Below are 72,089 nucleotides of genomic sequence, written 5' to 3' on the forward strand. Positions count from 1 at the left end.
ACCTGCAAAGTTTTATGCACTAGCACAACGATTTTCTCAAAATATTAATACCACAATTCAAACATCCATTTACATCCGAGAGTTACGACTCCACTACTACGCATGCACATTTTAGTGAATAAAATATTCAACAATACAACTCCAACAAACTTACATCAATCTCGCATCACATCCAACATAACAATAACATCTTAGTGAATAGACTATTCAATATTACGTATTCCCTAAATAGTTGGTAAGCCTACACCTCATTAATATCTCTCATCTCCTCAACTGACACTCTCAAATTTAAATATGCAATGATACATTTAAGTTCAGATGATGGAAATAAAAAAGGGAAACCTACGTAGATACGAGAAGTGGATGAAAGCAATAAGTTGAGGAAAAACAAAGGAGGAAGATACCTGAGGAAAATATATGAAAATTACCAAAAGTCTAACCTACAAACAACATAAAATGAATGTTTACTAGCAAAAATCAAGGAATAAAGCAGAAATTAAAAATGAAGGAGAAATCAAAAAGAAGAAAGTGAGGTAGCACAACATAGAAATTTCACAAGTTTAGCAAAAAATGAGCATATATTGCATCTTTAGCCATAAAACTAAAAGTCGTGAACCTAAACACTTGAAACTGAAGTAACACAAACAACATTGATCTATCTTAACTTGAAAAAATTTGGAAGAAGATTTAAACCATAATGGATATTGTGGGTGGACTAAATTACCGAGTCAAATTAGTTATAGTTGAAAGACTTGTTGATATGCAGCAAATAAATTAAACAGTTCTATAACATTCCAAAGACAAAATATTCCGAGTCTTGCGAATTCTTAGCAATTAAAAACTTTGCACTATATGTAAACTATATATGAACAACATAATTTCTAGTGAAAAAAAGTAGTGATAATTACCAAACGAAGTGGCTTTCGTCTTGCTTTGTCAGTCAGAGTTGCTCCGGCAGCAGTGATTACTACCTGCAGGATCAATTTATCTAAAGAAGAGGTCAATTTAAGATGTTAACCTGAATAAGAGCATATATTACAATCCCAATGCTAGGTAATACCGCTGAAATGGGGAAAATGAAAAGGTCACAGGTTAGTATCTTTGTGAAAAGGAAGGAATACATACCATTTCACGCACCTCTGAAATTAATCATCTATAATCGAACAATAGTATACAAAGAAGCATCATGTCCACCAAAAAATATGAACATTAAATAAGGAGCCCATATATTGAGCGAGATTACCTGACAAGAAAGAAGGTAAAAGACTACAATGTACAAACTTCCACCATGTTTGACCTTCTAAATCAGCTGAGCATATTATCATACTACCTCCAAGACTCCAAGACTACAATGTAAAAATTTTCAAGTATAAGAATAATGCGAGACGGTAAAAAAAAGTACAAATATCAAACGAAACCTAAAATTCAACAAGGCACCAGAGATTTTAAAATCAAAATAGGCGAAGCAATTACGGTTATAAAGAATACCTCTAGATCTGAATCCCTTCATGGATACTCTGAAAGATGAGATCCTTATGAAATCAAACAAAACCCTAAAATTTAATAGGGTAATTGATAGTGTAAAATGAATAATTGATAAATGGGAGAGTGATGTTGCTGGTGAGATAAAGAAGAGTTAGTCAAACAACGGTAAAATGGGAAATAAAATAGATGTGCAATTATTAAGATTTTGTGTTTACAAATAAATCGAGTAGGTTAGTATTTCATACCTAACAATCGAAGTAATAAGGCGAAAATCAAACCAAAAAATCAATTTCTTACTCTCGTATTTTTAAAACCCTAGGTTTCTAAAAGTCGATTTTGAGTGATTTTGGTAGTTTTGAAGGTTGAAAAATGGGTTATAAGTATGTAAGTTGAGTTAGGGAGAAGTGTTTTGGGGGTGATTTGGTGGGTTTTGAGTGAGTATTGTGTGAGAGATTTTGTTTTTGAGTGTGAGAGAGATGAAGATGTGAAGGTTGAAGATGAATAAAGAATAGAAAGGGAAAGAAACATAAAGGATCCGGTTTGTCCCACAATGAAAATATTTTGGTGCGAAGGTAATAACAAGGGTTATATGTAAAAAAAACCGTTGTTAAAAGTAATAACAACGGTTATATGTAAAAAACCGTTGTTAAAAGTAATAACAAGGGTTATATGTAAAAAATCGTTGTTAAAAGTAATAACAACAGTTATATGTAAAAAACCGTTGTTAAAAGTAATAACAATGGTTATATGCAAAAAAAACGTTGTTAAAAGTAATAACAACGGTTTTAAATAAATAACCGTTGTTATAACTTTTCAACTATTAACAACGGTTCTAAAATGAAACCCGTTGTGATTACTAATAACAACGATTTTAAAGAAATAACCGTTGTTATTACTTTTCATAGAATTGCGCCAAAATATACTAACCTGATTAACAACGGTATTACATATAATGCGTTAATATGCGTTGTTAATGGGGCGTTGTTATTGCCTATATTTGTAGTAGTGGTTAATCTTATCAATTGTTTATATATGCTTTTTTATTGCCCATGCACAGGTATATGACCGGCTTCTAAGGGCTTTGACTTATTTTTTAAAGATGATGAAGACCGCAACGTTCGAAAAATAGGAGTCTAGCAAGACTTCAAATTTGCGCTTCTTGGGAGGCAACCCAACCTTTTATTTATTTTTGTTTTTCATTTTCCGCAATTTAATGTTTTCGTAGAATTAGAAATAAATTACTAGACTTGACGGTGTTTTGTTTTGTGATTTAAAGGTGAAAAATGAAGAAAAGGAGATTGCATGCTTCCCCATGCATGAAACCCCGTTCGGGGTCATAACTTTCAACAACGGAGAAGCTAAAAAAAATGCGGAGAAGTCAAAATATGGCAAGATATGGTCAATCCCGATTGGGGACGCAACTTTATCCGAATTTTTTTTTTTTTTTTGCCAAATTACTTGCAAACATCAGTCATTCGTCAAACTTTCAATTTTGGTCCTTTTCGAGAATTATTGATGAATGGAAGAGTCCCCCGTATACGTTCTAGCTTGGGGGAGGCTAGCAAGTCTAGTAAGTCTTCTTTGCTTTGCACTTTAGTTTATTCCTCACAACCCATTAAATATGACCTCTTGTCCTTCTTGTTTATGTGCTTTGAGCCATTTTTATGGTTTAGTTGAATAATTTAATTGTTGGCACATTGAGAACAATGTTGTGTTTAGCTTGGGGGGGAGATTGCATTTGCATTGTAGTGTAGTTTGCATGTAGAAAAATTTGAAAATTTTGAGAGAAATTGTGTGTTTTTGCTTGCTTTTGGCCTACTTTCCCTCTTGTTTATCCTAATGATAGCTTATAGCTAATGATTTACTCTTTTATGATGGGATAATGGCTACATGGGGATGTCTTGACATAGTAGGTGTGAGATGGAAAATGAACCGAATAGGCTTGATCTTGACTATTGGCAAGCTACAAAAATTGGTAAGGTTGAACCTCTTTGGACCGATGCATCCATATCTGGTCTCTCTTAGGTGAGTGTAGGTGTCTCCTTGTGATGTGTGTTTCATCAAAACGCACAAATATGGTTCTCATTTCATCTCCTTATAATCATGCATTCATATGTTGTTAGCATTTTGGAGTCATTCACATGATTAAAATTGCCTCTTTGAACCCCTTCACAAAATTGATCCCTAGCTACATATACACAAATTGCCTACCTTGATGAGCTAGTAGCTTTGATTAGTTGTGTAATATTTTAAATTTTAATTTAGTTGTTGTATCAGATAAAATTGTATTTTCTCGAAATTATACTAAAAAACTATAGTTTCGGATCGAATCGGATATACAAATGTTTTAATTCTAGTATCCATATCCAAACTAAGACCAAAAATTTAGGATCGGATATATCCGATCTGAACTTAATTTTTGGATCGGATATCCAAAATTTCGGATCGATACGGATCAGATATCGGATCGATTTGGATTATCGGGGTTTTTGTTCAGCCGTACTACGAAGGAGACAGTTCAAGACCAGGCCCTTATAGTAGGTCACACAGATCAGAAGTGAATGTATTAGCACAAGAATGGAGAGGTAACTCCTATATCTGCCTCAAGCCCTCACCTATTTATGAATACAACTTTTGCTTATTTGTAGAATGTTTTCCGTTTTGTTATTTTATAAATTAATTTGTTAAATTAACGCTCATTTGAAAGTTAAAAGTATTTCTTGTTAATGGTTATACGTCATCACTTTTTGAAATTTGAGGTAAGTCGCTACTTCCAAGTAGCTGCATGCTGAAGGCTCCGTTTGACACGACACTTCAGGTAGCTTATTTGACCAAAGTAGCTTATTTGACCAAAATTTCAGCTACCTGATTTTTTTGCAAGTGTTTGACAAGTAGCTTATTTGGTGAAATAAGGTACCTGAAATGAAATGCTACCTCAGGTAGCATTTGAGAAATCAGGTACCTGAAATGACTTATTTTCCATTTTTTACCCCTTTATTCTATAATATTAAATAATTTTCATATCCTTTTACGTCATTTTACCAAAATCAGCTATCTTTTCAGCTAGTTTGCCAAACACATTTTTATATAATCGATTTTCTTATCACTCATAAATTTCAAATACCTTACCTTATCGATTACATTTTCGAGTTTCGATTTTTTAGCTTTTCAAAGCTACCTTTTCGGTTTCAATTTACCTTTTCAGGTAGTTTTGCCAAACAGAGCCTAAGTCCGAGAATTTCGGGGAAAAAATTAATTTAAGTAGCGGTTTGCTAAAATAGCACTAAGTAAAAATTTGATTTATATTCTATCATATAAGGTATCATTAAAAGTTATTTGGTCTACTGCTTAAGGCGTTCTTTCAAAAGGTTAGATCATAGGTTTGATTTCCACCGGACTATCAATCACTACATCAACTTTAATTATGTGTTATTTTGCTATTTTTAATGTTATTTATAATTTAATTACTAATTGTATATTGTGTTACTATTAAAGTAGCCACTCTGATATGAAATAGAAGTAAATATTAGTCACTTTGATATGTTACTTACACTAAATCTCATTGAAGACGGGTGATATCCGTCACAAGCTTGTGACGGATACCGTTTTCTCTCACAAAATACCAAATGAGAGGTGAGTGGGAAGCACATGGGGGGTGCCCCACCTTGTCCCCTCCCTCTTTTTGTAAGAGGTCACAAGCTTGTGACGAGATTAGCCCGTCATAAGCAAGACTAGTGTTATTCCCATATTGTCTAATATATCATGGTGATGGGCATACAAAAGTAATTGTCTTTACATGCACGTAATTCGAGTACTATTCTAATAGGAGTAATAATGTAGTTATATGAACGAACCTCATCTCTTTCGGCCTCGCATGCTAAATACTCATTCTAGTCATAGCCAACTCAAGTCACTAAAGCCAAAATAACAAAGCTTTCTTAACGTAGTTAGCAAAGCATGATTAGGCCCTCTAACTATTTATTATCTATGTTGGATTGTTGTCTGTTCCACGCCTTAGAATTTACTTGTATAACATACCTAGGAGATCGAGTTTGCAGCAGTACACTATTTGCTTTTCACCAAATACACTCATACTTCATGCTCTCACGTTCGAACTTTTACTCAAAAGTTGTGATCTACATGATCCTACTTTTTTTGGCTTTATTTTGTTTGGCCCGTAGTTTATAAGAGTACACATTTAATTTAAGGAGGTGATTCTCATTTTAACGATTATAGTAAAAGTATATGTGGGGTTTGTCCTCTTTTTTGAATCTTTGTCATATCTTTGATAACCGATATTAATTGTGTGTGATCCTATTGTAGAAGGTATAATCCTATTTACCTCAAACACGACGAAAGATACAATGTCATTACGACACAAGGTATAAAAGCAATGGCGGATCCAAGAAATTTTTTTTACGCGGTCCCTTTGCTTTAAGCGAGGTGGATATTGTAACACAACCGTCGTAAATTAAAGTGAGTTCCTATAAAATTTAACCATGTAACTTTCTAATCAAATCCATGCATGTCATGCCCATTCCTGTAACTTTCCTCCTTTTGACCACCCAAATCCAACTTAGCAACCATCACCATTACCCTTCACCAACCACATGTAACCAACACCACCACCCTCACCCTCACCCTAACCAAGCCCACGACCCTCCAACCCCATAACCCATCATCTTCTCATCCCCAAACCCTTTACAAGAGCTCTCATCAACAATCGAATCCCGACCAGCTGCCTGCCCTCTTTTCAGCCAACTACCCCCTTCATTACGACTAACCAGCAACCTGCCACCTTCCCTCCGATCAAACATCCACCACTTCGCCTATCCTTCTATCCACCGACCAATCTACCACCACTGAAGCCCTAGATTATTACTCCATATTAGGAAAAATTAATTTTTTTCATTCTCCTCCCGTTGTGTATCATTCTGGTAAGCCACCGACGATAGTCGCCTTGTTGTTCAGTCCATGCCTACATCGCTCTCCGACTTGCTGCTGTCCTCCGTTGCTTTGGCAACCATATCTCTGTCATGTTGCTTTGGCAACTGCCACAGATCTAAACATATGCCACGTCCGTCCTCGCCTTCTCTTCGTCCTTCTCGAGTTTGCCCCAGCCACCACCTCTGCCTAACGGGCTGGGTGGTACGACATCGCCGACCGTAGCAACAGCCGCAACCGACTAGAAGTGCTGGGACGTGTGCTTTGTGTCATTGGTTTAGTTGTATAGTTGTTTAATTTTGTTTATACGGTTGATCAGTTTGCTTTAGCCCTCACCGTACCGGTGTTTAACGAGTTTGATTCGGCCCTCGTGCACCATTTGTTTATTTTTTATGTTGTCGATGTTTCACGTGTTTGATTCGGCCCTTGTGCAACTTAACATTAATTTAGTTTGTGTCTTAAGAGCTGTTTCGACGCTCGTGTACGATTAGTTGTATTAGTGTTATTACGTGTGGCTCTAGGGACAGACAAGCGCAAGGTACTACATCGGGTTCAAGCGTCGACAACAATAACTCGGCTCATCTATCACATCATCATAAATCATCTATTTTAGTCCAGTCAAAGTGTCCGTCATCTACCCCTTTGACTGGGGGGGTGTATTAGAAAATATTAGTATATGTGATTAGAAAATATATTATCCTAAGATAATATATTATAGTTAGGAGATATTATTTATATTAGTTAGGAAATATTATCTTTAGGAATATTCTTAGGATTATTCCCCAAGGTACTCTCCTATATATTGTAACCAGTTCTCACAATAATAATAAGTCATTCAGTTATCTCCCTTCTATATCGTTTAACACGGTATCAGCCTAAAAACCGATTTCTGAAAAACTCTTCCGCTTCTACAAAAATCATGTTTACTCCACCGGCCGGAGATAGCCGTCTTATACCATCTCCGGCGGGTATCCCGTTCATAAACGAAACTTCTGCACCTTTAATCCTTGGTATTAGTCAATTAGTCAATAAAAAGCATGTCTAGGTTAGTAGGTTTCTCACCAATCGTCCCTGCCAATAGGACAAACCTTCAACCTACCCCACCTTAACCCAAACAAACTAAACCCAATACCCGTAACTCTTGTTTACCGAATTTCTCATTCCTGTAACTTTCCTCCTCTTGACCACCCAAATCTAAATTAGCAACCATCACCATTACCACTCACCAACCACACGCAGCCAACACCACCACCCTCACCCTAACCAAGCCCACGACCATCCAACCCCGTAACCCGTCATCTTCTCTTCCCCAAACCTTTTACAAGAGCCCTCATCAACAATTAAACCCCGACCAGCCGCCTGCCCTTTGATCAACCAACCGCCCCTTTCACTACGACCAACCAGCAACCTGCTACCTTCCCTCCGATCAAACATCCACCACTTCCCCTATTCTTCTATCCACCGACCAACCTACCACCACTTAAGCCCTAGATTATTATTATATTAGGAAAAAAAATTCTCCACTCTCTATAACATCCTCATACACCAAGTGCCTTACCAGGACCACCTAATGCACGAGAATGCTACCATATCGGTTACCCGAGTCAATGTATATCAAAAGGACCATAAAAGAACGTACATTATTAAATAAGTTTAAAGCAATACATGTCCAAACCAAAACTGTCAAATAAAAATACAACTGTTCCAAAATGTTAATTCAACTGAAGTAAATAAACGTTTAAGACATAGTAGAAGACTTATAGACATCTCGTGGTGACTCAACCCAGCTATCCCATGCGCGTCTATCCCATACCTGCTCAATAACTACTCACCATCCCCGAATGGATCACCATAATTTTAAAAACATTTAAACGGGGTCAGTTACTAATTACACAAAATACAATACAACATATACAAAGCACAAATTACCCAATCACTATCACAACTCCATACACCTGACTACACACTAAAGTGTGTAGTCCTGCCAGAATACTCATCGCAACAGATATTCCTCGCCGCCAGTGGGGGACCACAGCCGTTCCCACCTAATCCCCGCTCATCTCATCCAAGCGATAACCCATGTTCCTTAATGTGCGCATCCCCTATGTGGCGGGTTCCAGAGAGGGCGAATCAAGAGAGTGAAGCCACTCCCGCAAGTGACTCCACTCAGCCGAGGGCGTACCTCGCGAACAACAGACAAACAACAACCAACTATACATCAACAATTACCAATTACCAATTCCAATACGATATAGATCAACAACATTAAACAACCATCAACAACAATTATGTAATCAATAACCGAGTAGAGAAACCCTACCTGGAATAAGCAATCACGAGATGGTCACAAGCAGCTAATCAATATCGCTCCTCTACGAAACCTCCTCTTATAATCACATAATCATGCCATTACCATCTAATACAACATTATACTCCCAAAACCCCCAATCTACCCAATTAGGATTTTAAACAAAATCAACGAAACAATATAAAAACTATACAAGGATCTTACCCTCGACACGACGAACTCAACGGCGTAAAGAACACGACAATTCGACGACCTTAGCCTTTGGGATTTGACAATTTCGCGAAGAACAAAGCAACATAACTATTTTCTTTCTTTGAAAGGTTTTTAGAAGAAGTAAAAGTGATTAAAAAAGTGACGGAAAGCATTAAATATTAATCACGCGTTATTAACAAAACCCGGCTAAAACAACCCGCAAAACCAACTTACTCGATCGAGTAAGTCACTTACTCGATCGAGTGACCCTTACTCGATGGAGTGCCACACATACTCGATAGAGTACCCATCAGTCAGAACACTGTTTCGTAAGACAACTTTGTTACTCGACATAGTAAGCCCCACTGTATAGAGTACCCATAGACATAGAAAACCGTAGCATTACACTCTCCTCCCGTTGTGTATCATTCTGGTATGCCACCGACGATAGTCGCCTTACTGTTCGGTTCATGCCTACACTGCTCTCCGACTTGTTGCTGTCCTCCGTTGCTTTGGCAACCATATATCTGCCATGTTTCTTTGGCAACTGCCACGGATCTAAACCTATGCCACGTCCGTCCTCGCCTTCTCTTTGTCCTTCTCGGATTCACCCCAGCCACCACCCCTGCCTAACGGGCCGGGTGGTACGACATCGTCGATCATAGAAATAGTCGCAACCGACTCGAAGTGCTCGGACGTGTGCTTTATGTTATAGGTTTAGTTCTATTGTTATTTTATTTTGTTTGTACGGTTGATCACTTTGCTTCGGCCCTCACCGTACCGGTGTTTCACGAGTTGGCTTTGGCCCTCGTGCACCATTTGTTTCTTTTTTATGTTGTCGGTGTTTCACGTGTTTGCTTTGACCCTTGTGCAACTTGACGTTAATTTAGTTTGTATCTTACGAGTTGTTTCGACGCTCGTGCACGATTAATTGTAGTAGTGTTACTATGTGTGGCTCTAGGGACAGACAAGCGCAAGGTACTACATCCGGTTCAAGCGTCGACAACAATAACTCGGCTCATCTATCACAACATCACAAAATCATCAATCATCTATTTTAATCCAGTCAAAGTATCCGTCAACTACCGTTTCGACTGAGGGGGTGTATTAGAGAATATTAGTATATGTGATTAGATAAATATTATCCTAAGATAATATATTATAGTTAGGAGATATTATTTATATTAGTTAGGAAATATAATCATTAGGAATATTCTTAGGATTGTTCCCCAAAGTACTCTTCTATATATTGTAACCAGTTCTATCAGTAATAATTAAGTCATTCAGTTATCTTACATAACCTGATAGCCCCCCTCAACCTGCATTGGTGCCGACTGGATCTTAATATGATCCATAATTGATAATGAAACGCCCTTACTCAAGTATTGGTCTTGGAACACATTAACTTAATAGTGACCCAAATAAGATCAACTTTACATTTAACTAAATAATTTGAATTTGCACAAGGGAGAAAATGACCATTTTATTCAAGCTGAAATTGCCCTTCCCCATTTGTAAACAAACTGAACATGATATCGACTAGACCTGCTCACAGGTCGGCCCAATAAACCCATGTTGAACCTACCCGTGGCAAGGGCTTAGCTTGGACTAGAACAGCTTATACATGACCTTGAACTGGCTTGCATCACCTTTTTTAGCAGGCTTGGTCGGGTCGAACTTGGAAAAAGGGACCTAGTGTAATAGTCCGACCCTACAGCGTTGTAACACAATGCCAATAAGATTGATGCGCATCTTTGGGCCTGCATTATCCTCTCTTAAGCTCAAAAACACAAGACCTTGCTACTAATGTGATGGGTAGAATCTCTTATAACCATATCACAATCTTCTCAATTTCCCGACGATGGACAACTTAACCTCATAATCTCTCAGGGTGTTACAAACTTCCCCACTTAAAAAACACAATGTTCTCGTTGTGCCTTGAACTTGACCGCAGCCAAGCCCCTGAATTTTCCCCACTAGATGGGTGACCCGGGTACTCCTGACCACGAGCACACCACACGGTCGCAGGATTGCTCCGATACCATTTGTAACAATTCGACACAACACCATTGTAACACAACTGACAACTCCAATAAGGTTGATATACACCTTTATTTGGGCATGTATTTTCCTTTATTTCTTAAACCCAAAAATACAAGGCCTTGTTACTAATGTGGTGAATAGAATCTCTTATAATCATATCACAAGCTTTTTAATTTTCCGATGTGGGATAACTTAACCTCATAATCTCTCAAGGTGTTACACCTTGGCCCAGCCCAGTTCACGGACGGGTTGGGTGGGGCAACTCGCTTGTCAGACAGACATTCAAAATGATGACCTACGAGTTCAATCTGGCAGGGCCAACCCATTTCATTTGCCAGATCTAAAATAGATTGTATCACTCTCATTTATTCAATAATCGTAACTAAATATTCCCAAATAAATAGACATGTTACCTATAAAATGTAATCTCATTTTACAATTCTTTAAATCTAACTTCATTACAAAAACAAGAGTGGAAGTCTTAACCAGCTAGATAAAGAGTTAGTCAACTACAAATCTGTATATTCGGTAATAAATACTCCTTCTGTTCAGGTCATTTATTTACCTATTCCATTTTAGCTTGTCTATTTCATTTGTTTGTATTTTATATTATTGGGAAGATTTTTATGAGTAATTTAACCATCCAATTAGAATGTCATCCACTTGTCATCCATACTACAACAACAAATGGTATCTTCCTCTCTTCTTGATCTTTGTACCAAAAATAAAGGTAAACAAATGACTGGAATATAGGGTGTATTACTAAGTGATGACGCTGCTAACATAATCCAACCTTTTATGGACAAACAATTCATGACCAACAACAACCATCTCATATCACTTGTATGTAACACTGCTCCTTAATATGACCGGTAAATATCATATGGATCATCAGATACCAAAAATTTAAAAGAATTTGAAAGCATTTTTAACATCCCATCCTAACGCGGACCGGGAGCGATTACTCATGGTAGCTTCAAATTTGCAAGGCTGTGTACATGGCCCACAGATCAACATGAGTAACATATTTTGTATTTAGTCACGTGCATTCCGAGAACCTTCCCATGAGGTCACCTATCCTAAGACTACTCTAAGTCAACCACGCTTAACTGTGGAGTTCTTTTACATGGATAGCCAGAAAAGAAAGTGTACTTTCTTGATATGAGTATTACTTTCAATCCTTTAAGCACTAGTCATTTAATTTATCAATGAACCTCTTCAATTATTGTGGAGTGTTACAGGAAACACACAATATCCGTCAACTAAAGGTGAGTAAGACTAATCATTAGACCATGCCTAAGCAAGGTCAATTGCAAGGTCATGACCCTACTTAGTCATGCTAATGACATAATTAAGCAAGCATAATTGGTGATCTTTGATGGTTAATTTGTCACCTTCTACATTAAAAGGTCAATTTGTGACCATTGTAAAACAAAATTGACCACCTTGGTGACCTTCTAGGTGTACAATTTCTATTGGTTAAACAATAAACAATAATAAAATAAAAAAAGTATATTATAATTAAGCAAGCATAATTGGGAATATTGTGTAGTGGAAAATGATTGGGCTAATGACCTAGGTCGTGACCTTCTGCTTGAGAGGGTGAAAGTAGGTCAAGATAAATAAATTGGGATTAAGAGTAAAATTGGGTCGCGACCTAATTAGCGCGACCTATGCTTGGAGATGGTCGTACTAGCTTTATAAACAATAGACAGAACCAGCAAGTCAACAACGAACTCTAAATACTCAACCGCCATACCACAAACTCAAGACCAGATTCAATACTTGATTGATTGACTCATTGTAATACCCTGACCCAAACCTAGGACCAGAATTGTTAGCCACGGTAGCTTGTCAGGCTTTGTACATAGCCCACAAATCTACACGGATCCTTTCTAGCACATTTTGTCCTCACTGATGTGCATTCCGGGAACCTTCCCAGGATGTCACCCATCCTAAGACTACTTCGAGCCAAGCACGCTTAACTGTGGAGTTCTTTCGCAAGGATAAACTTAAAAAAAAGTGCAATTTGTTGATATGATTAATACTTTCAATTCCTTTAAGCACTAGTCAGATTTTAAGCCTATCAACGTACTTTTTCATGGGGTAACGTCTTCGGTTCAGTGTTACACTCGTGCCACATCGGCCTAACCAACCACTATATACTTGGCTATACTCGTACTTTCGGAGCTTTCTCTTGCCCTTCGTTCCGAGTGCGCACACTTCTTCCAGGACTATTTCCTAGTAGCGCGGCAAGACTAAAAGAAGAGTCCACGATCAACTGGATCACGTATTGTCCCCGCGGGATCAATTCTCGCATTCTCAATATGCCAAGCGTAGAAAGAAATCGAGCTTAATGTCGCATTTATAACCCAAAATAAAGAAGAAATCACGAAATCCCCTAAATGTCATCCCCGCCGGCTAGCCGGTGACCGACCACCGGGCATGCTACTTGGCTGGTGTACCGGCCACCTGTAGTCCATCGACGATGTAATACCCGCCATTTTAGGGGTTCGTTGACCAACCCTTTGACCTGGGGGACCCTAGTGAGAGATGGAACAAGGGAGACACGTATAGTCAAAGACCAAACCAGAACCTCGATCTAGTAGCAGTCACTCGGCCGAGAAAGGGGAACTCGACCGAGTGCGGTGTACTCAGTCGAGTAGGGCTTACTCGACCGAATATCTGTTTGACAGCGTGATGGTTTATATTACGCGGAGGTTACATCTTATAACATTTCACTTCATTATTTTGTCGCTCCCTAAACCTAATACCCCTCTCTCTCTCTCTCTCTCTCTATCTATCATCTCACCATGATCTAGTCCGCGGAGGAAGACGGTCTATGCATGAAGTCATCGAGTCGGGTTATCACCATCTTCGGCATCAGTCTGCGTCTCAAGGATTCAATGAGGAGTCTTGCTTGGCATAATGTGAAGGATGAATTTTCATGGAATAGCAAAAAGGTAGGGTTTCCCTACTGAGTTGGCTGTGTAATTGATTGAGTTGTTTGTGCTTAATTATTGGCATGTTATCTTTGATTAGAATTGATGGAGGTTGATTATATTGTACTTGGTGGTTGGTTGTTGTGGTGGGACTATGTCGAAATATGGTTCCATCCCCGTGTTCACCTCTTGTGTCTCTCGTCACCAGGGGTATGTGCACATTAAGGATATGGGTTCGCTCGTTACGATGAGCGGGACTTAGGTGGTACGGCTGTGGTCTCCACTGGCGGTTTGGGTTTCCCGTTGCGATGGGAACCTGGCAGAGCTACACACTTCGGGGTGTAGTCGGTTACTGGTTATTTTGGTATTGGAGGATTGTTTGTTTACAAATTGGTCGAATTGTGTTTATTGTGAATCTTTACATCCATTATACAGTTGACTGACCCTGTGTTATGTTTCCAAAACTGTGGTGATCCATTCGAGAATGGTGAGCAGTCTCTTAGCAGGTTTGATGTTGAAGTTGCTTGCAGGATACGGATGAGATCGAGTCATGACGCTAACACTTAAGCTTAGTAGTCTTATCAGTAGTTTCAGAGTTGTTTTCTTTTGTCATGTTTGTATAACTGTAAAGGATACACTTAATAAACGTTATGTTATTGTGTTTTGATATACTTACCCCGGGCAACTGAGATGGTAACGCTCTTACTTATTAGGAAATGTCTTGTTAAGGCTCCTTGGTAAGGGGGGGTGTTACAAAGTGGTATCATAGTTCATTCTGCTTTTGTTTCGTTGATGGGTCGCATAATGAAACCTACTCGTTGTGTCGACCCTAGTCTTCTTAAGGACATGGGGATTGAGGAGGATGTTAGACACATGTTTGAAATTCTGGGTTTCGAGGGTCTATACTATCTCCGAAAGAAGTCCTATCCCTTCCCGACTCTAGAGTTCATAAGTTCATATAAGTACGATGATATGAAGGAGACCGTAAGATTTCATCTCTTGAACACCGATTTCACCCTTACCCTGGATGAGTTTGATGAACAATTGGGTTTGGAAAAGGCGCAGGATGAACACTATAAGGATGTAGTGTCTGATTGTGGAGCCGCTATCTATCTTCATTTCATCACTGGTCGACCTGTCCCTAGTTCCAGTGCCATGCTAATTAATGATGTGCATCATGTGTCTATCCGCATATTCCTTAGGATGTTGACTTAACTTCTTTATTGCCGGAAGGATGTGAGTAAGTTGAACTCACATGAGGTGATGCTCCTAATGTCTTATCTTAACCCTCTTCGAGAGGAACGTTGGTATTATAGTGCTTCGAGCATAGTCTGTGCTAGTCCAGCACTCATGGCTAGCTCTTTGACTCTTCACCTTAGCTGTGGGGCCATCGTGACCCGGCTTGCCCAGAGGTTGACGAATTTGTTTCTCCCGAGAGGCTCCTTCGCCGCGTTAGTGGGTGCACCTGTCTTGGACCGGGAGTTCTTCATCCACCATAAGTGGCTAAGGACTTTGGAGGATGGGTCTTTGGCATGAAGGGTGAGGGGTACCATGTGGATGAGGCTACCCACCGTCGAACACCTGCATGTCAGAGATAAGTTAGCGGAGGTGGACCGAGAGAGTGGAGAGCCTACACCCCAACCTCAGTACTACCTTATTCCTGGGGTGATCCTTATGGACTTACCCAAGCCGGTGATAGGTACTAGTCGCCAGAGGGTCGCTCCTCGTGAGACTCGTAGGGCTAGAGCGGTCAGAGATGTTGTGACCGAGACACTTCCCTTTGCACCGCCAGATCACTCTCAGCACCAGTACTCGTCCTACACTACGGTCCATGACCCTAGGATGCAGCCTAGTGAGTTGGTCGAGAGATTGTCCGCCACTCTGGTGTTGCGGAACATGCATGAGATGGCACACCTTCCAGGGTGTGGGGGTCCAGGGTGCTCAGCCGGTGTGGTGGAGGGGCATTGGGAATGACAGCGGGGTGTTCCATAGTTTCTGGGTGGACCGTGCTTCATGGAGGGAGCGTGTGAGCTATGGGTATGGCTGTCTCACCGAACCTTGGGGAGCCAACTATGGGAGTCAGCTAGACTTGGAGGGGTGATGGACTGGTGGTGGTGCAGGGACATCAGGAACATGGGGAGATGACATGATGGATGCGGATGCAACTGTGGACTTTTGATAATTTCATTTTGTGATTGTTTTATGTTATGTTGGACTTATTCGGTATTTGGATATTAGTTGTCATTTATTACTTTGTGCGTGGTTATTGTAGATACCTCATTTATGCACCTCCCGCAAACCACCCGGTGATGATTGGGCCGCATGTTTGATACGCGGAACGATTTGTGACAATTCGTAAGATTATCGTCAAGTGATTGCTCAAATATTAATGTCTACCTCTTAGTTGTCATCTACGTCCCGATACGGTCGTTTTTGATAGAATTAGAGTACATTCGGAGTCGGGCCTAAAACCGTCTCCATTTTTCGATAACCGTTAAATCCCGAGTCGAATGTTCGGAATGTTCGGATATTTCTATTCCATATTTCATAAATTTTATCTTTTAGTAAGCAATTTCCGTAATATTCACATAAGATATTAAGGAAAACCGGATTATTTCCGTCCTACCATAACTCAAACACGGAAATCTTTCAAAGCGGGAGGAAACCACTTGGGAACAGACGCGGCAGGTCTTTGCGCCTCTTCCAAGAGACGCAGATGATCGCCTGCGCCTCTTCCCAGGACCTTTTCTGCGTATTTCTCGTATCTTTTTCATATCTTTCCGAGATTCACTTCCAAAGAGTCTCCGAAACCCTAATTCCTCCACGTGATTAGTATAAATAGGAGCCTTCGCTCCTCATATTTCTCACGCGAGTGTCCGCCCTTCTCTTCTCCCTTTGCATTCTAGACTTTGTTCTTACTTTTTGGCGTCTACGTGCTTGAGCTTTCGACCACGTAAGCTCGGATCCTTCTGAGTACCAGCCTCCCCGTTGCATGACCGACCAATTTGACCAACTACACCAATAATCAACTTAATTAATTAATCGTTTTCCTCTTACGAGAGCACTTTCTTTGCATTCGTGTCGAGCATCACTAATCGATATCTTAGTCCTTCTCGTTTCGTCAACATGTAAATCTGAGGCTGTAATATCTCTTTTATTTATTGTATTTATTTTTTGTATAATCATCAATTGTAAGGTTTATGTCGAAAATACCATTAAAACCGATTTCTAAAACCATGTTTAAAACCTCTTTTTTACGGATTTCCAGTAGATAACCGTCGAGAAAGGACGCAGCAACCGCTGTGCCTCTTCGAAGGAGCGCAGTTCCTGCTGCGCCTCTTCGTGAGGCTGCCGCAGTTCCTGCTTCCTTTCTTCTTCGTTCGTCCTCTGTTATTTGTCCCAAAATCCTTTTATTTGTTTCGTTTGTTTGTTAATTCTTCATCATAACAGAATATAATTCACATGTATATTATAATCATCATCTTTAACACGTGTTTTAATCATCACAAATCCGACTTAAATCCCTAATAATCCAATATCTTCGGGTTTTCGTCATTAAATTCAATTCCGGGTTGTAGAGATTCAATTAATCAATATTGGGTTTCTGGAATTCGTCTTTGATATAGTTTTCATCTGTCTTTTGTCATATTCATCGCATATTCGTCATTAATCCATCATATCTAACCTAATTAATTGATTTAATTTGTTTGACTCATTAATATTTTTCACTTCTGTCATTATTCCCTCTTGTAATTAATTCGTCTCATCCATGTTTTACTGTTTTCATGACCCATTCATATGTTAAATAACCTGTTAATCACTTTCATCCGAGTAAATATCATCAATTGATCCTTTAAATCACCAATTAACATTAACGGCTTGCAATTACGGCTTCACAATTAGACCGAGCCAGGAAAGGAACAGACGCAGCGTCTGCCGCGCTATTCGAAGGACGCAGACTCTGCTGCGCTTTGTTCGGCCGAGTTCGTCCCGAACTCCGTTTCGCTTGACCTAGTTTGTTTAGACTACGTATTAATCGACTATTAACCGTAATATCACGCTAATTCCTGTTCGTTAAATTATTTAATTCTTTCTTTCTTTCTTTTATTTTTTTTCTCAAATTATCCGTTTTAAAGGTATTTTCGACATAAATCGCCTAATCCAATGTAATTATTGTAATTTTCATTATTGTAATTTATGATTATTGTATTTCTTTTATCATTTGTATGTTTTCACATGTAATTGAACTTAAATCCTACTTCGACCCAATTGTATGCTAATTAATTGTCAACCGACTTAGTTAAATTCTCACATGCTAAGGATTAAAACTTGGATGTTGCATTGCATGCATTTAGCCGACGATATATCAAGTATAAATGATGTCCCTAATCATTAGTAGAGGCCGCTATCGAGGCGGGCGGGATTAGGTGTTCGATCAAAAGAGCTTCCTAATACGTACCCTCACCCCTTACTCCAGATATCTGTGAACATCCGTGTTCATTGGCATCCACGAGAGTCATTCTAGACATAGAATGCTAAGGGTAACGATTGCTTAGTGTTCATGTCTCTACTTTGTGTCTTGACATGACGCGAGGTATTCGAACGGTTCCAATTTCCCATAAAAATTGGTGGCGACTCCATACAAAAATGCAAACGCTTGTTTCCCAAGCGCCCCCATGGCCCCCGCTGTCCACAGTTATGTACTGTAGCCATAAGGCCAAGATGTATTTTCCTTTTGGTTACGCTATGTTGAGGTGAACTTTTCTTTATATTTAGACGCTTAGCAATGTCGATTTGCAGGTACATTGGAATTGCATGCTGGATATTCGGCTGATTATTGTTTGGCGCCTTAGTACTCGATGGAGTACATGCAACTCGACTGAGTAGCTTCTACTCGGCTGAGTAATAACTACACTCGATCGGGCACCCAGGCTGGGATTTTTTTATGGAGTTGTGATGGTCTTAACGCGTGGCCCGATTAAAGTCATTTTTCTTTCCAATTTAATTTTAGCTTTTAAATTTCAATCAAAAGAACACGAGAGTCGCGTGCTTAGAAAGATGATATTGATTCGGTAAGAACCTAAACTTAATATGACACGTCTCATCTGAACCGGATCCGAGTTCCAAAATTACCACCCTTATTCCCAACTATCTTATCTCAACATAACTTCAAACACCCTTATTCCCTAGTAAGTACTATCTTATGTCAACATAACTTCAAACCGGTAGATAAGACTTATTCATCCATTGCTCTCTCAATCTCCATCTATCTCAACTAAAAAAACCTCTCTTACAAACCAACCCTACACATTATACAACTAATCACATAACCCAAAACACAAACAATGAAAAAACTCTACAGCAAAGGAGCTATCCACCCTTCACCTTCCTCCACAACTTCCGACCCTATTTTCTCCCTCTCCTTCCTCCCAGCAACCATCCTCGCTTTAACCGCCGCTCTCTCTATTGACGACAAACAAGTTCTCGCGTATCTCCTTCCTTGCTCCACCAACTGCCCCTTTGACTTTGAGCCCTCTAAACAATTATCATCCAATAAAAAAAACACAAACACAAAAAATAAAAATTACCCTTGTAACATTAACAAGAATAACACCCATGTAGCGTGTTTTACGTGTTATTGTTTTAACTGCTATACAAGTTACTGGGCACGTTGGGATAGTTCTCCTAATCGTCAACTTATTCATGAAATTATCGACGCTTTTGAAGACAATTTGTTAGCTCAAAGGAAGAAGAAACATGTGGTCAACAAGAAAGATAAGAAGAAAAATGTTCATAAAAAGAGTTTGGATGATTATGGTGTTACTGATGGTAAATGTGAAAGGTTAAGCCGAGTTGATACCGAGTCAGGCGAGGTTGGATCGGTTGAAGATGGTGATGAAGCAGGGGAGAAACAGGGGTCTGTTAGGAAAATGGTGAGTTTTATTTGGGGAAGTGTTTGGGGTTAATTTAAGTTTAATGAAGAATTAATATTAGGATTTGGTTTAATTATCTGCTTATCATAAAATCATGCTTTCGCTTGACTTCCTTTACAAAAACACATCAAGTTTCCATGTTTGATGTTTTCCAAGTAATTTTCCATCTTGTATGATGTAATCAAGGCGGAGTTAGCTGGGTAGCACTCGTTACTCCAAACTCAAAAAAAAAAAAAAAAAAAATACTCCGGAGTCAAAGGTTATCATTTTTGTTACCCAAAAATCCATGAACATGAGACCTTACCGGAAATATAAACACACAAGAGGAAAATTTGTTATCCAAAATTTCATTTCTAGTTCCGGCCATGAATGTAAAGATGTAAACTATTCTTGCTCTCTTTGTAATACTAATGAAATGAATATGTGCAGTTTTGGTATGTATTTTCATGTGAGAAATGTATAGTTTCACTGAAGATGATGAATTAACCTAGTTAAGCAGGATGGCCTTGTAGTCGTAAGTTAAGTAGCTCGAATCTGGACTAAACTCGATGATTACCAAAATAAAAAAAATAAAAAACTGTACACTTGGTATGTAATAATGGAACAAGGATCCTCTCCATTTCTTTTCTCTCCATTTCCTCTCACAAACCCATTTAATAATATTATCTCATCTAACTCTATTAAACCTTTATTTTTATGTATAAATCGTGAACCGTTCGATGTTGACACGATACAATCTTAGCCGTTGATAGGTAATGGCCTCTCCATTTCTTTTTAGGAAATGGAGAGAATTTTGGCTCGTAATAATGATGAAAGGAGGGTTGTGAGAAGTGTTAACTTTATGACGGTCAGAAACAAAATTGTTTTTACGGTTTTACGTTGGTTTTCTAAGTTTGCTACTCTTGTAAGTTATGTCGACAGTTTGTACTCTAATTATGGTTGGTTGATGATTATTGTTTGTGTTTTCATGAGGTGACAAAGATTATTTCTCCTACTAACGACCATGACTTTTTTAATGCATACGTATTTGATGTTAGTGGTGGATAATTCATATGTCAATGTGTCATGACTACTTTCGACTACTTTCATCTGCTTGTCTACCAGGACAACCGTACTCCATATCGTAAAGTCTTTATAATATTTCATTTAATTTATTGTCTTTAAGTGAAAGAAGGACGATTATTTCGGAGGATGGTCCTTTCAAAGGACACAAGAATTTTTCGCTTATGCGTGTTATTTGCAAAAACAAAAACAAGTCATTTTAATATAACTTATCCGTTGAGAATAAGAGTTAGTTAAGTAGTAAAAGTTGTCTTACCTTAGCTATGTAGTTGGGGTCTTTGAAGTTCGTTTCTCACCCGTAATATATTGCGCTCATTTGAAGAAAAAAAAAATCGTCCGTTCCCCTCTTTTCATGTCATTATTGAAAGAATATGCTGAAATATTAGTCCATTGTATCTTATCATGGCAAAATACTCCTTTTGCGCCCTTTGCATGATTACTTTAATCTCTTATAAAGTTGTTTGGTCCTATTGAGTATTTTCTTTTTTGATTGATTCAACGTTGCTACGGAGTTCGATCATTCATTCGAAAATTAAAGACCTTATATAAATCAAATGATTATTTTTTAGGAATAATCATATTATTATCCATCTTCTTAAAAGAAACCAAATTAAGTATTTTTAACTTTAACCTCGAATAAACCCAACTCATGTGATTGAGTACTCTCGTACTAATATAGAATCTTTCAAATTTGTAGCATGTTATATCACGTTTATAATGACATGTCGATGATGTGATAATAATAATCACGTCTATCTCTGCGTTGGGTCAGACTATGAACGGGAGGACCTACCGTAGTGTGCTTGGATATCGACTGGGTGTTCCGTTATTCACGGTATCTAGGCCTTGTCCTGCTTGCTCTCGGGTTTATGCTGATGATGTTTATGGGGACCACGCTGTTTCTTTTCTTGTCTTTCTTGTGGGTGTTAAGCATCGGCACAACCTCGTTCGTGACACCTTATTCGACATCTGCTATAGGTCTGGTATTTCTACGGGTAAAGAGGTTGATATCGGTTTGGTTTGCGGGCATGGTGGCTCTCTTCGTCCTGCGGATTTGCTGCTTTATTCCTGGGACAGAGGGCGTTATGTGTGTGTCGATTTGACAGGGTCTTCCCCCTTGACTCAGGCCGAGATGACAGATTTTGTGCCCAGGCGGGTTGTCGCTGATGCTGCTCAGCGTAAGTGTGCTAAGTATGGGGATTTATGTGCGGCAGTTGGTTATGGTTTCCTTCCCTTCTCTTTCTCTTCGCTTGGAGAGCTGGGTTCGGATGCTGTTGCCTTGCTCAAGCGGATCCAGAAATTCTCGGTATCTCAGGATGCGGGGGCTCGGGTGGCCGCTTATATTTTTTCTAGGCTTAGCTTTGCTGTTGCTAAGGGGGTGGGGCCCAGATTGTCTCTCGGCTCTCCACCAATTTCATGTAAACTTTTATTTTTCTATCTATGAAAGCTGCGCGCATCCTTTAAAAATAATAATAATAATAATAATAATAATAATAATAATAATAATAATAATAATAATAATAATAATAATAATAATAATAATAAGAAGAAGAATAACAATAATAATAATAATAATAATAATAATAATAATAATTTATTATTATTATTATTATTATTATTATTATTATTATTATTATTATTATTATTATTATTATTATTATTATAAGGTGGTGGGAGCCCAGATTGTATCTTGGTTGCCCACCAATTTCTTGTAAAATTTGATTTTGATCTCTCAATAAAAATTGCGGTTTTATAAAATATAAAAAATAATAAATAATAATAGAGAGAGCGCGCGGGGCCGGGGGGGGGGGGGGGGGGTTGGGGGTTGGGGGGTTTAGCGTGGGAGTGAGGGATTTAGGCTGTTGCTACCTTTCCACGGTCGTCGACCACCTATTCACGCCGGCCACCAGACCTCACGACGTCGGTCGTGCGTGTTAGAGGTTTGTGTCTCTTTTAGGGTTCTCATTTAGGGTTTCTTTATGATCTTTAAGGTTTCTTGTTTTCGCGTGTTTTCATTTTCTGTTCGAGTCTGCCGCCTTGTCGTCTCCTTGTTCCCCCCGGTGTCGGCACCGGCATCGTGGTTTCTGGACGGTTACAGTGCTTCTGTGTCGTTGTTGTTGTGGTTTTAGTGTGATCGAGAACGTGGAGAGGGAGTGTTGTTGCTGTTCACTCTCGGCTTTGCAGGTGCGTCCTTTTCAAGGATTCTTTGTTGTGGTGTTTTTTCTCTTTTTCTCGTGGTTCCTTGGTGGCTGGTAGCACCATTTTTTACGGTGCATCGTTGTTGCTGTGGTTCCCCAGGCTGCCCATGGTGGTGTGATTTTTGGCGGGTTTGCGTGGTAATTCATGCACGTGGACTTTGCCATTTTCGTCGTTTTTTGTTTCGTTTTCGAGGTCGCTGCTTTGCTTCGTTCATGTAATGCCCAACATTGTTCGACACCATTACCCTTTTGTGGGCCTTTGTGGGTGTGATGGTGGTGGTAGAGGTCTTACTAAAGCTGCCCTACTTCGGCACTTTCGTCATCGGCATTGTCGTGGCGATGCTCAAGTACTTACACGTCAAGCTCTTTCTGATAGTTTGACTGTTTTTTCTGATGCTGAGATTTCCTTAAAGCGTATGGGGGTTTGGTTATCTGGGGTGTGTCTTAAAACTCATACCTTTTGTTGTAAGGGTCGGCATAGTCAGGACGATTCTGTAGCGCCTTCGGCGGATTCTGGTGATGGCCTTGTTCGCTTTATTATTTATGATATTCCCAGACCTTCAGCTCCGTCTTTGTCGGCTCCCTCATCTGATGTCGGGATTGTGCCTATTAGTTTAACTATATCTTTGCTTGATGAGTTGTTATCTATAGGGTTACGCCTCATGAAATCCATTGCCGAAGAGTTTGCAGTGGGAGTTATATCAACTTAAGGTGGAGGAGGGCGATAAAAACTTGCAAGACCATAAAAATAAATTCAAGCAACTAATGTGTGAACTTTTGAAGGTCGATTAGAAGATAATGTATCAAGAGTAAGCTCTCTTGTTGTTGGCTTCATTACCGAAGAGTTTTAGACCCATTGTGATAACGATGCTCGTTGGCATTGGTGGCGGATAGTTGCGAAAGAGGGAAAACATCACAAAGATATGGAGATGACCAAAGAAGTAGATCGAAGACGCACGCGAGAGTCATGGATAATGTGGAATGTTATTATTATCATGAAAAAACCATATTCAACAAAATTCTCCAAAGATGAAGGAAGACTTGAAGAGTGTGGAGTCTTAAGAGAAAAGTTGGGTAAGGCGAAGGTTGATGATGTAAGTGATTCTTCCAATGTGGTGTGTGGTGGTAGTAATGAAGATATATTTTTCACTACTGAAGACGAGGTGAAGTGTAATATTTCACTGAACCGAAGACGTTATTCAGGTGGGATAACCCCTTGAAGAGGTCCGATTGGCTTAAAATCGTACTAGTTCTTAAAGGGATTGAAAGTACTACTCATATTAACAAAGTGCACTTTCTTTTCTGGTTATCCATGCAAAGGAACTCCACAGTTAAGTGTGCTTGGCTGTGAGTAGTTTTAGGTTTGCTGACCTCCTGGGAAGGTTCACGGGATGCACATAAGTGAGGACAAAATACGCTGGAAAAGACCTGTGTTGATCTGTGAGCTAAGTACACAGCCTGACGAGCTACCATGAGTGACCGCTCCTAACCTAGGGTTTGAGTCGGGTTGTTACATGAAGTGTCAACAAAAATGGGTGATGGATTTGGGTGCCTCTGTGTAAAGATCAATGAGCATTTGATACTTTGCAAATTAATGGAGACTTTGGGCATATTAAAGTGTACAATGTCCTAAAATTAAAAGTTGAGGGTGTAGGGAGTGTGCGGATGAAACTCCATAATGGCACCATAACAAGTTTTAACAATGTAAAATATGTGCCAAAAGCTTGTACTAACATAGTTTCCTTAGGTGTGTTGACATCTCAAGGTAACTGATATGTTGGTAGCGGTAAGTGGTGTAAAGTCTTTCGTGGGAGTAACTTGGTAATGTTAGGGAGGAAGACGACTAACAACATTTTCTGTGTAGATGGACATAGCGTGGAGAGGAAGGCTAACGTAAATAAAAGAGTCTGCTTTTCTGAGATAGTTGAAGTGTTTGGAGCTTTGGGTCGAGGGAGAAAATTGTTGGGTTAATCTCCCAAAACTCTTTAGAATAAATGTTGAAATAAAGTGTGTATGTTTCAATTGCAAATGCGTAGATTGATTACGTTATACAGGATGGAACATACAATATAATCAACTATAAGTTATGAGACTGTTTAAATTAGAACAATCAATGACTTGTTGGAGATTTTGAGATGAGTGTAGTATAAATAAGTTGGTGGCAATAGCTTATAAAAAAGAGAGAAACAAATTAATACAATTTGCTGATAATACTTCTGGTTCTAAAGGAAAGAAAAGAGAATGATCAACATCCATTAGACATAATAAAAGTGAGATAAATTTTAAGAGAGACTGACACTAGTAGAAAAAACCCCTATCGTGACGCCTTTATCGCGGCGGTTCTAATAAAATCGCCACGAAAAGTCCAAAAATTTGGCGGGAGAGAATTTTTCATGGTGCAGAAGGTCTTTTGTGGCGGTTTAAATTAAGAACCGACGTAATAGTAGTAGCTATTTATGGCGGTTTTATTTAAGAAACGCCACCATAAGTCAAGTGTGGCGGTTGTATTAACAACCGACGTTAATAACGATGCTAAAGGTAATAATACATGACAATACTTTTTAATAAAAAAACCGCCATCATATGTTTTTGTGTCGGTTTTAACAAGAACCGACATAAATACTCACTAAAAAAAGGGTTATTTCACGTCAATAATCCATCGTAAACCTTCTCTTCTCATATTAATCTATCCTAGTATTTAACTGAGAAAAATCTCATCTTTGACGTCATTTAACTTCTAGTAAACCGACCCAATTTTTGACCTGATATTCCAGGTTTCTAAACAGGTGAGCATATGGGTCCCTTTCTTCTTTCTTCTTTCTTCTTTTTCTGTTTTTCTTACTTTGCTCTTATCTTCTTCTTCTTTCTTCAAAACCCAGTCTCCCATACTCCCACCTTACCATCCAAAGCAGCCCTACCAAGGCCCATCACCACCACTCAACAACCTCCAAAATCACTGTCGTAATTAACACCACCATACCTACATTGAAATCCGATAACACTTCGACACCAACAATTTTTGGTCTACCCAAACAAACACAGAAAAATCAAAATTCCAAACTCTAAAAATTCCTCTAAAATTGGATTTGCTTGTTAACTCCCTTGCCAAAAAAATGTCCTGGCTTGTTAACTCCCTCGCCAACTCACTCAAACTCGACGGCGACGATGACAACAAAAATGATGATCAACATCACAATACCAGCCGTCCGACTGACTCCGATTCAGCCTCCCTTACACCGTCGGATCAAACAACCCCTCGTCACGGCGGCGTAATAGACGATATCTCTGAGTTCTCAAAAACCTTTACCAAAACTATGGGGCGTCGCCGCCTTCCTCGCGCCGCCACCACCTGACGCGGCTATCCCTACCGATGGCGCCATCGATAGAAAAGATTCGGCTAGAATCGCTGGAATTTGCAACGACTTGTCTGAGATTGGCTGCAAATTATGTGAATCAAATTAAAATTGGATTCACTTTGGAGTTTTGGGCTTAATTTGGTTTGAATTTCTGGGTTTGACTTTGAAGAATTTGTGGGTTTATTATTGTTAGCTTTGCTGCATATTTGTGTTGTTTCTGGTTTCAAGTGTAATAGCAGAGGTGGTGGAGATGGTGGTGGTGGGTGATGAAGGGAAAGTGTTGTTGCCATTTGATTAGGAGATTGATAGTAGTTACAATGGTGGATTGATGGTCAATTATTAATGGAGGTGGAAGGAGGAGAGAGATGAATATGCGTCTAATTTAAGTTTTTTTTTTTTTTTTTTAATAAAAATGCGACTTGCTTAATCCAGATTTTTCTGAGTTAAAATATAGTATGGATTAATATGAGAAGGAGGGGCATAGTTTGGATTATTCTTATGAAATAACCCAAAAAAATAAACACAAAACCCTTTAGAATAAGTAACCGCATAAATCACCATTTTTTTTTCTTCCCCCACGCAAACCCTTCACCTTCCCGCGCAGAAATCTCCCACTTCTGCTAAAACCTCAATATTTAATCACCGTCGACCACCAAGGCACCGTCTATACAATGTCCGCCTCTACCCCAATCCGAATATTCGAACTACTTCCGGCTAATACTTTGTTCACCGGCCCTACTGGTTGTTTCCGGCTAAACCGTGCCCTCCACTGCCTCAAGCAAAGGTAATCTATTTTGCCCCTATATAATTCCAATTTCAGTTCATTTAAATTATACAATACCATATTTATCAATTTCATCAGATTGATTGTTATTTTGATTTATTGAATTATTGTGTATAAGTAGCATTTGTATAAGTATAATAGTATGAGCCGTATTCGTTGGAGCCGTATTCGTTTTAGTAGCCTCTGTATTCGTTTAGTAAGTAGCATCTTTATCAACCCTGTGAATTATTGGATTATTTTGATTCATACGAAGTAGCATCTGTATAAGTATAATAGTATAGCTTGGAATACTTGATTTAGGTTCTTGATTAAATATTGAGTTTAAAGTCGGGCATGTACTGTCCCGTATTCGTTTTAGTATGAGCCGTTTTGCGGGTTATTTTGTCTCAAATTGCAGTGTGTTGAACGAGGTTGTTAAAGGGGTCGAAGGGTATGAAACTAGGATGTGTTTCATGACGTTTTAGAGTTGAAGTAGAGGCTGACGGTCCCTGTTCTAGTCAATTTGCATTGTTGTAATTTCTGGTAGTGTATTATACAATTGCCAATAAGTAATGCCAAAATCTGGGGTTGACAGTGCATCCCAGATTCGATATTTGTGCTATTATACTGAGAATATTATTGAGTATAGCATAGTTCATTGTTGGTATAATATCAACTATATTATACAATCACAATTATTGAATCTAGGATGAACTAAGATTGTTATCTGCCTCACTTTTGGTAGATGCCCCGCTTCAATTAAACGCTCTCAGGTTGACATCTCAGGGCGATATTTCATTCTGGCAAATAAGTAATGCAGCGTACCTCCTAATTATTTTTATGGTGAAATGTGAAATATATTATAAATGAAAAGAATGTCAAAATCTCAGGTAGCTGAAATCTAGATGTCATTAGCTTCCCTTTGCACCTTTGCTGAATATCTGACTTGCTGAATAATGAATCGTGGAGTAAATAATTTGGCTTCAATCCTACAAATATTCCGAGCTTTCCATAAGTGATACCATAATGCAATGATTGCTGCCAGCAGAATTTGTTTCTTCATCAAGGATTTGCTTCTCCATCTTATACTCCATTGCACCAGATCATGCAACGGGACTGTCACACCCAACCACTCAGTTAAACCTTCCCCGCACTTCTGACTATACACACACTCATATAACAAATGGGCATGATCCTCTTGATTGACTAAACAAAATTCACACAAGCCATTAGTAGGCATACCAAACCCCTGCATTCTGTCTTTGGTGAACATCCTACCTTTGACAGTCATCCATCCCACAAAAGAATGCTTAGGTATATTAGAATTATTCCATAGAAACCAGTCACATTTATCCTGCACCCCTTGTAGCCATTTATACCCCTTTGTTACAGTATGATCACCAGAGTTCCCAGTCCATATGCCATTAGTATAGGCAGCTTTCATAATCCCCTTTAGAACTTTTGTCAAGATCCGCCACTAAAACCAGCCACCAGCCATTGGTAATTTATTCTGCTGCTTAAGTACTTGCAGTTGTATTTATTGTAGAAATATTTTTTTATTTTTTAAAAAAATATATATAATTATTACGACGGTTTCATGGTTTCATTAAAACCGACGTCAAAAGGTTAAAAATATATATAAAAAAAGGCCTTTAATGGCGGTTCTTTACCAACCAACCGACGTTATAATTACCTATAGCTGCGGTTTCTGAGTTACAACCGACGTTATAATAACCTTTCACGACGGTTCTATTGCTACGACCGACGTTATAGATAACATGTAGTATCGCGTTTGAGTGGTAAATTTTTTTTGAAATACCTATGGTGGCGGTTTTAATGAATTACAATGGCGGTTCGTGGTTAAAAACCGTCGTATTAGATAGGTTTATAATGGCGGTTTTGTATAAAAACCGCCACTATAGGAGAGCTATAGCGGCGGTTCAACAACCGTCTACAACCGCCGTAAAGTTTATACGACGCCGCGATGAACGACGCACCCTAAATCTCTAAAAACCGCCACAAAAGGTCATTTATAACCGCCACCGTATGGGGTTTTCTACTAGTGTGACAATACTAGTGCGGACTCTAATAACTTTGTTATATCTTATTAGTGAATTAATTGTCGAAAGAGCCGTGGTATTTCCCTTAGTTGAGAAGGGTTTTCACGTGAAAAATTGGGTGCCTTTTTTATTTGTTGTTACTTAGCTTACGTTTGTTGCTTGTGTTCCATCATAATATGGTGGTTGGGTGAGATTCAGGGGCGGATTTAGGGCTAGGCTACTCGGGCTGAAGCCCGAGTAGTTTTTGGGGGAAAACATATGTACTATATCTTGTATTAAAATATTACTGTTATTTAGGTGGTGTGGTGGTTAGATTCTCACTTTTTGCATTTTTTTTATGGAGTACTGTACTTCCAAGTTCCAACGTCTTCCATCATTACAATAATTTATATATGTTTTTTAAAATTTTCCTCGTATGATTTTGATAAATGTGTACATTATTTTCAAATTGAAGTATGAGTGTGCATCAATTTAAATGAATTTTTTTAGAACAATTATATATTAGTTCCATTCAACATAAATAGTACAATATCACTAAAAATTAATGAAGTGTGCTTAAGAGTTTTTTTTGCTCAAAGATTACGAAAGTGACTGTGAATATCCGTTAAAACATTTAGAAATTATCAGTTTACCATGCCTCATATTTTACTTTATATTGCAAATCTGAATTTTTTTTTCTATTTTTCTATTATCCCATAAAAAATTTAAAATCTAGCCCCAGGTAGTTTGAATTCCTGGATCCGCCCCTGGTGAGATTCTTCCCGCACCGGGTTTACAGAACGCTTTCCCAACAAATACTTATAGATCTCAATGAACTATAGATTATATATAGTAAATGCTTAAGAGAAGTGTTACAAGCATAGAACGAGATTAAACTTTCACTTGAAACTTTAGAAGGCGTTAAACTGTTTTCGAATAACTCAAAATGAGAATTATGTTAATAATTACATCAATAAAGGCTTTACCTAATGCATTGAAAATAATACTATTACTCTCTTTTCAGATGACCGAGTATGAAAATTACGTCCCAATAATTACACAGACCAATAAACGACTTGTAGATAATTAGTGAATTCATAATAACAAGTGTGGCATGACTTTTATGACTGTACAGGTATAGAGGAAGAATTGGAAGATATGATGCAGCCTTTGAAACGATCAACAATAGCTAGCTGGGCACTACGTCGGACCAAGCGCCGATGAGATGGAAGAGGTAGGCCATCCTTGACGCATGCATCGTATTCCTCGAGAGCAGAGACGATGTAGCTGAAGTCCGGCCTCTTGTATGGGTTCGCTGACCAGCATCTCTTTATCAGGTGAGCCAAGGCTGGTTGGCAACTTGCTGGGAGTGGTGGCCGAGCATTCTGTATCATAAAATGTTCGTGCACAATAATATTAGCAAAAACATATAAAGAATAACATAGGAAAATGAGTTAGCGCCACCGGGTGGCGTCCAATCTCATACTGCATATTCTGTAAAATACGTTTATTGGACATGTATAACAGTTTTATTTGAGCTTTTGCATTACATTTTACGTGTAATGGTTTTACATGGAAATCGTCTAAACAAAGTAATAATATTGAGCTTTTTCCTATGTAAATTGAAATAAAAATTCGGTTCTGGGGTAGCTTATTAAAATAAAGTGACGCTGTCTCAACTCAGCAATTATAGGGCACCAGCCGCACCACCAGTGACCAACCCACCAGGTAACGGTATCTTATTTTCCGTAATATTAATAGCTAGTTTGGAACAAATTTAATTGGGCTAAAACATGTAAAAGTGGCCCATATTACCAAAATAGACTCTACAAAAAAGAAGACGAACCTTGTTAGCCACAGCAAAAGCAGCTTGGACAGGGGTCATACCCTGAAAGGGAAGCAAAGCAGTGGTAAGTTCCCAAAGAACAATCCCAAAGCTATACACATCAACTTTCCTAGTGTATGGCTTCTCCTTTATCATCTCTGGCGCCATCCACCGGTACGTTCCCATATTCCCTTTTGTTTCTCGACATTGAGTTTCTAAGCAAGATGTTCCAAAATCTGCCACCTTGACTCTCATTTCGTCATTAAGAAGCAAGTTGTTCGACTTGAGGTCCCTATGGATGACTCCTTGTGAGTGCAGATATGACATCCCCCTTGAGATGTCGAGGGCTAATCGTAGGATTGTCTCGATTGATAGAGAGTATGGTTCTTTCTTGTTCAGATACATCCTAAGTGTTCCTTGGGACATGTATTCTGTTATTATGCAGTATACTGGTGGTTTCTGGCATGCTGCTATAAACTGCAATCATATAACAACCATTTAATTTCCTTTCTAATTCAAACGATTATTGAATTACGACACATGGTGTACTTCAGCTGATAAAGTAGATCGTCTTTCCTAATAACAATTTAAGGGTTGATTCTTGCGGTTTTTTTATTATAGCTTAGTGATTTTACCAGCTAAATTGGCGATTACTTAAAATCAAGACTCCAACCCGTTTACCAGCTAAATTGGCGATTACTTAGAATCAAGACTCCAACAGTGGTGTTAGTCCACTGGCAGCCGGTTTAAACTTTGAAGCTTGCAAAAATGCGTGAGTTTGAGAGGTTCCGGTTCGACTACCAGCTGGAGCGATGATCACTTGGCCACTGCAGTCCCCGAAGGTGAAGGTGGTGCGGGAATGCATGGGTCCTGGTAGACCTGGCAAAAGCAACCCGACCCGATTGACCCGACCCGAAAAGGCTGACCCGAGACCCGAAGTGACCCGAACTACATCACCCGAATGTGACCCGAAAACCCGAATTAACCCGACCCGACCCGAACATGACCCGAGCTTCCTTGACCCGTACTGGCCCGACCCGAAAATGACCCGATCCAGAACCACTAAACCCGAAAATGACCCGACAAAATATAACTCTAATTGAACCGAAAAGACTTGAAATGACTATTTCTCTATTATTCATTGACCCGAAAATGACCCGACCCAAAATGACCCGACCCGCTTGACCCGAAACAGACCCGACAACAAACCCGAAATAGACCCGAAACCCGAAAAGACCCGTCCCAACCCGAATTAACCCGAAATCAACGAGAAACCCGAATTGACCCGACCCGAATTGGCCCGACCCGAACCCGACCCGTTGACCCGTTTTGCCAGGTCTAGGTCCTGGGGGATTCAACCCCCTCGTCATAAAAAAAAAAAAAAAAAAAAAAAAAAAAAAAAAAAAAAAAAAAAAAAAAAAAAAAACCTCCTACCCGAGACTTGTGGTTAATATGGGCCCGTGTCAACACGACTAAGGGCCCATAGGTTTGAAACCTTCGATATGGAACTAATTGTCGGATAGACGGTAACATGACAAACAGTACAGAAATTTATACAAGACATCGGTATGCATAAAACTAAGTCATTTAATGTTTTATTCATCAATTAATTATAAGATTATATGGCTTCGTCTTAACTCATACGCATACAACCGTCTCACAGAAGAGCAATCACCCGCATAGTACAAGCAATTACCTGGACTATATTAGGGTGATAAAGGCGCGAAAGCAAGGCAACTTCAGACTTAAACTGAAGTTCAAGCTTAGCTCTAGCTTCGTCTTTATGAGTAGGAATTCTCACCATTTTCACAGCAACTGCTCTTTGCTTATAAATCCCTCTATAAATCCTACTATGTGCTCCTGACGCAAACTTATTCCCTATAAATAGCTGCGAAAGATCAGCTGTCCATTCTTCTTGATCTTCCTTATTTGCTTCCCATGTTTCGACATTCTCTGAATCCAATATCATTGACCATGATTCTAAGCTATCAAATCTTTTCTTCTCCATGTTGTTTTCTGCGTCCGAATCCCAGTTCTTCCTCGCTGTTGTAGAAATCGTGCGAATTGGTAACGATTTTCTCCTCCTTCCTAGTTTTATGTGCCTTAGTGACCAAAAACATGAAGCTTCCATTTTTCTTGTCAAAGGGTATAAAAATTTAAAATAAACACAAAAGAGAATGAGATTGAACTTTCCTTCTGAAAGTGTGAATTGATTTTAAAAACTGCATGAATCGATTCAAATGCATGGTTTCGATGGTGAAGCGAAGTGATTCTTCATTTGTTACACTTGCGTCACAAATTTAAACGCGATAGAAATACGCAATGAAAATTTGAAGTATATAGAATCATCATGGAAACAAATAAAACAGAAAAAATAGAGGGAGTAATATAGAAACAGAGGAAAATATGGGATTATATAAGTGTCAAATTTGGATAATTGTTAAAAGAAAAAAGGTATAACTTCAGGGGTTTGATTGAATTCATGGCTGAGAATTTAAGAAAGAAATACAAGAGAAAAGATTAGTATAAAATTGAGTAATCTGTAGGACGGTCTCAAAATAGGTTTATTGTAATATCAAAAGTAATATATAACATGTTTCATAAAAAAAAAAGTAATATAACAGGTACGAATAATATAAAATGGTTTATTTATAAAAGTGGTAATTGTCAAATAAACTGACTACACTCGTTATGAAATTACTCCGTAGTTACTAAGTTAAGTGTCACTTTGGCCAAGATGAAATTAAAGAGTTACGCAAAAATACATAGGGATACGATAAAATGATCACTCAATAACTTAATAAGAGAACTGCCTCTCACGAGCTAGTTAGCACCAAAACTGACACGGACACGTGATACGGCATCCCATGAAATTTAGGACACGAGTCACGCTATTTAAATTTAATAAAAAAAAACAAATTTTAGGGTTATAAATAACATATTATTTTATTTTTGTAATGTATTTGATTCTAAATTTAATGTATTTGATACTAAATTTAGGTAATTGAAAGTAAAATTCGACCTTAACCGTAACTATTCTCATTTCTCACCCAAACCAATCTTCTAATCAATCTCTTTTGATAATTTATTCCTCGTCTAAACTATAACATTTTTAGGCGTGTGTCCAACGAGTGTCGGGTGTCCGGGTGTCGGATACGGTGTCGGACACGAGACGACTAATTAGGAGGAGTGTCCGTGCTACCTAGCTCATGAGTATATGTGAGAAAATTTTAAAGAGAATGAGGGATGGAGGATTGAAGAGGAAAAAGAAGGGAGTTGGAAATTTTCACGGTTTATACTTTATAGTAGGAGTAATGGAAAAAAAAGGAGGGAAAGGATGATTTTCAAAGGGATCTTCAAGAGTGTCTCGTGAATGCAAGAGAAACAAGTAAGAAAAAAGGCTAAAGGGTGTGGTCTAGTGTTTTGCTTCCACGTACATTTGAGTGGCCATGCTAATAACATGCTTGCAGAATGGCCTAATGGTGTTGGGGTTGATGTTAAGTAGCTTTCCAAATCTAATTGTTTGGTTTAATCATCGATTGAAGTTGTAGGGGTGTCGTGTAATCATGAAGCTAATCAAATGGTTAAATTTGGGATTCTGTTGCGTGTTGTTTAGGGTCTATATAATAGTACGATGTTATTCGCTTTAGGCTAAATTGTCACTGATTTACTCTTGTACTTCTTGCTCCTTTTCAAAAGATCTTGTACTATTATATTTAGTAAATACACACTTTTAAAGATGTTACTTCATCTTTATACCACCGACTAATACTGGATCTCTAGATCCTATATATTTTTTAGCTTACAGAATTTGTAACCTAGGTTAAAATATACCGTTTGTTGTATAAAACTTATGTAGAAAGTTATAGCACAAAAAGCGTAAAAGAAATTTGCTCACTAATATCCTTTTTTTTATACACTCAAATTATGTACGCTTATATAGAGTATATGGTTGTAACAAAAATAGTACTTAGTATAAGATCATACAAACTTAAGAAATTGCCTAAGATTAGGATCCTTCTATACTTTAGAATCGTAAAAGCATAAGATGGATTGAAATTCTTTTTTTTTTTTTCTTTTGGTGCATAAGAGGGGCTAGGCCCCAAGACGGATCATAATTCTAAAAATGGTACGAAGGACTTGTAAAAAAACACGCATTCTCATTTGTGACTCCTTACATATTTGTGACGTTTCATAACCAGTTAAAATAATGTTAAAAAGGGGAGGTGGTTGTGAGATGTCACAAGTTATTTTTCGTCACAAATAAGAATAGTTGTTAAAAAAAAAGATATCACAACTAGATCTAGCAAAATTGAACCGGCTCGAATAATCGGACCTGAATCCGACCTTCACTCAAACTGAGGACCTGAAACCCGAACTGACCTGAACTTTTTCAACTCGAGCGGAATGTTTATTATCGAAAACTAATTGATATCCCAAAATAACTTGAAAATAGTCAACCCGAAATCACTCGTCCGAGTTTTTGCAAACCAAAACCCAAATTAACTCGACCCAAACCAGATCCGATTAAACCGTTTACCAGGTCTAATCACAACATCAACAATAAGACCTTCACAAAGGATGCACGTAGCTAGATCCTCACATAATTGCGGATGGAAGGATGTATATATAATTGGCTTTGGAGTTCTGACCTATCATTTATAACTTATGAGACACACCACTTAAATTTGTGGGACATGTTTTGACGGAGGTTCAAATTTAGTTGACAAAAAGTCCCTCTTTTCCACTTTAAGCGAATGTGTTCATGGTCTCGCTATTAAAGTTTCAAGGTATTTCTCGGGGAGGTGAGCTCAATCTCTAAAGATATAATTGCCGTGACTAAACATATTGTGCTTAATAATATGGACCTTTGAGGATGGATGGATGGATGGCCAACACCCAAAGTTTAGAACATCTTTACTCCTTTTTATTTAAATTCTAAAGTAGTAAGTGTTTGTGGTTTTTTTTTTGAATAAATCATACTACACTAATGGTAATATTGACTTTTTTACACTTGTCGATACATGTTTTGCAACGTGAATATCTTTAGTTACACATTATTAAAAATTACTGTATAAAAATTCGATATTCTTATAGCATTCATGGTGATAAATCAAATAAGATCTCACGTGACTATATTTTGTCTTATAGATTAAGAATAATATCGAAGATTCCCTACGACAATGAATAGTGTCAAGATTCCAAATGTTACCATCCCCTATTTACTAAATGAATAGGCGAAACTCCAACTTTTCCCGCCTAAAAATATTTCCTAGAATAGTGCTTGATATTTTTAGCATATACTATATGTGTGGATATGATAAGTTATAAATGGATATAATCTTTTGTATTTAAATATTTATAACATTTAATATTTCACATTCTACACAAATTTATCTCCGATATTTTTTTATTGATAAAAAATTATTAACTTTTTATTATGGTATTAGTAAATATTTGTTAAAATTCACTGACTTTTTATGATAAAAATTTGCAGCTAAAATATATGTTATATTAGTAAATATTTGTAAATTAACATTGTTCCGGGTGTAATTCCAGAGCAAGTATCGTTACCACCCGTGGCTTGTAGAATAATGTCTTGAGTTGAACCCTTCTTGCCTCTATTGTTCCTCTCGGCTTCTCCTGCAACACTGAACGAACTGAGGGCTTGGCTTTGTGCCAAGCGTACTCACTCCGACGCTCAAGTCAGTAAACTTAAAGGATTAAGTTGTGTTACTTGGCTAGGTATGTATTGTAGAGAGATAAAGAGGATATTACCAGATGAATAGTGTATTTAGGTTAAGTTGTGGGATCCTTTCCTCAATGAAGGTTGAGGAGTATTTATAGACTTTCACCTTTTGTCACGTAGTGGCCAAGTGGCTAGCAGGTGGAAAGACCGTTCTACCCTCGGCCGATGGACCCATGGCAGGCCGGCCGAGGGTCTTGGATATGAGTACGCGGATATGTGTCCCGCCGGCTAGGTGCCGGCCGGGACCAGTGTGACAGCCGATGGGTTGCGTCGGCTAGGCTGTCTGATATGTTGACTTTGCTGTGGATGTCTCCGACCTTGCTCAGTGTGTTGACTTGGTCAACGGTGCAGAATATGCCCCATCAATTTGCCCCCAGCGTAGTCTATGCCGTGGTATGGGGTCCGATGTATGTTGAGCATATATTCTGCACAAGTAATTTTCACAAATTTTTCTGTATCGGCTTCTTCTTGTGCATCGGTGTGGCTCTTGTTAGGTCGTACCATATACCATATCCCCCCTCCACATGGATGCGTAAAGGGCATCCGATGTGGAAAAGAAACATGATGCTGGCCGAGACCAGGGCTGAGAGTGCCGGTTGATTTTGATTGCCCCCGGCCGGTGCTTCCTAGCTTGGTTGATCAGGTGGCCGGCGGAGACTAGATACCTAGGAATTTGTTAGGAAGATGAATAGTCGAAGAAGTGTGAATGGGCGTGTTGAAGACGCTTGGTCACTGTTGCATTGATTGACGTTTAACTGTTGCGACGATTGACATTCCGTGGTTGCATGCTCGACACGTGTCCGCTCGCCGATTGCCGTCGCTTCATGGGTCGTGCTCGATTGGTCCTTCTTCATGGGCTTTTTCCTATAAATAGGGCAGTTTTTCCGTGATTTTGGTCGCTAATTTCATTTTCTCAAATTTTCTCCAAAATCTTCATCTTTCTAAACTTTCAAGGGCTTCCTTTCCTTCCAATCTTCGTAGTCTTTGATCCGGCGAGTGTTTTTCTTTTAAGGTAAACAAACGAATTTTTTTCTTTTATCTTGCTAGTAATTTGTTGTGAACATGTCTTCTACTGATGCCGGGACTAGCACACTGCGCCGGGGGTTCCCGTCGCGTCTTGACGAGGAGGGGATACTAGATGCCATCCCGCTAAGGTTTGGGGGCCCTAGGTCTCCTTCTCCCGTAGTTGGCCTGTCCATTCCGGAGGAAGGGGAGGATGAGGATGGTGCTGATGATGATGGTGAGAGGGCTCCTGTTGATGGTGAGAGGACGACCATCCCGGATCATGGTGAGGCCTGCAGGACTGGCCTCGACCGTGCCTGGACAAACAAATTCGCAAGCAGTTCCGGAGCAACTCTTTTCGGAAATCATTTCTCCTTCGGTGAGGGGTATAAAATTGTTATCCCTGAGGAGGGTCAGTTGGTCTGTTGCCCTCCCCCGGGCCATATCGGCGTGTACATCAGGCATTTGGAGTATGGGCTCCGGTTTCCTTTGAACGAACACGTCATGTCCATCATCAAAGCTATGAACCTTGCTGTGGCCCAACTGCATCCGTTGGCCATGAGGACGATAATCGGCTTTGTGTGGCTCTGTCTCTTTAAAGGGGAGGTCCCTACGGTCAACTTATTCCGCCGACTTCATAGTCTTCGGCCGTCAATCGCCCGAAAGGTGGGGTGGTACAGCGTGCAGACGGAGCCAGGATATGTCTCCGTAAAGAAGCTTATTTCCTGCAAAGACTGGCAGGAGCGATGGGTGTACGTCCGAGTGCCGGAGGACTACCCATTGCCTCGGTCTTTCCAGAGTCCCGTTCACTTGCGGTGTGAGACCCGGGAAGAGTATGAGAAATATATCTCCCGGGGTAGCAAGGTCAAGATGGACGCTTCGTTGGTCCCTCTTACTGCGGATGAGAGGCGGGCGATGCAGCTGTTTGATGCTGAGAAGGGATGGTTGCCCCCAACTCAGATTATTCTTCAGGACGAGCTGCTATGCCGCGTCGGCCTCATACCGGCCCTCAGCCGTGGTGAGTAGGGTCGGTGTGAGGCCCACCTTTGCTTGTTATGTTCCTGTTTGGAGCTTTCTTACTAACTTTATGTAACTCTTGTTTGATCCCTTGCAGATCGGTTTGGTCAGGATCTGTCTGAGAAAGACTTGGAGAGGCTGGGGCTTGATAAGGACGGGAAGGTTCTCATCCGTCATCCTACGGCTGAAGCGCGTGATCGCCGACTGTCCCCTAACGAACTCATGGACAAACAGACGAGGGCGTTGGATCAGGAGACGGCTCAAGCACGGGTTCTTGGTGGCGTGCCGAAGAGATCAAAGAAGTCAGCGTCCAAGCCGGCGGCGGCGTCTGTGCCAGCTCCCTCTTCGACCCTCGTGGTTCAGGAGCCTGTGGAGGTCGTCGAAATTGTTGACGGGTCGGTGACTGTTGCTAAGGCCTTTTCTCCGAAGAAGAGAAAAGATCCTCCGTCTGCTTCCATCGCTGTCGGGGAGAAGACTGACTCAGCCGGCCCTCGAACCAAGAGGGTCCAGACTGGTACGGATCTAACTTGTGGTTCGGATTTAGCTGGTTCGTTGGACATCCCGGATGACCGGCTTTCTGATGTGTCAATGCATGGTGACATGGATGCTTTGTGTAAATTTTTTGTAGATCCTCCTTCGGCAGCCGCCGTTCTCACTGAACGACAATTAGGGAAACAGCCTGAGAAGGTTGTTGAGAAGGCGGGTGACAGGAACGTCGTCGTTGACTCCTCGGCTCAGAAGATTTCTCCCTCCGAGCTTGTGGCAGAGGGTGTGAAATGTTATAAGAGGATGGCCAAGTGGACCCAACAAGCCGGCTCCTACATCTTGGAGCAGGAGAAAACCATGGGCCAAGCTGCGCCGCTGATCGCAAAGCTTAAACTCGATCTCTCTGCCGCAAAGGGGGAAGCGCGAAGGCTAAACAGATCTCTTTCGCCACCGGCGTGTGGGGGAGATTGAGAAGCTGCTAGGGGCCGAGAGGGCCAAGGTGGAGGAAGCTGATGCCGCCACTGCCAGGATGATGGGAGAGCGGGACAAGTACAAGGATGCTTATGACGCCGTGGCTGCCAAGGGAGAAAAGTGGAAGGATCTCGTTCTGACACAAAGCCGAGGCGCTCGAGGACGCGCAGGCTGCCCTTGATCAAAAGGAGAAGGATATCGAAATGCTTCAAGATGTTCTTCTCCCTAAAATGTGCGCCCAATTCCGGGACCAGGCCGAGGAGGCGGCCAGGGAGGCAATAAGAAGACTCGTCCCCGAGGGCTCTTTCCCGTGGGATAAATTTGAACAGCTTCTGGACGAGATGGCTGATGCTGAGGAGGCAGCGGCTGCAGAGAAGGCAGAGGCAGCGAAGGCGGCTCAGATAGCTGAGGCCAAGGCGGCCCATGATGCGAAAGTGAAGGAGGGTGAGAGGCTGAAGTTGCTTGAAGATGTTCAGCCTTCCTCAAAGCCGGCCACCGAAGATGCTGTTGCTACTGACGGAGGGCAGCAACAGGCATAGGGAGACGGGCGGTCGTCACCAGACTCACCCGGCGTCTCGGATAGCTTTAGCTGTTCGGGGGCCAATTATTGAGCCTTCTCTCCCTGCCATCCTTTTGGCGCTTCAAATCCCAAGTCTGTAACCTTTTGTTTTTTTGTTTCCTCGCTTTTTGTAAAGCTCTGGTAGGTAGAGTTTAGGCTATCCTTATGGGGACGGCCGTCGTTTGTACTCTCCTTGCAATCATTTTTAATAAATTTATCTTATCGGCCTTTGGCTTGGCCGGGGCTTTGATCACGATTCCTCGTTTGTCTCTTTGCGTTATTAATTGAGTGCCTTCGTTTTTTTACTCGGCATGACCGAGGCAGCTTGAATGCATGTCTCAACTGTGTTTAACGTTTTTAGCGTTCGTAACTGTAGGCATATTGACCGCCAGATTGGCGTCTCAATTGCACTGAGTATACGTTTCTTCTTTAGCGTATCGGCCGACGTGTTCCCCGTCGCTCTCGGCTTTGGCCGAGGTAATCGGGGTTGCGGCTTCGATAGCGTTCGTAACTGTGTAGGCATATTGACCGCTTAGATTGGCGTCTCAATTGCGCTGAGTATACGTTTCTTTTTAGCGTATCGACCGGCGTGTTCCCCGTCGCTCTCGGCTTTGACCGAGGTAATCGGGGTTGCGGCTCCGATAGCGTTCGTAACTGTGTAGGCATATTGACCGCTTAGATTGGCGTCTCAATTGCGCTGAGTATACGTTTCTTCTTTAGCGTATCGACCGGCGTGTTCCCCGTCGCTCTCGGTTTTGACCGAGGTAATCGGGGTTGCGGCTCCGATAGCGTTCGTAACTGTGTAGGCATATTGACCGCTTAGATTGGCGTCTCAATTGCGCTGAGTATACGTTTCTTTTTAGCGTATCGACCGGCGTGTTCCCCGTCGCTCTCGGTTTTGACCGAGGTAATCGGGGTTGCGGCTCCGATAGCGTTCGTAACTGTGTAGGCATATTGACCGCTTAGATTGGCGTCTCAATTGCGCTGAGTATACGTTTCTTTTTTAGCGTATCGACCGGCGTGTTCTCCGTCGCTCTCGGTTTTGACCGAGGTAATCGGGGTTGCGGCTCCGATAGCGTTCGTAACTGTGTAGGCATATTGACCGCTTAGATTGGCGTCTCAATTGCGCTGAGTATACGTTTCTTTTTTAGCGTATCGACCGGCGTGTTCCCCGTCGCTCTCGGTTTTGACCGAGGTAATCGGGGTTGCGGCTCCGATAGCGTTCGTAACTGTGTAGGCATATTGACCGCTTAGATTGGCGTCTCAATTGCGCTGAGTATACGTTTCTTTTTTAGCGTATCGACCGGCTTGTTCCCTGTCGCTCTCGGTTTTGACCGAGGTAATCGGGGTTGCGGCTTCGATAGCGATTCTTCTCTTTGAGTTCCTGCCTGGTGGCAATTTGTGGAGGGGACAAACACTTTGACGGGAAACTTGGGCGATTTATTTGTTTATGATCGTGCGTTGGGGTGTCCACAATGGGTTTGGACACCTCCGCCGCTATACAAAGTATTTTCTCAAGTTATCGGTGTTCCAATGGCTCATCAAAGGCACGCCTCCCATGTCTGTCAGCCGGTATGTACCCGGCCTCATCTCTTCGACCACTTTGTAGGGACCCTCCCAGTTGGCCGTCAGTTTACCATGAATATTTCCTTTGTTGGTGGCAGCCGACTTCCTTAGGACTAGGTCTCCCACTTTTAAGTCCCTTTTGTGGACCCTGCGGTTGTAGGCTCTCTTCATCCGGTTTTGGTATACGGCCAAGTTGAGGCGTGCGGTATTTCGGCTTTCTTCGACCAGGTCTAGGGAGGCTCTCAGGCCTTCCTCGTTCTCAACCGGGTTGAAGGTGGCCGTTCTGAATGTTGGCACCGCGGCTTCAATTGGTAGGACTGCTTCGGAACCGTAGACTAGGTGGAAGGGGGTGTACCCCGTTGCTTCTTTCTCCGTGGTCCGAAGGGACCACAGGACGCCGGGTAGTTCATCGGCCCACCTTCCCTTAAGGTCTTCAACTGTCTTCTTCAAACCGTTGAGGATTGTTTTGTTGGCTGCCTCCGCCGCCGTTGCTCGTGGGTGGCGGGACGGAGGAGTACGCAAACTTGATGTCAAGCTCTTCTAACCAGTTCATTATCACGTCGCTCCAAAACTCCCGGCCGTGGTCAAATACCATAACTTGGGGTAATCCGAAGCGAGTTATAACATTTTCCCGCATCACCTTTCGACGGCTGCTTTGTGGTCTTCATTTGGTGCATGCTACGGCTTCAACCCATTTGGTGAAGTAATCGACGGCGACGATTAAGAACTTCCTTCCTCTGGAGGCCGTTGGGAACGGCCCTAGCATGTCCATCCCCACCGTGCGAAAGGAAGGGGACTAAGCACCGGTTGTAGGTCCCGGGAGGGAGCGTGTATCACGGGGCATGCATCCGACGGTTCGTGCACTTCTTGGTCTTCGTTCCGGAATCTTGAAGCATGGTGGGCCGAAGTAGCCGGCTCGGAGAGCTTTGTGGGCTAGTGTTCTTGCCCCCATGTGATGTCCACAGATGCCTTCGTGAATCTCTGTCGATGCTCGATTCTGTCGTCGGTTTACCGGACCGACACACTTTAGGAGTGGTCTTATTACGTATTTCCTGTACAGTTCCCCTTCGAACACTAAGTACCTGGCGGCGATCCTTTTCATTTTGGCCGAGGGATTGCGGCCCTCCGGTAATTCACCTGTAAGTTTGTATTTCATTATCGGAGTCATCCACGTTGTCTCGGTCTCTATGTTACCCACCATGCCGACGGTCTCAGTGATGCTTTTCGCATTCCTGATATCTACTAGCACGGTTCGGCTGACATTCTTGATGGTTGAGCTGGCCAGTTTGGAGAGAGCGTCGGCCCGGTTGTTCTCGGATCTGGGAACGCAATGGATTTGGAAAGATTTCAACTTTGCTATGTCGGCTTTTACCCTCTCTAGGTACCTTACCATTCCGTCGTCTCGAGCCTCAAACTCCCCTCTGATTTGGTTAGTAACCAACAGTGAGTCTGTCTTCAACACAATGTGTTCCGCTCGTGACCCTAGCTAGCTCGACTCCGGTTATCACCGCCTCGTATTCGGATTCATTGTTCGATGCCGAGAAGGTGAATTTCAAGGCGTACTCGAACTCGTCCCCGTTTGGGCTGATGATAAGGATGCCGGCTCCTGAGCTGTTCGTCGTGGAGGAGCCGTCGGTGTAGACTTCCCATATGCCTGGGTTTGGCACTTCCTGATACGTGCATTCGGCCAGGAAATCTGCAAGTGCTTGCCCCTTTATCGAAGGCCTTGGTTTGTACTGAATGCCGAAACCAGAGAGTTCCACTGCCCATTTGATGAGCCTGCCGGATTGTTCGAATTTTTCCAAAGCTTTCTCCAACGGCTGATCGGTTAGGACCGTCACGGGGTGTGCGTCGAAGTAGGGTTTTAACTTCCTTGTGGCAACGACGACGGCGAAGGCTGCTTTTTCGATTAGTGGGTAATTTCTCTCGGCAAGTGTATGGTCGACAAAGTAGATTGGGTGTTCTTGTTTGTCTTCTTCCCCGATGATCACAAGATCGACCGTGGCCGAGGTAATCGCTATGTATAGGTATAGCATCTCCCCAAAAGATCGGCTGGACAGAGTTGGGAGAGTCCGAAGATGAGCTTTCGGTTGCTTAAAAGCCGTGCTCTGTTCCTCCCCACCAAGTCTTTATTTCCTTTCAACACTTTGAAGAACGGGGGGTGCTCTTGTTTACCGACCGAGAGATGAAACGGGCGAGCGCCGCCATTCTTCCGGTCAGCATCATAACCTCTTTTCGATTCCTTGGTTCCGGCAGGTCTAGGATTGCTTGGACTTTGTCTGGATTTGCATCGATGCCTCTGGCACTGACAAGTACGCCGAGGAATTTGCCTGCCCGGACACCGAAGTTGCATTTCATTGGGTTGAGCTTCATCTTGTATTTACTTAGTGAACAAAACGTTTCGTGTAAATCGGCCAGGTGCTCATTTTGTCGGACTTGCTTTTTACAATAGCATCGTCGACGTAAGCCTCAATGTTTCGTCCTTTTTGGTTTTGGAACACTTTGTCCACCAGCCCTGTACGTTGCTCTCGGCGTTCTTCAAACCAAACGGCATCATTTTGTACATGTATGTGCTGTTGGCGGTGATAAATGCGCATTTAGGCATGTCTTCCTCGGCCATAAACACTTGGTGATACCCGAGAAGGCGTCCGGCAGCTCAAGATGGTGTAACCCGCCGTGGCGTCGATTAAACTATCTATTCGAGGCAAGGGATAACAATCTTTGGGGCATGCTTTATTAAGGTTGGTAAAGTCTACACACATTCTCCATGCCCCCGATGACTTCTTCACCATTACAACATTGGCTAACCACTCAGGATAAGTACAAGGCATGATGAAACCTGCCGCTAGTAATTTCTCTACTTCGGCTTTGATGGCCTCGTCCTTCTCGGCCGAGGAGTTCCCCATTCTCTGCTTGACTGGGCGAGCGGTGGAGAGTACGTTCAGCTTGTGAACAATCACCTCCCGATTCACGCCTGGCATCTCGGCCGCTGAGTATGCGAAAACATCTTTGTTCTTCCGCAGCAGGTCCAGGAGGTCGGCTCTGAATTTTGGTTCCAGGTTGACACCGACGGTGACGGTGCGGCCCGGATCAATCTCTACCTCCTCGGTCTCTGCTCCTTCGACCATGCCGATGGTTCGGTCGTTCCCGGATCTGGGGGTGTACTGTATCCGGAACGATTTTAGTTCTGAAGCGACAGCTCTCACCCTCACTAGATACCTTATCGTCTCGTAGTCCTGGGCTTCGCACTCTCCTCTGATCTGGTTGGTCACGAGGAGCGAATCTGTCTTCACCATGATACGCTCTGCCCCGGCGGTTTTAGCTAGCTCAATTCCGGTTATCACCTCCTCGTATTTGGATTCTTTGTTTGAGGCCAATGAAGTAAGCTTCAAGGCGTGCTCGAATACGTCTCCGTTTGGGCTGATGATAACGATGTCGGCCTTCGAGCTATTCGTCGTGGAGGGGCTGTTAGCATAAACCTCCCATAAACCGGGATCTTCCTCTTTCTTCGAGATGAGCTTATGTGCCTCCCCCCGGTCCGAGACATATATCAATGTCAGGGCCCGGATGGATATTACAGCGTCGATTTCGCTCAAGGCGACCCGGCCTATGAGAACGTCGTAGGCAGGCGTGCCGTCGATGATTACGAATTTAGACATAACATTCTTGGCTGCACCTCCCTCGCCGAACCTCACCGCAGAACCGACCGACCCTGTGGGTGCAGGCCGGCCCCGAAAAAAGCCGTACAACGGGTTGGTGCGGGGGCTCAAATCTTCAATCCTCGACCGAGGCCGAGAAAGCATTCTCTGTTCATAACATTCGTGTAGGCGCCTGTGTCAATCAGGCACCCCTTCACCAAGTGGTTGGCTATGTCTAGGTGGACCATAAGTGGGTCGCTATGAAGAGCGACGACTCCCTCGTAGTCCTCCTGTCCGATGGTCATATCGGGGATGTTGGAAGCGGGGGTTGCTGTGTTGGGCACAAAGTTGATGGCCCGATAAGGTTCATCCAGTGCCGTTTGTGCCTGGGAGCGGACCCACCGCTCTCGTTGTCCCCGATGATGACATTGACTACTCCTACTCGCTCGGGAGCGGACTTGCTATTTGATCCGCCGGCATATCCGGTTTTTGGCCTCTCGGCAACATATTTGCCGAGGCTCCCCATCCGGATCGCTCTTCAATGGCATCCTTCGGTGTCGGCAATCGTTGGTTAAGTGTCCGGTGTGGCCGTGGTACTCACAAGATCGGCTCGTGTCACCGTCACTCCTCGGCCTAGGGGTCTTTCCCATTTCCGGCCCTCGTTCTTGCTCAAAGCGAAGACCTCGGCGGCCGACACGACTAGGGGGGTGTGATCATCGTACCGTTTTTTGTAGTATGTTCCCGAGCTCCCCCCGGCATCCGCCGAGCTTTGTTTCCTGGCAGACTTTTCTGACCGTGACCTATTATTCTCACGGCGTCTTTCACCGGACCGTGACCCGTTGTTGTCACGGCGTCTTTCGTTCGGGTTATCCTCCCGACGGCTCTTCTTTTCTGAGTGCTCGGCCTCGCTGGGGCCTACCCAGGTCTTGTGGTAGTCTTCTACCTTGATGGCTTGGTCAGCCAACTTCCTGGCGGCGTCCAAACCTAGGCCTCCGCACTTGATGAGCTCATTTTTTAAATCTCCCCTTGGGAGGCCCTTCATCAGTGCGAAGGCCGCCAGTTCGGGATTGATTTCTCGAATCTGCTGGACCTTTCCGTCGAACCTCTTCACATAGTTTCGTAGAGACTCGCCTCCCTCCTGTTTGATAGTTAGGAGGTCCGATGTCTCCACGGCCCTTCTCTTATTGCAAGAGTACTGGGCTAGAAAGGCGTCCCTTAGGTCGGCGTAATAGTGTACCGAGCCGTCGGGAAGCCCCTTGTACCAATTTTGAGCCATTCCATGCAGAGTTGTTGGGAAAATTCGGCACCAGACCTCGTCGGGCTGCTCCCATACCGACATGTAAGACTCGAAAGCCTCAGCGTGGTCGGCTGGATCACTATCTCCCTTGTATGACAGAGGTGGCAACTTGAGCTTAGTCGGCACCGGGACTTCTAGGACGTAGGCGTTGAGGGGCTGCCTAACCACGTGTCGAACGACACGCGGCGATCGGCTCCTCGCATCCCTAACTCGGCTCCTCCCCCGTAGCGGGAGGGGCTCCTTCTTCGACTCGGACTTCTTCTCCAACTCGCCGAGTCGGACTCCTCGGCTCCTTTGGGGTAAGCCTCGTTCGTGTGGCGGGGACGCCGTCCTCCCACGAGTGCGGGAAGGACTTAGGTCTACCGCGCCCACTTTGGGCTCCCGGTGTCTTGGTCGGGTCGGCTTCTCCTAGTGCTCCGTTCAAATTTCTTGGAGTCACGTTTAGGGCCCGGGTCTCTGGGACAGTTTCCGCCGCTCTTGTCGGCGTGACAAAGTGTGAGCGGGCGACATCGCATTAGGTCCAGGAGCATTTTCGGTTTCGCTATGTCAACCACATGCCCCATGATGGCGACCTGGTTGGTCGGGCGGCGGCGTGTCGGGTATTATTGGCATCCCGAACTCGGTTGGATTACTCCGCCGGTGGAGGGCCGCACGACTCAGTTGTTGAAAGCATCACCTTGGTAGAACGCGGTTTCGTCGGTCACGACTGCGTCTTGTTGTTTCGACATTTTCTTAGCTTTTTGGGTGGGTTTTTGTTTTTTTTTTTTTTTTTTTTTTTTTTTTTTTTTTTTGGTTTGGGAATGAATATGACTAGCTTCTAGTGTCTTTTCCACGACGACGGCGCCAATTGTTCGGGTGTAATTCCGAGCAAGTATCGTTACCACCCGTGGCTTGTAGAATAATGTCTTGAGTTGAACCCTTCTTGCCTCTATTGTTCCTCTCGGCTTCTCCGCAACATCGAACGAATCGAGGGCTTGGCTTTGTGCCAAGCGTACTCACTCCGACGCTCAAGTCAGTAAACTTAAAGGATTAAGTTGTGTTACTTGGCTAGGTATGTATTGTAGAGAGATAAAGAGGATATTACCAGATGAATAGTGTATTTAGGTTAAGTTGTGGGATCCTTTCCTCAATGAAGGTTGAGGAGTATTTATAGACTTTCACCTTTTGTCACGTAGTGGCCAAGTGGCTAGCAGGTGGAAAGACCGTTCTACCCTCGGCCGATGGACCCATGGCAGGCCGGCCGAGGGTCTTGGATATGAGTACGCGGATATGTGTCCCGGCTGGCTAGGTGCCAGGCCGGGACCCAGGTGACAGGCCGATGGGTTGCGTCGGCTGGCTAGGTCAGTTCGATATGTTGACTTTCTTTGTGGATGTCTCCGACCTTGCTCAGTGTGTTGACTTGGTCAACGGTGCAGAATATGCCCCATCAAACATCATTAATTTTGCAGTAAAAAAAATCAAAAAAAATACTCATTTTATTATTTCTTATGATTTAAACTTTTATTTATTTCTCTAATCAAAGTACATTAAGGGGAAATATGAAAAATAAGTGAAGTGTCAGTTTAAATTCTATAAATAATACATTAAAAAGTAAAACTTTATAAATACCGTGCATATATTGCACGACGTCTATATTAATAACTCTATAAATACCGTGCATTTATTGCGCGGGATCTAAACTAGTTGGTGTAATATTAAGGGAGTACTAATCATTAAATAAACCAACGAAAAGGTTTCCAACAAGTTAAACAAAGTACAACAACCTGCAACAAAACCATAAAGCTACAAACTACAATAAAACAGGGGCAAAGTGTATCATCAATGTGTATACGAGGTTAAAAGGGTGGGCTTCATTTGAGATTATTTTTCCGATAATTTTTTACTCCATTTAAGTGGGGTTATATATCCTTTATGTTGCATATATATCTCAAACGGGTTGGGCGGGTCGGATCATATAGGTCGGGTACAGTGTGTTTAAATACGGGTCGGGTCATACGGGTTATGGGTCCGGTTATTAGGGGTAAAGTACGAGTCAACAATTAGTATATAACGCCTTTTATAAATCGGAAAAATATTTTTTAAAAATTAAAGTATATTTAATATTAATATTTTAATCATATTCAATGTATTATATAATAAATATTAATATTTTAATAAAAATTATTTTAATTTATCATTGACTCAACGGGTCGACGTGTTCGTGTCGGGATTCAGTTAAGTTAACGGATCATTTCGGGTTCCAGATCGAACAGGTTACTGCTCGAGATTTTCGGGTTTTAACCCGGAAAAAATGGATGAGGTCGGGTCAAAATTTGATAGGTCTATATCTTACTCATGTCTTAAACTCATAACTTATCATTTAGTTAAAATAATATGGATACGAATTGTACAAATAACCAACTCTAATTTGTTGTGTTTTACATTTATATAATATCGACTTTCGTATGACTTTAAATTTATTAAAAATATATGGAATATTAGCTTAAAAGTAATCATCTAACCACAAAGTATAAAACAGCCCGTGAATTTCACGGGTTTAAAACTAGTTCACTATATTCTTCCCTATTTTCTTATTCGGATTATTCGGGTTTTCTTCCCTATTTTCTTTTTTGAATTGATTTGTGTGGTCCAAATTAAATTGCGTGTGGGATAGTGTGTTTTGTGTGGTCCAAATTCACTTTCTTATTTCTTATGCAAAAAGAAAAGGGGAAGAATCTATATTTATGGCCCTGTTTGGTAAACAGCTAATTAATATTAGCAGAAGCAGATTTAGTAAGCAGATTTGACTAGCATAATGATTTAGCGGGTTTGACTAGCAGATTTATTTAGCAGAATTGTTTTAGAGGTGTTTGGTAATTGACAGTTTTAGATTAGCAGATTGTTTAGATTCTTTGTAAAATGACAAATAAGGATATGAATAAATTATTTATTAAATATATAAAAGGAATGTTATTATTTTTTAAGGGGGTAAATATGACAATATTTTTTCATTCTAATCCGCTAACCTAATATGCTAGTAGGAGCAGCATATTGCAAAATAGCATATTGGACCCCAATATGCTATTTCAATATGTCATTAACCAAACGCTCTAAATAACATATTCGTAAGTCAAACATGCTAAACCTCTGCAATATGCTGAAATTTGGCCAATATGTCATTTACCAAACAGAGCCTATATATAAAAGAGAGTTTTTTCGAGCGATTCTAGAGCGTCCACATCATCAAAAATTAATTTAGGAAAGTTTCATAAATAATATTTTTCACATAAAAAATAAAGTGGAAATATCTATATTTCCTATTTTATATTCATGAGAAGTTTCTAATTTTATATAAAAACTTTGACATTTCATTTGGCAAAAAAATGTCGTTATAAAAATTATGAAGATAACATAATTAGATTCGCGGTAAAAAAAATGCTTTCGTTAGAGTATAGATTTCATATGATTTGCACATATTAAAGATAATGCACTTCTTAATATGTTATATGTCCCACATTGAAAAACAATGTTAGTATACTGTGGTGATTATAATACTTTTAAATTATAGAATTGTCCCACATCGAAAGATTAACATAAAGTGGGTGATTCTATGATTATAAATAGGAGTCATCATTGGAACGTATATATCAACCAAAAACCTTTTGAGTCTCTTAAGTATTGTTTTGGGGAGCTCTTAAGGGTTTATATCATTATCTTCACAGTATGATATATATATTTTCTATATTATGTATTATATTCAAGTGATGTTTATAATCTTTATATAAAAACTTATACATCTCATTTCCCAAAAAATTATTATAAAAAAATTGTGAAAATTATATTATAATAGATTTTTGGTAAAACAAATGCTAGCATTAGAATATTGTATCATATTATTTGCATATATTTTTAATTATGGTAAAAATTTAAAAACAAACGTACGAATATTAATAAATAGTACTCCCTTCATTCAAGACCAAATACAACATTTTCTGTATCAGTGCTTTACGTTTGTATTAAATATGCAGTTCCTAAATGCAAATCTGTTTAGTGGAGATAGTTATTTAAAATAAAATAAAATAAAAACTAAAAGGAAGATATATATATTTAAAAAATAAAAATAAAAATAAAAATAAAAGGTAATAACTTACATTATAGACCAACTCAGGATCGGGGACGTTTCTTGGATGTCATAGTTTCTTCGTTAACCCAAATACCTTCACCATGGTCATCACGCATATAGATGCTTTCAGTGTCCTCATGATAAGTGTCAACATCGTCGAAATAAGATACAGTGGTAGAGTGATCCATTCCCTCAAAAACGACATCCTGATCATCATCACCATTATCAGATGGACTACTCCTTCTACTCCTTATAGACAAAGACAATGAGACCACTTCTTATCCATAGGATCGGTGACATAACACACTTGTTTAGCTTGGGATGCCATTATGAAAGGATCATCCTTATTATTGCCAACCTTACCCAGATTGACCAACGTAAATCCCATCTTATCCTTTCGGACACAATGGATGTTGTTATCAACCCAGTTACATCGAAACAAAGGCATTGTGAAATCAATTTAATCTAGTACCAATATTTCTTGAATAACACCATAATAAAGGCATTTTACCCAAATAGGCTTTTTATCTTTTGAAGTAGCAAAGTGCATTGCCTCAAATTCAGAACTCACACCACTATTTTGCATTGTGCTCAACTCATCTTGCTCGCGGGTGTAAAAAGTATATCCATTAATGCCAAAACTGTTGTAAAAGGTGACCCTGACATTTGGACCTAAACCAAGACGTAGTAACCTAGGAGAGATGTCATCACCAGTTTGATCCGTACACTCTAAGACAATATTCCTAAACCACTCTGCAAACGTCTTCGTATGCTCGTTCGCAATCCACTTCTCGGTCTTGTTTGGGTGATCGTATTTGAGCTCATCTTTGTGTTGTTGAATATAAGGTTGCACCTCATCTTCGTTGTTTAGCACATACGTGTGTGCTAAATGCAATATTTCACATGTCACAATTTTTTCAACCCGGCCCCTAATACCTTTTCCGGTCATCCAGTCACTATGACAATTCTTAGGAACGCCAATCAACTCCTCAGGGGAGAGATGAGCGTAACAATATGAAAGAGCTTCGTCTAAAATAGCGCGTTCAGCAATACAGCCTTCCAGACGATACCGATTAGATGTATAGTTCTTGTAGACTTTCATCAATCTTTCGAAAGGATACTGGTATCTCAAGTACACGGGCCCAAGGTACAAAATCTCCCTAACGAAGTGAATGGTCAGATGAATCATGATAGTGAAGAAAGAGGGTGGAAAATACATTTTCAACTGACAAAGAGAGGTTACAACGAGGTCCTGCAATGAATCCGCGTCATCGGGATCGATGACTTTCTCGCATATGGACTGGAAGAAGAGACAGAATCTAGTTATAGCATATCTTACCTTTTCAGGTAAAATGGAACGAATAGCCACAGGTAGTAATTGTTGCATCAAAGTGTGACAATCATGTGACTTTAACCCGGTGAGTTTTAGGTCTTGCATCGACACTAGGCTTTTGATGTTCGACGAATAACCATGTGGCACTTTAATTCCATTCAAGCATGCACATAACTCTTTTTTCTCATTCCGTGAAAGGGTATAAGCTGCTGGCGGTAAAAATGTACGATTACCTCTCTTCTGTGGTGCCAACTCTAGCCTAATACCCATCATTTTCATATCTTCCCTAGCTGCGGCGTTATCCTTTGTTTTACCAGGAACATTCAGAAGGGTATTGATAATATTATCACAGACATTTTTCTCAATGTGCATGAAATCGAGGCAATGCCTGACCTCCGGGTCAGGCCAATATGGAAGTTTTTCAAAAAATATGGATCTTTTCTTATACCCACGAGTAGACAATTTAGAGCCGCTCTTATTCCCATAATCTATCTCAATATGCTTTACTTTCTGATAAACTTCATGCCCACTCAAAATTCTAGGAGGTTGACGAAGTTCTTGTTTTCCATTGAATGCTTTCTGCATCTTGCGATAACAATGGTCATGATACAAGAACCTCCTATTTCCCATATACACATACTTACGAGAAGACTTCAAGTATTCAGACTCGATATCCTCCCCACACAATGGACAAGCCTCTTTCCCATGAAATGTGTGCCCAGAAAGGTCGCCATAAGCCGGATAGTCAGATATTGTACACAATAACATCGCTCTCAAATTGAATGTTTCGTTCTTATATGCATCAAATACTTCTATCCCACTATCCCACAACAATCGCAAATCATCTAGAAGAGGTTCCAAATATACATCTATATCATTTCCAGGTTGTTTAGGGCCGGAAATTAACAACGACAACATCAAATACTTTCTTTTCATGCACACATATGGAGGTAAGTTATAAATAGCCAACACTACTGGCCAAGTACTATGTTGGCTACTCATGTTTCCGTGTGGGTTCATTCCATCAGTGGACAGCGCTAGACGTAAGTTTCTAGGTTCATTGCCGAACTCGGGATACTTAGCGTCGAACGATTTCCATTGCATACCATCTGCCGGGTGTCTTAGCTTTCCATCATTTATTCTTCCTGTTTCATGCAAAGTTAACATTTTTGAATCATTGGGATTCGCATAAATCCTTATGACTCTTGGTATCAATGGAAAATACCACAACACCTTAGCCGGGATGTAACACCCCGGCCCAAACCGGGTCGGGAACGGTTACTTATGATAGCTCACCAGGCTGTGTACATAGCCCACAGATCAACACGGGTCCTTTGTAGCGCATTTTGTCCTCATTCATGCGCATCCCGGGAACCTTCCCAGGAGGTCACCCATCCTAAGACTACTCCCAGACAAGCACGCTTAACTTTGGAGTTCTTTCACATGGATGACCATAAAAGAAAGTGCACTTTGTTGATATGAGTAGTACTTCCAATCCCTTTAAGCACTAGTCATTTAAGCCTATCACTGGACCTCTTCAATTACCGTGGGGTGTTACACGGGATCCCTTCCTTATCCTTATAACGCCTTTCCAAACATTTAGGGCAATTGGTTAAGTTTTGATATAATTTCCGATACAATATGCAATCATTTGGACATGCATGTATTTTCTCATATTTCATACCCACTCCTCTTATTAGTTTTTTCGCCTCATATGTCTTAACAGGTAGAACATTACCATCAGGAAGCAACTTCTTTATCAAGGCTAAAAAACTAGTGAAACACGTGTCACTCACCCCATTTGCCCCCTTGATATTATACAATTTCACCACAGCCGACATTTTTGTGAACTTACAACCAGGATACAGAGGTGCTTCAGACTCACACAACTTCTCATACATGTTGTTAAGGTCATCCCAATTACTAGTGTCATCACCTACATCTTCAAAAGCAATCGACTCATCATCATTCTCTTCATTATCTATAGACCCAACATTCAAATTCTCTACTTCCAACTCTTCCAACTCAAAAAACTCGGCAAACTCAGGATCATCAGTTAGCCTTTCGTGTACCTCAACATCATCTTCTTCAGAGTTATTCTCTTCCTCTAATGATTCCCCATGAAAAATCCAACGTGTATAGGATCGACTAAATCTCCACTTTTCTAGGTGTATTTTAACGTCCGGAAAAGCCATATAGCTAATATTACCACATCTTTCACAAGGACATGCAATACTAGAAGAACCTTTCAAATTGTTCGAAACGAATTCATAAAATTCAGCTAAACCATCCTTGTAGGTGCGGTCACTCATATTTGCATCAATCATCCAAGTTCGAGTCATTATTCTACATTCGTAATAATAGGCAACTAATTCAGAAAATAAAATAATAAGCAAACAAATAAACGAAATTCAGGAAAGCAATTAAGCTAAATTATCAACAAATTAGATAATAACCCAAAAAATCCTATATCTATAAGCGTTGCTAAGAAACATATATATAGCTGATTGATAAACACGATGAGGGAGAGAAGACGGTGACAACAGTGACGGAGATGAAGACAGAGAGACGATCAGGGAGGAATGGACGATGATATAGTAGCAGTATTAGCTTGTGTTTGTGTTTTGTAGCGTATAGCAGAATAAAACAATCTGTTGTTTTTAAGATTTTCATTACATTAATAACAACGGTTATTGAGTCTACAACCATTGTTAAAAGGTATTAACAACGGGTTCTAAACAAACCGTTGTAATTACTTTTCACTAATTTTGCGCCAAATTATTAACAACGGTTAAAATTTAACCGTTGTTATTAGTTTTTATATTAACAACGGTTTTGAAAGTATGACCCGTTGTTAAAACCAATAACAACGGTTAACAACACAGAACCGTTGTAATTAAGTTTGGTAAAATTTGCGGCATCAATTCTACAACGTGTTTTGATGATTTTCGTGAATAAGCGTTGTTAAAGGGCCGTTGTAGTTGCCTGTATTTGTAGTAGTGTAAAAACGCAAATACGTGGTGGTTATTTGTAATTTTTCCTATTTATAATCATGTGATACCTCACCTCATGATAACCTTCTAATGTGGGACAATTCAACTATTTATTTGTAGTATATTTATCACACCTATATTATTTTTCAATGTGGGGACAAACAATATACTTAAAAATACATCATCTTTTTCGCACCTAATTCGACATCTAACCCAGTTTAATAATAATAAGCAAATATTATACTATTTATTAATATTCGTATAGTACATTTTTTTAACTTATTATCGTAATTAAAATATGTGCAAATAATACTCCGTATGATACTATATTCTAATGCTAGCATTTATTTACCACGAATCTAGTTATATAATTTTTCAAAAATAAATAAATTATGTTACTTTTTTGCTAAATGAGATGTATAAGTTTTTATATAAAACTTATAAAAATCACTTGGACATAATATAAAAAACATATATATCATATTGTGGAGATAATGATATAAACTCTTAAGAGCTCTCCAAGGAGACTCAGAAAGTTTTGGGTTGTTATTTAGGTTCTAAGGATGTCGTCTATTTATAATCATATGATCAACCACCTTATGCTAAACTTTCGATGTGGGATAATTCTATTATTTATACGTAATCTATTCACCACACCAACATATTTTTCAATGACATACTTAGAAATACACCATCTTTTTCGCACATAATTCGACATCTAACCCGGGTTAATAATAATGAGCAAATACTATACTCCTTCGATTCAAGACCAAATACAACATTCCTTTTTTTACACTACTCATGAACGAATAGAATCTTTACGATTCCTTGCAATATGTAAAACAAAATTGTGGTCATGTGGGATCTTATTTGATTCACCTATAAAGTACAATGAGAATATCAAATTTTAAAATTAAAGATATTTACGTTGTAATTTGTGTCTTGGCAAGTGTGTACACGAAAATATTGTATTTGGTCTTGAATGGAGGGAGTACTATTTTTTAATATTCGTACGTTTTTTTTATAATAATATTTTGGCAATTGAGATGTATAAGTTTTTATATAAAGATTATAAACATTACTTAAATATAATACTCCCTCCGTCCCGGTCATTTGTTGTCCTTTGGTTTTGGCACAAAGACCAAGAAAAGGGAAATGGGTCAATTACTAAATGACAAGTGTTCCAAATTGAGTGTGAAGGATCAAATTGCTCATCAAGTTCATTCTTAAAATAGAAAGGACAACAACTCACTGAGACACCCCAATATGGAAAAGGACAACAAATGACCGGGACAGAGAGAGTACATAATAATAATGATATAAACTCTTAAGAGTTCTCCAAAACAATATTTAAGAGACTAACATTATTATGTTAATCTTTCGACGTAGGACAATTATATAATTTATACGTATTATAACCACACTAACATTATTTTTCAATGTTATTAAAAGAAGTACATACTCGTATCGCTCGTATGTGCAAATGATATGAAATCTATACTCTAATAAAAGCATTTTTTACCAAGAATCTAATTATATTATCTTCATGGAATCCCAGGTTAGTACAAAATTGCAGGTGTTTGACGGATTTGTAATTGCAAATCTTTCAGATTGGTTCTTGAAAAAGCTGGATTGCAGCATAACAAGACTATACATAATTCAGATTATCTTATACAAGTATTATTTTTCCGCCTTACTAGTTTTGGTTTCTGGGCGAAAAGATTCATAAACAGAAGCCTGATTATTCCTGAAAGTGGTTATCAGCTTTTTGCACAGATTAGAGACAAAGAAAAGAAAATATTCAAGTTTTGAGCGTTTAAGAGATGTGAAGGTGGCAGTCAAGTGAAAACATTGTTGTTTTCATAGTATAGTATTTTCCCAACTTACTGTATATGTATATATAACGTCGTTGTATCACATGTAATCCTACGAGCTACGACTGTCATAATTTAACTCAGTTTTAGTACAAGTTCCATACATCCAGTTCTAGGCATCAAAAACAAGAGGTGCAGAAATGCCAGAAATACCTTTTCACCTACGGTAACTATACCGCATAAAGTTAAAATACAAGTGCAATGTTCCCCTTTCAAATGTGCATTTGTAACCTTTCTTACGAGAGTATTCCCATTCTTTGTTCACAATTCGAAAAGCTATGTCTTCATATGGAGGGCCAGCATGGAATCTAATAATGCAAGTCTCGCTGCTATCCCCGTCTTTCTCAATCACATACGTTGGGGACAATTGTTTATCAATAAGATCGGGGTAGAAAATGTCGAACTTGTACCCTTGAACCACCTTAGGAGGCGGGTTATCATAGTCATAATGGGTGCGATTGTACTTGTTCCACTCATACCCTGTATGAACCCGATTCAAGTATTTGGGTTTCCTAGGGCGATACCTATCATGCCACCAAACCACCGGAGAATCAAGAGCTACTGAAGTAGCCCTAGTCTCAAAACTGTTCTCTGGTTCTTCAATTTCATCTTCAGTGATCTTATCGTTCTCAGAGTGCGAACTGTGAGCATCAAGAGACTTGTGTTCAAGGCGATTCAGATGCCTCCTTAACATCTTGTCATGATGGATTTCCTTCAAACAAGCCTTTGCCTTGTATAAGGGAAGCCCATTAAGCACAGCCTCCCAAAACTCGACCACCTTGGCTTGACCAGAACGCATACCTGCCTCGATTGTGGACTGTAGCTCTACCAGATGGTCGTGTGACATGCCCTCTAACAAATTTCTGACATCAGTCTCAATATTCGAATGCAGTCCTCGTTCAGCACGAAATCCAGCCCGATCCATAACGTCTTTTCTCCTAGCCTCGCCCAGCTCCCACTCACAAACCACCAACATTGCCTCCCAGTATGCTGTATGAGTCGGTATTTGTCTGTCCAAGTTGAGATACAATTTAATATCTTCCTCAAGCTCTTCAATCTCCTTAACTGTCAAACCCTTAAACACCATATAATAATGCCGCCCATCCAACTCAACATCCAGCTCATCATCGAGATAAGTGGCGATGACATCAATAGGCTTCATTCTGCCCTCACTAACACGAATCTTGGACCGAAGCTTGCTCTGATGGAAATCAAACTCAAGTTCCTTCTTCAAGAAATCATCGGCTTCAGCCTTCTTGGCTTGTTCCCTCTGCAAAAACATCGTCTCCTCCTCACGCTGTGCCTTCTCTGCTGCCCTCTCGTCTCTCCTCCTCTTCACCTTCTCAATCTCCGCCATCCGTTCCTCCCAAGACACTCCTCTAGTCATCACCTCCCTCTTTTTATTCTTCTTCCACACAAACTTCTCGTTCAAGTTAGCATCTCCAAAAGGGTTTGATTCATTCAAGTATCCGGAAACAGTCGCTGTTTTAAGCTTTTTCATCGCCTTTTTCTGAGCTTTTTTCGCTAGGTATTCCAGGATTTTTTCCTCCGAAATCATATTGTGGAAACGGTATAAAATAAAAATAAAAATAAAAATTTGGTTTGCAAAATTGTAATGAATGAATTGATACATGAGTCCTATTTATACAAATTTTAGACTCCCATCACAAGTAGGAATAGGAAATTAAAAAAAAATATGGAAACAACTGAAATTAGGAAAAGAATCCTTACAGTCGGTTTAGGAATTCTGATTTTTTCAATGTGTTTTTATAATTTTCTTAACGATATCTAAATAAATGTACATAAGATGTAAATATTAAGACCTCTTAATATTTACATCTTATGTTAATCTTCGGTGTGGGACAATTCTATTATTTTTCAATGTGTTTTTATAATTTTCTTAACGATATTTTTTTGCCAAATGAAATCTAAAACTTTTTATAAAAAAATTATTTATATAAAAATTAGAAACATCACTTGAATATAATATAGGAAATAAATATTATAATAATTAAAAAAATTCTCCACTTTATTTTTTAAATCAAAAAATATTATTTATGATACTTTTCTAAATTAATGTTTAGGATCACCCCACTTTATGATAATTTTCTGACGTGGGACAATTCAACTATTTATATGTAGTATATTTACCACAGCTACATTATTTTTCAATGTATGACAAATAACACACACAAAAGTACATCATCTTTTTTGCACCTATTTCGATATCCAACTCGATTTAATAATGAGAAAATACTATACTATCTATTTATATCCGTACGTTTTTTTTCATTTTTTGTCATAATTAAAATATGTACAAATAATATGATTTAAATTACATTTTTTTCCTAACACGACTTTTAAGATGTAATTGAGGGAGCAATAAAATGTATAAACAAATGCAAAATATTTTCTTTTTCTGGTGCGATTTTGATTAATGGCTAAAAATTATGATGTCTTTTATTTACTCAAATGTAATGAGGCATAATAATTACCTATATTTGAAAGTTAAAAAGGTTTAGTTCTACTATTTAGCAAAGTAAAAAAGCTCATTATTGATTTGTTTGTGGATTCAAGATTTTTTATGCAACACTTGATTGTATTATCATTATACATGACACATTAATAACCAATTTATGTATATTTAGCACCCATTTTATTTTTTAATTATGATTTTGTCTTAAATAAAGTTAATGATAAAAATATTTTAAAAATAACATCATTAATTTCTCAGTAAAAATAAAACTTTCATTAAAATATTCATTTCATAACTTTTTACAATTTTAATTTTTATTGCTCAGATTAAAATAAAGCAGTGAGAAACATAAAAATAAGTAAATTATCAATTTAAATTTCATAAATAATACGGAGTACGCTAAAAAGTTAAATTTTATAAATATCGTGCATATATTGCCCGGGATTTAAACTTTTAATAATAATTTCTCCTCTTTAAGACCGTTAAATGTTTAGAGAAAACAATTTCAACCGCGACAACCGGTGTGTAAGTATGGCCTCGAATATGAACTCCCATTTTACTGTCTTTCTTTACCAAATCCTATTCTTTCCTTGAACCCAAAACCCACCTCTACGCTCTAACCCTAAACTCACCTCTAACCATAAACTGAGACTATACGGCAGCCGACGACGATAGTGACCGGCGAAGACGGCGACCAGCAAGAAGGATAAATCCCTATTTTTTTATTCCTATTTCGAATCCATCAATTATTTAGTAAGTATGATTTTTATCTTTTTATTGTTTTTAATTTCATATGCTTATTTGAATTGAATCTCATACGAATTTGCCCTTAAATTAGTACTGTATTAATTTGCTATTCAATTGATATTAATGTGTTCTTAATTTCATATGTTTCGTCTGATTTTACTGATGATGATTTGTCCAAGAGTGTGCTAGTTAATGAATGAATGCTTTAAACTTTGAGCTTTGCTTATTTGATTTTCAGGGATAATGTACATGTGTTAGTTAATGCAAGTGAAATCAGTGGTGTTTGAATTTTATTTTTGCGTATACCTTTCCAATTACAAAAAAAATGCATCAATTAATCTAGATAATTGTCCTCTTGTTCTTTTGAGGTAAATCCAGTAGAAGAATAAGAAGATTATTTGTCTTAAATTATATACTTTCTTTTCAATTCTAATTTCTGGGTTTAATAATTACTCATGTCAAGTTTTTTGTCATTATTGTCACTTTCTGGTAAATTTATGGGTTTTCTTCTCCTTTTCTGGGCTTTTCAATTAATTATGGGTTTGTTATTATTCTTTTTTGTTATTAAAAATGTAAATATTGTTATTGGACATATTTAATATTTATTGTTTAGTATATTTAATATTGGAAATCATCGAACAATGTAGATGGACAATTCTGACAATAGTCATAAAATTTAATTACTTGAAATAATTGTTGTAATTATAGCTACTTGAAACCGATTTATTATATTCTCATTTGTGACGGCACGTATCCGTCACTTTGGAGTGACGGATACCATTTCCTCTCACAAATGACCCAAATAGAGGAGAGAGGGAAGCACATGGGGGTGCCCCCACCTTGTCCCCCCTATTTGTTTTGTGAGTGACATTACCCGTCACTTGCTCCGACCCGTCTTCAGCAAGACTAACTGTTTATTATATACGGAGTATACAATTAAGACTTGATAGAAACCAAGTATAATGCTGTGTTAATTCCCATATAGAACGTGGGTACTGAAAATCAGGAAATACAAAATGTATTTTTTGACTTATTGATTTTCAACCACAGAGCAACACATAGGCACATAGGCTCTGTGGTTATTGCTTTAATAAATAAGATACGATATTAATTCTATTAAAAATCGATCTGAAGCTTACACATGGTAGATTGTCGTGAAAACTAAGAGGGTGGTGGCAAAGGCCAAAGGGTAGACAACTTTTTTTTATATATATGGTGGCCGAAATTGGTAGTGAGAGAAGGATAGTGTCATAATTTGGAGTGGATATAATGCAATTCTTTCGTGTAGCGGAAGAGGCTTTGTGGATTTTGGGATGAGCCATGCCGGATTCTGGGCGAGTGGTTTGCTGCTTTCGCTTAAAAATAATATCTACCATGAGGGTTTGTGGCCGAATTTTAATAGTGACCAAAGGAGTGGTGGTCGAATTTTAGTAGTGAGATAATGCAATTTTGGTGGTAATTTGGCCAAGAGGCTGGTGGCCAATAATTTTGGCGGTGGTTGACCAAAGGAGTTGCGGCAAAACATTAATAGTGGGTTTGCTGCAATTCTTGGGGTTTTGTAAGGTGGATTATGGGTGGTGGTAGTGGAAGAAGAATAACTTTTAATTAAGGCGTTAACTTTTATCAAGAGCCTCACACTACCACATTTGAAGACCATCTCAATCAAAGCTTTAAGGTTATGATCGACTTAATCGGTCAATCAGTGATCATCTATCTTATATCTTGGACCATTGAAATTAAGAAACCGTTGCTTAGGAATTTGTGAAGAAACTCAAAGTCCCACATGTGAGGGTTGTCCCACATTGATAAAAGAGGAGAAGAATTACCACTTTATAAGGCAAAGGGCTACTCCCTCTATTGCCAATTGGTTTTAGAGTGGAACCCTCTTGGGCCTCTGTTGTGGACTCTTTCTCCTCCGTTTGGGTGCGGCCCAGGCCCGTTGTTGAATTTAACATGGCATCAGAGCAGGATTAATTCCTGGCTCCTGCGTTTTTTTAAAGTCCGAGCCTCAAATTAACTTCAATCACTTTCAACGGTGAAAATTATGATCTCTGGGCTGATGCCGTCAAGAATGGGTTAGAAGCCAAGAATAAATTGGGGCTTGTTGATGGGACAGTGCCGAAGCCAGAGGGGAAGGAGGAAGGGAATTGTGAAGTCGTAGCATGACGTCAATGCAATGCCATGATAAAGGCTTGGTTGCTAAGTGTGATTGACGAGAAATTGCATCCAAGCATAGCTTTTTCTGGGACCGTTGTCGAAATCTGGAAGGAACTCAAGGAGCGTTATCTTTCCGGGGAATGCAAACACGTATTCATCAACTAAAAGGCGACATCATAGCGTGCAGGCAAGGTAATCGTTCTATCGTAGATTATTATACGAATTTGAAATCCCTATGGGACGAACTCGCTACATATAGCCGAGTACCCAACTGTACATGTGGTGCTGCCACTGAATTTCTTAAAGAAAAAGAGGAGGAAAAAATCCACCAATTTATAATGGGACTTAATAGTGCTTTATACGATAATATTCGTTCCAATTTATTGATGGAAGACGATCTCACCTCTCTCAATCGAGTCTATGGGATCCTTTTAAGGGAAGAGCGACACAAAGCAGTCACTCGCATCATAGATGAGCCTGTGTTAAAATATGAGAGAATTGATTCTCGAAGGTTGGCAATATACCTGTGTTGTGTTAATTTTATTGATGATCAATGTCGATGATCTAAAGCTCATTATATACAACAGTGACAACTAACTATTCCTAAGTTAAGGCCTAAGAATAAGGAAAGGATAACCACAAATTAGCAACTAAATATTTACAAGATAAGTATGAAATAATATATTCCGTACATATCCCACATAATACGGGAATATATTATTTCATAGTTCCATACTCCCCCTTAAGTTGGAGCAGTAGGAGCTCGAATGCCCAACTTACGACTCAAATATTCAAAAGCATCTCGTCCAAGGGCCTTGGTAAATAAATCTGCAATTTGTTCTTTGCTTTGGACATGACTTGCTGCAATGTTTTTGGTTATCAAATGCTGTCGAATAAAGTGACAATCCACTTCAATGTGCTTCATACGATCATGAAAAACCGGGTTTTTGGCAATGTGTAAAGCACACTTATTGTCACAAAGAACTCGCATAGGGTGCATATGGGGAATGTTGAGTGAAGAAAGGAATGATTTCACCCATATTAACTCACTTGTGACGGCTGCCATAGCTCGGTACTCCGCCTCTGCCGTGGATTTGGCAACAGTCGGTTGCTTGCGAACTTTCCAAGATATGGGAGTCGAGTCGAGGGCCACGAAATACCCAGTGAGTGACTGACGAGTTAGTGGACATCGAGCATAGTCCGAGTCAGAATACCCAATAAGTTGCAGTTTGGCATCCTTTCGCATCACTATGCCTTTATCTGGGTCGCCTTTAAGGTACTTAACCACACGGAGCGCGGCTTCCAGATGTTCTTTCCTCGGTTCTTGCACGAATTGGGATAAGGTGTGAACGGCATACAACAAGTCCGGCCTCGTGAGAGTCAGATAAACAAGCCTCCCTACTAGCCTCCTATATATGAGGGGATCTTTTAATAGAGGGCTAGTTGAGAGGATCAAGTCGTGATTTTGAGCGATGGGCGTGTGTGCTGGCTTTGCCCCTTCCAATTTCGCTTCCTTGATGATCTCTAAGGCATACTTTCGTTGACAAAGGAATAAACCGGACTCTCCATGAGCTACTTCTATCCCCAAAAAAAACTTCAGTCGACCTAGGTCTTTTATGCCAAATGTTGTGTCGAGAAAGAGCTTCAATTTATCACTTGCTGTGGTGTTGGCAATTTCATATAAACTTCTTCATCTAAATCGCCATGAAGGAAGCGTTGTTGATGTCTAGTTGCGCAATGTCCCATTTCTTTGTCACCGCAATTCCTAATAATAGACGCACGCTTGTCATTTTGGCCACTGGTGCAAAAGTCTCATGATAATCGACACCTTCTATTTGTGTAAAACCTTGAGCTACCAACCGGGCTTTGTATCTTTCGACGGTTCCATTTGCCTTGAGCTTGACTTTGTATACCCATTTACAACCAATGGGTTTCTTACCATCGGGAAGATCAACAATTGCCCATGTCCTATTTTTTGTAAGAGCCTCGATTTCTTTCCCCATTGCTTCTCTCCATTCACGGTGTTTGACAGCTTCAAAATAATTTCTAGGTTCTCGAATCGCATCAACAACTTCAAGAAAATTTTGGTGACATAATGAAAAACAATTACTTGTTTAATAATTAATTATTGGATAACGGGTACCTTTCATAGATGACGATGATTGAGACGAGTGAGTTGATTTTGTTGAGATGACACGAGTGGACTTGCAAAGATAGTCTTTCTTCCATGCGGGTTCGAATTTTTGCCTCTCACCACGTCCTAAACGGACTTCTTCCTCCATTTCCGAACGCTCCCCCTCAATGTCAACACCCTCCTTGTCTCCACTGTTCTTATTGGTGTTCGAGTCGGTAGCATGATCCCTCTCACTCTCAATTTGCTCGGTATGGTCTGGTTGGATATTTCTGTCCATGATAGTTTCAAATGTAGGTGTTGTGCTTGGAGGTGGAGTGTAAGGGTTGAATTCGATTATGGGGAGTGAATCAGTGGGTTCATTTTTTGCATTTTGTTTTGGGTCATGCGTTGTATCATGTTCATAAGGGAAGACATGCTCATAAAAATGCACATCACGGGAAACAAAGTGTCGCCTTGATTTTAAGTCATAAACGCACCACCCTTTCTGAGACTTGGGATACCCAATGAACATACAACGAATTCCACGTTCCTTAAACTTGTCCTTTGGTCGTTGTTTATTATGAGCATAAACGAGACAACCAAAAACCCTTAAATTATCTAGATTAGGAGCATGACCATACAATAGTTCATAAGGTGTCTTTCCATCTAGAATTTTTGTGGGGGTCCTATTTATGAGATAGGCAGCAGTTAAGACACATTCCCCTCAGAACTCGATGGGTAGGTTGGCTTGAAATCTAAGTGCCCTCGCTTTCTCTAAAATCTGTCTGTGCTTTCTCTCAACACGGCCGTTTTGCTGAGGCGTGTCTACTACACTGGTTTGGAAAATCATGCCGTTTTCTTTATAAAATTGTTTTAACGGTCCCGAAAGAAATTCAGTTCTTCCGTTATCACTTTGTACTATTTTAATTTGCTTTCCAAACTGGGTGTCTACCATTTTGCAAAAATACTTCATTAAATCACAAACCTCCCCTCTATCCTTCATAAGGTGGACCCAAACACTACGGCTATGGTCATCGACGACAGTTAAAAAATAATGTGCACCAGATAGGCTATTTTCTCTATATGGCCCCCATATATCACAATGTATTAAATGAAACAAATTGTCATTCCTCTTATTATTCAACGGAAAACTCAATCAGGTTTGTTTTGAACGACAACAAGGGTCACAAATAAAATTTGGATCTACGGATAATTGTTTCGAAATTAATTTGTTAAAAGAGGTAAAAACATGACTTGAAGGATGACCAAGTCTTTGATGCCATACCCGAGCTTCATCTACACCAACTCGTGCAACAACATTCCCGACTCGTGTCATGTAATAAACGCCATCTCGCAACTCACCCCGTCCAATCTCCGTCTTCATAGATTGGTCCTGTATTATACAACAATTAGGATTAAAAACCACTAAGCAATTATTTTCACGAATGAGTTGCGGAATTGAAATTAAATGACACGTCAAATTCGGCACATATAACACATCTTGTAAAATAAAATTATTTGTGAGAATAACTCTCCCATGTTCAGTAGCGACAATAGACGAGCCATCCGGTAAAGCAACATTCGACGGCGCTCCTTTCCATGGCTCGCAAAGTATTTCCCTACAACCTGTCATATGGTGGGAGCACCCACTATCGAGCATCCAATCATTCAAATTAACAGAACGATTACCTTTTAATTTTTCACTATTTTCACCTCTGGTATCAAGAAGGGTTCGTACTTGCTCGATTTCCGTCGCAGTGAGAGCTTGTTTTGAGGAGTCTCCTTCATCATTGGTCGACACGGCGTTCGCGGTTTGATTATTAGTTCTTGGACCGCGTCCACCTCTACCTCCTCTCCTTCCTCTTCCACGACCCCTGCCATTAATTCCTAACTTTTCCCAACAATTGGCCTCCGTATGGTACCACTTCTTGCAGTGAGTGCATCGCGGGGGTTCGTAGTCCTTGGAATCTGGCTGTTGACTGGTGCCACGACCACTACCAGTTTGTGCAGCCATAGCGACTTCCGTTGCAGGCTATGGAACTATGAAATAATATATTCCCGTATTATGTGGGATATGTACGGAATATATTATTTCATACTTATCTTGTAAATATTTAGTTGCTAATTTGTGGTTATCCTTTCCTTATTCTTAGGCCTTAACTTAGGAATAGTTAGCTGTCACTGTTGTATATAATGAGCTTTAGATCATCGACATTGATCATCAATAAAATTAACACAACACAGGCATATTGCCAACCTTCGACAATCAATTCTCTCATATTTTAACATGGTATCAGAGCCCATGGCTAAAGACCTGGGTTTCATGGGCCAAAGTTTGCAGTCGGACGAGCAAAAATTGCTCAGTTGAAGCCATGTTTGCAGCTGGACGAGCAAAGTTGCTCAGTTGAATTTGTGAATTTGTCCAGACTGTGTGAAAAGTGGGCCTCACATGTGAGGAGGAGTGTGAAGAAACTCAAAGTCCCACATGTGAGGGTTGTCCCACATTGATAAAAGAGGAGAAGAATTACCACTTTATAAGGCAAGGGGCTACTCCCTCTATTGCCAATTGGTTTTAGAGTGGAACCCTCTTGGGCCTCTGTTGTGGACTCTTTCTCCTCCGTTTGGGTGTGGCCTAGGCCCGTTGTTGAATTTACAGAATTAGAGGATGAGTTTTTAAATTCTAAATTTCCAATTAAAGAAGAAAAGAGTTGGGAATTCGGGTCTTAGAAAAAAAAAAGAGGGTAGAGAGTCGGGGTGAGAAATTAGAAAAGCATTGCTTTGTTTTTACTAAATTAGATTTTTTTTCTCTTTTCCTACCACTATTGTTATTTTAAAACTCTGAACAATGGGCCCTTTCTAGCTTGGGCCCTAGGCCGCCGCCCCTCCAGACGACCCTCAGAACCGGGGCCTGGAGGGCAAGTGTCCATCTAAAGTGTGAATTTGTGTAAGGTTATAAGGTTAAGACGGATACACTCGTCTTAAATGAGAATTTGCGTTTTAATTGAAATCTCATATGTCAAGTTGAGACCTACGGAGTATTAAAAAGATGTATAATTTTAGTTATAATATTGAAAAACAAATACTGTTTTCCTGTTGGCTGTACTTTTCTTAGTTGTCATTTTTAATTTTTTAATTTAATGCCTTCCAATTTAATTTGATGTGTTGTTCTAAATTGTTTATTACGGAGTAATTTATGTCTTTTGGGGATTAGGAAATTAGATCTTTAATAATACGAATATATTGTATCTCTGAGTTTAGGTAACAGTAGGAGTCTATCACACTCGACAAATAATCGAGTTTGGAATTTGCAGGTGGAGTGAATGTGAAATTGAAGGGTTTGAGAAGACGAGCAATGAAGACTACATTACAGTGTGTCGTGAAGAACATAACACTAAGGAGGAGGTCTCCAACACTACGGTTCCTACCTTGTGTTAATTACCACACAAAGACGACTCCTTTCACTTTTTCACCAATTTCATCCACCCATCTTTCAAATCGCTCATCTCCCTTTAATTTCTCATCTTTTTATCCTTCTCTGATAACTTTTCATGATTATAGCACTAGCATTATCTCTCACTCTAGTAATCACATCATTCAACACGACTCTGATGATCGGGATTTAGTAGTCTCGGAATGGGAAGATGATGATGATGATGATGATGATCCTGATTATGGTGATGGAGGTGCTGGTGGTGGAATCGCGCTTCAGAATGTCTCTTGGGGTGAAACAGTTTTATCTATAGCTCAAGAAGTTCTGCTACAATTTGGTGATGACATAAAATTATTCGCATTTAAGACTACACCGCGTGGTTATATTTATGTAAGGCTAGACAAACTCACAGATGAGTATGGTTGCCCTGACATAGCCGAGATTGAAAGGTTTAATAGAGAATACCAGGAACGCTTAGAGGAAGAAGGATCAAAAGGGAAAATACCAGATAATCTTGCCCTTGAGGTATCTTCCCCAGGGGCAAACCGTTTACTGGTGGTACCCGATGACCTGCTACCATTCAAAGACTTCCCTATGCAGGTATCGTACGTTGAGGAAGGCAAGACCCAGGTAAAGGTTAAAGTATTTTCCCTCGAGTCAATTGACACAGAGACTGAGCACTGTGTGTGGAAATTGGCTGATGTACAAGAAAACTGGGATACTGAAAGTAAAGGAAAGCCGTTGAACCGTAAACAGAGAGATTGGAGATTGAAGCTTCCATACACCATGACAAAGAAAGTGGCATTGTGCTGCATGAAACCTGATTCATGATTCTCATCTACTTCCTGTGTTTATTTCATTTTTTCCTTAAGAAACTTTTGGTTGAAATTGCATCTGCATTTGAAGGATATCGATCCAAGATTGATATCATACGAAGTTGATATGACAGAGCCTCTAACTCTGTTTGTATGGTTACGAATCAAGTTGATACGACAGAGTTGTCCAAAAGCAGCAAAATGTTTACAAGAATTAAGTTCTGGCTGAAATATATGATGGTGCTTTCAACCTTGTTGCTCTCAGGTCAGTCAATAGTCATGAAGAGTTGTCTAAAGCAGCAAATTTTTTACTAGAATAAAGTTCGTGCTCAAATGTAACCCCATGTGATAAATATTCAGTTCATCTACCGCGTTCAACGTATTTTTAGATTTAGATGGCTTTATACTTCCGTTCAGACCTGTCTTAAGCATAGAGACCCTAGTTTCCGTTCTAGTTTTTGGTTCCCTGCGATTACAAGTATGATACTTGTTCTTATAGATTTTAGCCATATGCGTAGCTCCATGAGGTTCTTTTAATTTCTTTTGTAGTTTAATTTTTTCGTTTGAGGTTTTGAGTAGCTCTTCTTAGATCAGGGTTTTATGTAAGCTGAATTTTATTTTATGCAGGATTTGTTGTCGTGTAACAGTGCTCTATTTTTTTGTGTTCTTAAGTGTTATACTTGGTCTGAAAAGGATAAACTTCCTATTTCATTGCGCAGTAGAATTAAGCTGAGGATTTGCTTCTAACTAAGAATCGTACTCTTTTTCTGGTGTCTAATGCGCTTAAATGAAAAATGTTTGTTTAAATCGAGATACCTAAGAAAGCCACGTATAGATTCGCGCTACAGCTTACAACCTATGCTGACTTTCATACAACAAGATGACTGTAGAACCCTCAACAGAATTTTTAATTTACTCTTTAGTAAAAGTGTGAAATAGATTGATTAACCAAAAGCATTACAGCTAGTTCTAGTGTGCTAAACACAAATATCTTTTTCGATTTTCTTAAAAATTCTAAGGAAACTAAAAGCTGAATGAATATAGCATCCAACTGTAGAAATATTCAACCAAGAATAGCTAAGCCAAACAAAGAATGATGAGGTTTTTCATATTTTGTTGATGACAACCTTCTGCAAGCCTTCTTCGCCAGCATCATCTAGACATAGCTATTCAATCACTAGTTTCCACTTTCATGTAACAAAAGGCCTTGTCTAAGGAAGAGGTGAGAGTTTCGGGTCCAAACGCGTCTTGGAGAAGACTTGGACTTCAAATTGAGCTCCAATAACACGATGCCGTTTTAACCAAAACAGCTTCTGGCGCAATTCATGCCTCTCTGCTTGTATGTCCAGTATTTGTTTCTGGACTCTTGTTTCGAATTGTTCCCTTGATTTTTTGTGGATATGTGGCGAACGCAATACGGTATATAGTTTTCTTGTTTCTGGCAACCCAACTTTACTCGTGTGTGGTGGAAGACTTTCCATCACCGGCCGACCAAAGGACGTTACAATTGCACGGATTTTGGTACTCATGATTTCACCTGCCTATATAAAATGTTCACCATCAACATATAAACAGATCCTAAAATAATCTTTACAAAGAAAATAAAAGGTTGTGTCCAAAGCTGTAAAGAACTAATTTGTTTAAAAAATTATTAACATTTGATGGAGATATGTAAAATCTAATACAGAGGCATTTGTCCTGGAATTTGGTAGACAGCCTCAGATGAACCAAACAACTCAAAAAAACAAAATGCCGAAAAGAACTAACTTGGGCGGACTGGGCTCAAATCTAGGAGTAAACATGTACACTACCAAAAGAGTCAGAGTGAGCAACTGATCTAACAGATTAAAGAAGCTATAATTAAATCAAAGTAGCTACCGAAAGCAATTGAAATCGTTAAAATTGGAGGAATGTGGGTTTGGTTTACCAACAGGTTATGAGAAAGCCGTTTAAGGAAAAGCAACTATTATATATTGTCAATTGCCTGCTGCATTTTAAATACTTAGCAAATTCAAACTCATTCGTGAACAGATAAAGAAACGGTTTTTAGATTGGCTAATGTTGTGTGGGCTTTGAAAAACAGAGAGAGTAAATTGTTCCCTTCAATGAGTTCTTGTTTAATATTGTATATTAAACTTGTCGGCACCAACAAATTTATACCATCAGACCAAAATTATTTTCAGAGGCACAGATCTTTACGGTCATCCACATTACAGTTGGACAATACATCATTCAGGTCAGGTCAAGACTAAACAGCGAGGTAATATCATTAAAAACACACCAAAGAACAGTAGCCAAATGTAGTTTAACCAATTGGAAACCTAAAAGTTCAGGACAATCAAAATAACCAGTGGTAAAATCGGTAAGAGACACGTCTATTTGTGGTCTGGTGGGCAGTACTGTGACTCAAGTCGTGGGTAGACAACGAGTATTTGATATCAAGAACGTAAGGACCTTAATAAACAGCATCATGTATTCTTAATCGGAAGGAAAACTTGAAAAACTAAGCAAATTATGATATGTAAACTAACCAGCCTCAAAACATGCAAGAAGCATAAAACTATGATTAGTGTGTAAAAATTACATCTTTCTCTACAACTAATGAACTCACTACTACTACCATCCTTCTCGTTTACGCCCATTATTCCAAATTTCCATTCACAAAAAACTGTCAAATGTGACTGATGCACAAGATGGACAGAGTATTAGGACGACATATTAATCCAACTGGTCAAAGATTATAAATGGACCGACTTATTTTATTATATTTCGATATGAATTTAGACATTATAGCGTAACGATGACAAAAGCTGGTGCTTATCTTTTCTCAAATGACTTGTAGAATCATATGTCAACACTTTATGATCCAACACATTCAACATTTTCACGTTTGTGTTACTATGATCCTCACCCGATTTAGGGTTTTTAATGATCGAATAGCAATTAGGGTAATATAAGAACCTTGGGTGTGTTTGGATTGAGGGATTTGGAGGGAAAAGAAAGGGAGGGAGAGTAGGGGATTTAAAATACCTTTGTTTGGATAGAAAATGGAGGGGGAGAGATTTGGAAGGATACAATTTCCCTCCTTCAAGGCTAATCAAAATCTCTTCACAATAGGCAAGATTTGGAGGGTATCCAAACCACCACACTCCATTCCCCCTCACCTTCCCTTCT

At 39.9% G+C, this 72,089-nt stretch overlaps 5 protein-coding genes and 1 long non-coding RNA gene across 7 annotated transcripts in view; 2 read left to right on the forward strand and 4 right to left on the reverse strand.

Annotated features, from left to right (window-relative positions):
* Nucleotides 1-19,259: 19,259 nt before the first annotated feature.
* LOC141637934 (uncharacterized) lies at nt 19,260-23,249 on the forward strand. The gene is made up of 5 exons (XM_074447356.1): nt 19,260-19,402; nt 19,574-19,847; nt 20,277-20,281; nt 23,039-23,093; nt 23,208-23,249. Exons 1-5 carry the CDS (start codon nt 19,260-19,262, stop codon nt 23,247-23,249), a joined length of 519 nt encoding a protein of 172 aa, XP_074303457.1.
* Nucleotides 23,250-28,127: 4,878 nt separating this feature from the next.
* Nucleotides 28,128-28,670, reverse strand: LOC141637942 (uncharacterized). The gene has a single exon (XM_074447364.1). It carries the CDS (start codon nt 28,668-28,670, stop codon nt 28,128-28,130), a length of 543 nt encoding a protein of 180 aa, XP_074303465.1.
* Nucleotides 28,671-30,182: 1,512 nt separating this feature from the next.
* On the reverse strand, nt 30,183-33,339 carry LOC141629023 (serine/threonine/tyrosine-protein kinase HT1-like). Its single transcript, XM_074442099.1, has 3 exons — nt 32,787-33,339; nt 31,112-31,567; nt 30,183-30,650 (listed from the first exon to the last, which is right to left on the reverse strand). Exons 1-3 carry the CDS (start codon nt 33,219-33,221, stop codon nt 30,387-30,389), a joined length of 1,155 nt encoding a protein of 384 aa, XP_074298200.1. The 5' UTR covers nt 33,222-33,339; the 3' UTR covers nt 30,183-30,386.
* A 23,971-nt stretch (nt 33,340-57,310) lies between these two features.
* Nucleotides 57,311-58,761, reverse strand: LOC141629029 (splicing factor Cactin-like). The gene has a single exon (XM_074442105.1). The coding sequence runs from the start codon at nt 58,733-58,735 to the stop codon at nt 57,335-57,337; it is 1,401 nt and encodes a 466-aa protein (XP_074298206.1). The 5' UTR covers nt 58,736-58,761; the 3' UTR covers nt 57,311-57,334.
* A 1,402-nt stretch (nt 58,762-60,163) lies between these two features.
* Nucleotides 60,164-69,569, forward strand: LOC141642521 (uncharacterized). Of its 2 annotated transcripts, none has more exons than XM_074451358.1 (2): nt 60,164-60,410; nt 67,982-69,569. In XM_074451358.1, exon 2 carries the CDS (start codon nt 68,023-68,025, stop codon nt 68,929-68,931), a length of 909 nt encoding a protein of 302 aa, XP_074307459.1. In that variant the 5' UTR covers nt 60,164-60,410; nt 67,982-68,022; the 3' UTR covers nt 68,932-69,569. The 2 variants fall into 2 exon arrangements, with proteins under 2 accessions (XP_074307459.1, XP_074307458.1); XM_074451357.1 differs by having other exon boundaries at nt 60,165-60,406.
* A 160-nt stretch (nt 69,570-69,729) lies between these two features.
* The window catches only part of LOC141642522 (uncharacterized), a 3,245-nt gene continuing 885 nt past the window's right edge, over nt 69,730-72,089 (reverse strand). The window contains exon 2 of the long non-coding RNA XR_012543331.1: nt 69,730-70,456. This is a non-coding gene — a long non-coding RNA (uncharacterized LOC141642522). The remainder of the gene's footprint in view (nt 70,457-72,089) is intronic.

This window comes from Silene latifolia, chromosome 2 (genome assembly GCF_048544455.1).
Source record: "Silene latifolia isolate original U9 population chromosome 2, ASM4854445v1, whole genome shotgun sequence".
Classification (NCBI taxonomy): Eukaryota; Viridiplantae; Streptophyta; class Magnoliopsida; order Caryophyllales; family Caryophyllaceae; genus Silene; species Silene latifolia.

Excerpts from the sequence above, each read along its gene's own strand:
- LOC141637934 (XM_074447356.1), top strand. The coding sequence starts at position 19,260 with ATGAAAAAACTCTACAGCAAAGGAGCTATCCACCCTTCACCTTCCTCC. Across the intron at positions 19,403-19,573 it reads GACGACAAACAAGTTCTCGC|TTACTGGGCACGTTGGGATA; the intron begins GTATCTCCTTCC and ends CTGCTATACAAG. Across the intron at positions 23,094-23,207 it reads GTTCACTCTCGGCTTTGCAG|GCTGCCCATGGTGGTGTGAT; the intron begins GTGCGTCCTTTT and ends GTGGTTCCCCAG.
- LOC141629029 (XM_074442105.1), bottom strand. The coding sequence starts at position 58,735 with ATGATTTCGGAGGAAAAAATCCTGGAATACCTAGCGAAAAAAGCTCAG.
- LOC141629023 (XM_074442099.1), bottom strand. The coding sequence starts at position 33,221 with ATGGAAGCTTCATGTTTTTGGTCACTAAGGCACATAAAACTAGGAAGG. Across the intron at positions 31,568-32,786 it reads ATCACCCTAATATAGTCCAG|TTTATAGCAGCATGCCAGAA; the intron begins GTAATTGCTTGT and ends ATATGATTGCAG. Across the intron at positions 30,651-31,111 it reads CTTTTGCTGTGGCTAACAAG|AATGCTCGGCCACCACTCCC; the intron begins GTTCGTCTTCTT and ends TTTATGATACAG.
- LOC141642521 (XM_074451358.1), top strand. The coding sequence starts at position 68,023 with ATGAAGACTACATTACAGTGTGTCGTGAAGAACATAACACTAAGGAGG.
- LOC141637942 (XM_074447364.1), bottom strand. The coding sequence starts at position 28,670 with ATGAAAGCTGCCTATACTAATGGCATATGGACTGGGAACTCTGGTGAT.